A 72,089-nucleotide genomic window follows, 5' to 3' on the forward strand; every position below is an offset into this window, starting at 1 on the left:
TAACTGGTGACATTTCTCTCAGGGAATGCTGTAAAGGAAGTTGGTAGTTTGATAAACTGATAATTTTTGTAGAGCACTACAAAATGAGCTCTTTTTTTGTGTGTGAGGAAGATTGGCCCTGGGCTAACATCTATTGTCAGTCCTCCTGTTTTTGTTTTTTTTGCTTGAGGAAAATCGTCTCTGAGCTAACAACTGTGCCAATCTTACTCTAGTTTGTATGTGGGATGCCCCTACAGCATGGCTCGATGAGCGGTGTGTGGGTCCACACCTGGAATCTTAACAGTTGAACCCCGGACCTCTGAAGTGGAGCATGAGATCTTAACCGCTACTCCACCGGGCCAGCCCCAAAATGATCTCTTGAGTTTCTTCTAATTCCAATCCCGAAGTATTCTGATTTGCTTTCATTCCTGGATATCTAGTCATACCTTCTTTGCTTTGATACTTTTATAATTTTTAGAGCTGAAACATATTTAAGTAAAACTAAACATATTCAAAAACATTATTAACACAGGCTAAATTTTTTTCCCTCCCAGAATAGTGCTTAAAAAAAGGGAAACTCAACATGTAGGGTGGAAAGAGCACGTGCTTTGAAGCCAGAAGGACTTGGGGCTGACTCTCCACCTGCATATGATGATTAGTATGTGGTCTTGGGGTTGCTTTGCCTTGTGTTTGCGTGTCACCAAATTTAGAGCCTTTGTACACCCCATTTTCATCATCTTTTAAATTGCTATAAACATATTTATCTCCCAAACGGTTTGGTGAGAATTAACCGAAAAGCACATAAATTTACTCAAAGCAAACAGAAGAGGAATCTATTTTCCTCATCTCTCTCTTCACCCCCATCTGTTGGTCTTACAAATGCTAGGCTAACTTTCAAACCAGGTCTGACGAGTTCAAGTTCTGAATATCAGTTGTCTCCATTGTAATTAGGCCCTCATGACCATTTATGCTTTGGGAAACTCAGTTACTTTTTGTGGTTTTGTTCTTTCTTTTTTCACTGTGACTTCCTTGTCTTTTCTACTAACTGGCAGGATTGGGAGGAGGTGTTAGCACCTGGTTATGTGCCTCGTATCCCACTGGTCAAAACATAAGCTTGTTCATAATGGGTTATTTTGAGAAATACAGAAAAATTGCTTTGTGTTCTCTGACCGCCACCCCTCCACACACCCACACACAGACACTTCCTGTAACCGTTATGAAGCTTAGTAGGCTATGAGTTTCCAGCATTCTGCCATGATAAAGCTAATTAAGCAAGAGCAATAGAGAAAGCAGTCGTTTTAATTTTTTTTCAGAAAATATCTCTTAATTAAAACCATTCCCATTTCTAGATAAATGAGTTGGACCTGTTGATGAACGCGTGTGCCTGCTTTTAAAGGCAGGGGAATTACCATCTTAAGCACTTGCTCCGTTTCTTTGGTGTTAAAGCATAGCTACTTATCTGCTTTATCCCAATGTGAGGTTGAGTACATTCCAGCTACACAGGCACTTCTGAGTTTCAGCTTGAATCATGACTCCCCCAGGCTCAATTCTTTTCATATTAGCAGCTTAAATGTGCAAGTACAGAGACAGGCTTTGTTGGGGGCTTGGAAAAGAGTAAATCACTTGGCATCTAAAGTGTCCAGAATATGTGATAAATGCAACTGCTCTACACCTTACTAATATAAAATATTAGATACACCCCAAGTAACAACTATAGCTTGGAGAGACAATGACGGCCCCTCCTTACTTTTGTTGCTGATACCTGGTGACATTTGGAACTATAAATAGACTAACAGAGAGGGAGGAAGAATCTGAAGAGATTTCCTGTTGCTGTCTCAATACTTAGTCTGAGAAGGCCTTTAAAGAAAGAAGAAGAAAAAATCACGTCTGGAAAAGAATTTGGGGCCTGTTCTGTTGAGGCCTGGGCTGCCACAGGGTCTAGTAGAGTACATTGTAGTTAAAACATCCCGAATTCTGGTTGGATTTGCAGGACTCCTCATAATTACAGGTGAAGCAGACGGGGTTCCAATTTTACCCCCACTTCCACCAGCCTCGTGATCTGAGGCATGTTACTTAGGTTTCCCAAGCCTTGGTTTCCGAAATCACCCATCTCACAAATATGCTGTGAGAATTTAATGAGATGATCCCTGTCAAGAGTCTAGAAGAATGATGACACTTAATCATCTTTACTTTCTTCCCTTCGTCTGGAATACCAAGAGGCACTTATTTATTTTTTGGATAAATTGACTTGACTATAATTTCTTACTTTATTATTTTAACATTACTATTATGCTAGAAGGAAAAAACAATTACAATGCTCTCTTCCTCAGGGGAAGACTCTTGCAATCTCAAGTTTAAAAGTTTAACCATGCCCAGGTCTGAAACATTCTCTATAGCCAGGTTTCTAATCCTTGTTTTGTACCAAAGGAGTCTAAGAGATTTGAGCATAATATCCAGTTATTTTAATGGGTTTTCTAAGAGTGTGAATTGACTTATAATACAAGCAACGCCTTCTTTTCATGCTAAGGCTGAAAAAGCCAACTTTTTTCCTGAGGATTATAGGATTACCTTTAATACTGTATTTCATAACCTATTATAAGACCTAAAGGACTCAATAAATGCTAAATAATGATATCTAATGTGAATTTTTTCTTTTTTAACTCAGGCATATTAAACTGTGAATTCCTAAGTTTTTCTAATTTTAGCCATTTTCTCTTATAAATCAGTCCAGTAGAAAAAAATCTGGAATATTCACAAAATCTTATATTTGCAGGGCTGGCCCGGTGGTGTAGCGGTTAAATTTGTGTGCTCCTCTTGGGCAGCCCAGGTTTCACTGGTTCGGATCCTGGGCGCAGACCTACGCACTGCTCATCAAGCTATGCTGAGGCGGTGTCCCACACAGAGTAACTGGAAGTATGTACAGCTATGATATACAACTACCTACTGGGGCTTTGGGGAGAAAAAATGAAAAAAGAAGGAAGATTGGCATCAGATGATAGCTCAGGGCCAATCTTCCTCAAAAAAAAAAAAAAAGAAAGAAAGAAACAAAAGAAAAATCTTATATTTGCAAGTGGTCAAGCAAAACCAAACTGACCCATGACATCCCCCTTAACCGAACCTGTGACATTTTCTTTGCATGTGGTCCAGCCTGAACAGGGCTCCTGCTTCTATTGACTACGGCTTTCTTCTGTTAACCTCTGATAGCAACCTCCACACTAGTTAAAGCCCAATTGCCTAAAATCAAATCTTTCCATGCTACTGAGGAGTAAAAGACAGATTCTGTGTGTCACAGCACTTAGCAGGGAGAGCTGCAGTGCACTCACACCAAAACCAAGCAGGGTGACTTTCCTACCGATACCTAACAAAAGCAGAGTGAAGTTTGTTACCATATGTTATAAGTTATAAGTCACAATTTTGCATATTTTAACATTTCTGAAATTGGGGTGTGTCTTACAATCTAGGGCATCTTACTATAACTGTCAACCAGGGCATAGACATGACTTAGTTACTATTGCTGGGACATTAGAGTCCTAGGTTGTTATTCCTGGTGGCATGATCCCAAAACTGAAACTCAAAGTCTCAATCAACAGACCATTTCAGGGACATTTGAGAAAGACGGTAAAAGTCCTACCTGCGGTTTGGAAACCCTACATTGACACACACTTTGTAGTAAGATCGGAAAAGCTCCCAGAGATCATGGTGGAGTATTCTTTTGCTCTGATGGTGTAACGGGGGAAATTGATGGAAAACACGGGCATCCAGGAGACTGAGTGAAAAGTGATTCAGATGTGTCAGCCTCCGAATGTGAAGTATTAGGAATAGCTTGACCAATTTATTTTAATTATATCTTTTTTTGTATAAGCACAAGAATACTATATGACAGAAATTTATGTCTAAATAAATAAATCTGAAAAAGCTCTTTCAATAGGCATGCAATAAAAATTCCAAATGATAGAAAAGCATTTTGTCATAGTGTAATGAGTGGTATTTTTTCTTTGTTTTTTCTTGGTGGTAGATAATATAATGGTGAGCTATACTATTGATGGCATCTTAGATTTGGTGTAACACAGTGTTGGGAGTATGTCGATTATTCTGTGGATTATTTTCTTGAAGAGCTTTAAAAATATTTTCAAATTTCACATCCAATTAGTTTAATATGCATATGTACTACAAAAGCCATTGAAATATAAATATTATAGTATCGTCATTGATATTTTTATGCATGACACAAAATTCCATCACTTTTGATAGGCAATATTGAGAATGTATTAATAAAAAGTTATCTCTAGGTTACTCCTTTTGCAGCCTGCTAAATGCATTATAATTTGTCTTTATAGTTGAAGATGTGGCATGGAAAAAAGAATATACCAAAACTCCTCAATAATTAGACTTATAGGCTACATAAAACAATTTCTTTCTAAATAGAAGTTCTATTTAATATGTGAAGCCTACAATATTTGACAACATTCTTTCATTCAAAAAATATTTATTGGTTACTGTTCAAGGTACTTGGTGACATACCAGTAAAATCTTGTCATTGAGGAGCTTAGATTCTAATGGGTTAGATAGTAAATAAGATACAGAAGTAAATTTATTGCTTGGTAACTAAGTGCAAAGGGGAAAAATAAAGAGGGAAGGAGGATATGAAGTTTTGGGAACAGTTCAAAATTTTAGGACTGGTGACCAAGAAAGTCCTCTCTAACGAAGTGACATAAGAGCAGAGTCCCTGAAGAAAGGGAGGAATCTACCCAAGTGGATATCTGAGAGAAGCACGTTCTAAGTAGAGGGAACAAACAGCAAGCACAAAGGCGCATAAGCAGAACCCCGCCCGGCGTGTTGTAGGAATGGGAAGAGGTCGGAGGAGTTGGCACAGAAACTCCTTCAAGAACAAATCTGAGTGCCATTAGACTAGGGCGGAGAAGTGAGGCAGGCAGAGAAGATCATGTGTGTGTTGTAGGTCAGAGCAAGGACCTTGGCTCTTCCCTGCGAGGGAGATGGGAGGGCACCAGAGGCCTTTGTGTGCAGATGCGCCCTGGTCTGACTGATGTTTTATGTGGATGTCTGGCTCTTGTGTTAAAAATAGACTGGAGGAGTGGAAATAGAGGGACGTATTAGCAGGTTTGTAATAATCCAGGTGAGAGATGATGGTGACTTAAACTCAGATAATAGTAGGGGAGGTGTTGAAAATAAATCCAAATTCTGAATATATTTTGAGGGGGACGCTATCGTGATTTACTGAACTGGATATAGGGTAAGAAAAAGATGAGTTCAATGATTAAGATTTTTGGCCTGAACCACTGAAGAAGAGCTGCCGTTTATCAAGGATAGCAATGAGAACATTGTAAAAGAAGTAGAATTGAGGAAGACGGTGAGGAATATTAGAAATGAAATTTGGGGTATGTTAAGTTTGAATGCCTTTGAACATCTACAGAGCGGTATCAGATAGGCAGATGGATCCCAAGTGTTGAATTAAGGTGGAGATATTAATGTGGGAGTTATTAGCATATAGATGGTGTTTAAATCCATGAGACTAAATGAACTCACCAAGGAAGTGGAGCTGGGTGTCCTGAAAGCCTGGTCAGAAAGTGTTTCCTGGAGAGAGGCATCAAGTGAGTCCAATAAACAAGATGAGGACTGGGAATGGACCACTGAGTTTAGCCATGTGAATGTCCCTGGAGGTCTGATAGGAGCAGTGTGGTGTGGGGTTGGCCTGATTGTAGTGGGATCTAGAGAGAATGTGAGGGAAGAATAAGAGACAGGGAGTATAGACAATGATTTCAAGGAATTTTCCCATAAAAAAAGAAAAAGAAAAAAGGAGAAGAATGGGCAATAGTTAGAGCAGAAGTAGTTTTGTTTTTGTGTTTTAGATGATAGAAAAACCAAGTGAATGTTGCTGGAATTATCCAGTGGAAAAAGGAGAGAAAAAGTCGAGAGAGGAGAGATTTGCCAAAGCTGGCATAGGTTCTGGTGGGGGAGTGGAGAAATTGGCTTTACCAAGGAGCCACTAAAAATGCATTTTTCAGACATTCCAATCATGTTTTATACCATTCTCTACTGCTCTTTTTGCCTGAGTCCTGTCTTTCGTTGATAGGATTCTACCATTTCACCTCTTCAGTGAAATGTTTCTATCTCAGCTCATGAATTCATAGAGATCTCTCCCCTCTCTGAATTCATTGTTCTTGTAATCTGTTCCATTAAACTGATTATTAGTCATCTTTTTAGATGCAGCTGTCTTCCTCATTAAACTGTAAGCCCCTTGACAGTAGTGCTCATGTCCTGCTTATGGAAAGTGCCCAATGAAAGCTAGCTGACTCTGTCCCTACCGCTTTCAGTGGAAACGGTTTCCTTCCTTATAACTCCCTAAGGAGAAAAGCCTATTATTATTCTCCATGTAAAAATCCTTCATGTACTAAAAAGTATTATTAAACCACCTCTGGTCTCATCTTTTTTACTCCCTAATACACCGTTTTCATCTCCAATTTTTTTTTTTTTTGGTTTCTTTCCTTTTGCACATCCACAAATGCATCCTTTTACTTTTCTTGCTTTTTCTTCTTTTTTATGTTCTTCTTTTATTTTTTCTTTCCCTCTCTGAGTTTAATTGCAGAATCTGAGACGTGCAGAAGGTAAGAATCCAAAATAGACTCAGCAGTGGCTGCCTTTTACCAGATTGAGGGGAAAAATGAGGATTGCCCAGCCTATGATGTGTATGTGTGTGCACATTTCCAGCAAAAGGATCAGCATGTGAAAAGGTACAGAGATAAAGCCATAACGTTTTGGGGGCTGGTCTGTTGGCATAGTGGTTAAGTTCGGACACTCTGCTTCGGCAGCCCGGGGTTCGTAGGTTCAAATCCCGGCGCGGTCTTACTCTCCACTTATCAAGCGATGCTGTGGCAGGCATCCCACATATAAAATGGAGGAAGATGGGCACAGATGCTAACCCAGGGCCAATCTTCCTGAGCAAAAAGAGGAGGATTGGCAACAGATGTTAGCTCAGGGCTCATCTTCCTCACACACACAAAAAAACCCCCATAAACTTTTGTCTCATCCAGAGCTACATATTCATCCCCTAGAACAGTGTCTAGCCCTTATATATTTATTAAATGAATATATCAATGAATTAACTACTCCCGTGATGATCAGTAGCTTCTACTACTTTTCTTTCTGTGTAAACATTAGGCCCATCTTTAGCTTGTCATTTCAGTTATAATCTGACCATTACCCCAAATTGCCAAGCAGTAAAAATAATAGCTAAGATTAACGGATGAAGTGTATGAGGTAGCAGAGCAGAGAGACACAACATTTATACTCAGGTGCCATATATGTGTTCAAATCTCAGCTCTGCCATTTTGTAGCTGTGTGACTTTGGGCAGGTCACTCATCCTCTCAGTGCCTCTGTTTCCTCGTCTCTGAAATAGGACTAGTAATACCGACTTCATAGAGTTGTTGTGAGAATTAAATGAATTAATATAAAATCTTTTAGTAATTCTAAATCTAAACATAAATCTTAATCTTCTTCTTATCTTTTTAGATGAGTTAAGTGGAGTTGAAGGAGCTTTCCCACAGCTAACCAGCTAGTCAACAACTGGGGTTCATCTTTGCTACATGGTCTGTCTACTGTGGTGGCAGGCAAGGCCCAGACAAGAAATAAAATGTTCTATGTTGAGGCCCTCCCTTAACGTAAAAAAGCTAGGCTGGGCATTGAGAATCCAGAGGCAGTAGAAGTAAAGTGTTGTTGTTGTTGTTGAAATGATTGTAGAAAGCAAATCTGAGGCGAGGGGAAGTAATGGGGAAGTGACTGGAGTTGAGGGAGTGATTACTGAGAAAGAAGAGGGTAATAAATATTCCTACACTTGGGGCACAGCCCGCTCCTAGTTCTCAAGCGTGTTCATAGATGCTATTTTTGAAAGCCTGAAAGACCACGTTCAGATTAGGACGTCAGAATTATTTCCTGACTCTCCTCGTGGAGTTATGACTCAATTGGATGTAATGTTAGTGAACAAAGCAGGATGGTTGGGTTAGTTTGCAATCCCCATTTCCAGGGATTTACTGCTATCATTTCTTTTGCAAATGATTGCATTTTTTTTTATTATGCTTTCTGAGAATAGCAGAGCCATAAACTTCAAATTAATGGGTAACAGTTTACTCCTTTAAAGCTGTTACTTGGACAAGATTTTGGTGATCTTCTGGAGCTATTCTAGCATCTCTATTATTCCCATACTCTGCTCCCTCCCTTCACCACAGTCCTGAAGGAGAAATTCTAGACAGAACCCAAAAGAAGAAGACAACTGTGAAACAGAGAAAAGAATATGTCTTTTAAAGACTAGAAGAGCCTGGGAGGCTTCTGGGAGGAAGCAGGAAGAAGTACTGGGAAGATTGTGCCTGGTGTAGACCATTCTGTTCCGCTCATAAGGGCATGTGAACTTCAACAGATGGAATGTAGGGACCATAAAATGGAAGCATTGAAGGGGTGCGCCTTCCTTATTTCTTACCCGCACTCCTCATTTTTGGGTTGCATGTTCTCTGCAAGGTGCATTATCAGACCAGAGTAGAGAAAGTTGGGAGTTGGTTAAGATGACTATTGTACAACATAATATAAATAGTGACTCTAGGGGATCCTTCAAATCCTTTTATTCCGGGTAAAAATTTGTGCGTGGGTTGGTGCTAGAAGTAGTTACAGCTTCCCATTCTAGGCTGCCACCAAGATGATCTTCTCTTGATCACCAGGACGGAGGGTGTGACATTGCAGGAGAGGAAGGTTGATGTGGGCTCTGGCTTACCCGGAGGGTTTGAGCTGCAGCTGGTCCACTGATTACAGCTACAGGTGAAACTTGGATGTGGCCGTGGATAGTCTTGCCACCGCCCTCTTGGCTACAAGCTGGCAGCCTCCAGAGTTTATTAAGCAGCATAAAAGGGTCCCGGGTGTACTTTATACAATAAATACATAACCATCTTTTTTCTTTTCCTTTTTTTGTTTTTTCTTTTTTTATTGAGTTATATATACAGTTAAGTGTACTAATCTTAAGTGTTTTGTGAGTTTTTACATAGACACCCATAACCCAGATAAAATTGTTGAATATTTCCAGCGGCCCAGAAGGTTACATGAGGTCTGTTCCCAGTAAATATCATAAACCTAAGGTAACCAGTATTTATTTTTCCATCCTAATGTAGATAGACCTTGTATTGTTTCTTTGTGTAGGCTGTTATGAGTAAAGTTGCTTTACATATGCTCGAGGATGTTTCAATGACCTTCTGTTTCTTCTTGCTTTAGTCTTCAACTACACCAAGCATCTTTCTTTTTTTTTTTTTTTTTTATAAGATTTTATTTATTCATTTTTTCCCCCCAAAGCCCCAGTAGATAGTTGTATGTCATAGGTTCACATCCTTCTAGTTGCTGCACGTGGGACTCGGCCTCGCGTTGGACGGAGAAGTGGCGCCTTGGGGCTTGCCCGGGATCCGAACCCGGGCCGCCAGCATCAGAGCGCGCTCACTTAACCGCTAAGCCACGGAGCCGGCCCTCAAGCATCTTTCTAAAGTGGCTATCTTTACCACTCTGTTTTGCTTTGAAAAAAGGCATATGGCATAGGCATTATGACATTATTCCTCCCATAACCCTTCTTGCCACAAAGCAATTCCATTTTTTTAAGTTAGAAAAGTATCACATCAACTCATTAAAGAACAAAAAATAGCCTACCATATTGAAGTAATAGTCAAACTTTTCCCTTAATTTATCTTCATTCCATTTTCCAGATCTTACCAATGCTAATAGTGTTGAGGTCTTGTTTCAGGTTGCTTTCTAGGCACGTAAAAACATGTCATAGCATGTAAATGGTGTAATTTAGATATTATGTTATATTATATTTATATATTTTTTGTTTTAAAATTAAAAAAAATCACAACATATATATTTTTCTGGAGACCAGAGACTGGATTCATACATTTTTTGGATAAACGATTCCTATGTAGCCTTCACTTTATTAAGTAAATATTAATGGTTCTGCTTTCTCCTCTATATTGATTTATTGGACTGGATTTTGTCTTTGACCTCTCCTGAGAAAAGAAGAGGAAAAGCTTGGTCAATGATAACTTCATTGGCACGTGATAAATACAAAATAACTCAGGAATCAATTGAGAGCCCCTAGAAAATGGGTTTAAACCTTTTTTCTCTCCTGCTTTGTTTACCAGACCATTTAGTCACTAGGTGATTGAAACTGGATTTACCAAAACAGAGAGGTGTTTGTTAGATTCATTTTTCCCTGTGAATGCTAAGTATGTGTTGGGATCAGGGGCTACTTAACAAAAATCTTTTATCAGGAAGCTTGAAAAGCACTTAGCAAAGAGAATTTCAGTGGTCCAGAGGAGTTTGGGAAGAAGAAATAAAGGCATAGGCAGAGATTTACTTAGCGTTTATTAAATATGGGATTGTCGGTGTAACTTTTTATACCATAGCTGTAGTGATAGCCGTGTGGCCTATAACTCTGTGAGTTTTTTGTGGTAGAAAATCATTGCTTTCTTTCTTAAGTGTGCCACTGACCTCCCTTCCCCCAGGATTTAATAGATGAGCGATGTGACACCCCTACCGCCATGATTTATGCTGATGGTGGAATGAGCAGCAAGCATCAGCAGAAACCCTTGCCCCTTCCACAGTAGCATTCCCTCCAGACAATGTCCAAACCAGCATTCAAAGGACTCTGCAACACTCCTATTCAACTCTCATTCCATCTTTTCTCCCAGCACAGATACTTTTATGAAAATCACATCCAAGGGATATCCCAGAGTGTCTGGGAGTTCCCCTGAGGTACATATGCAAACTACTTTTTCTCTGCTCTATCTATAGATTCAGGTGAGCTTGGGTTTGAATCTTCTAAGGAAAAATTATTATAGAATCTTTACATTTTATGATCTTTCCAGAGTACCCTTCTCCTTGGCCCGAGACGGAAGTACATCTGGTTTTTTATATTAAAAAAAGTTAAAAACAAAATTTATTTATATCCTCTCCCATTTATTACCTATATTGGTTTCCAAGGACTGCCGTTACAAATTATCACAGACTCAGTGGCTTAAAACAACAAAACTTATACTCTCACATTTCTGGAGGCTAGAAGTCTGAAATCAAGGTGTTGGCAGTGTTGGATTCTTCTGGAAGCTCTGATGGAGAGTCTGTTCCTTGCCTCTCTTCTAGCTTCTGGTGGTTAAGGGCAATCCTTTGGCCTCCCTTGGCTTGTAGCTGCATCACTCCAGTCTCTGTCATTGTCTTAATATGGCGTTCTCCCTGTGTGTCTCTCCATGTCTTTACGTAGCCTTCTTATGAGGACACCAGTCTGTGGATTTAGGGCCCATCCTCCAGTATGACCTCATTTTAACTAATTACATCTGAAAAAAATCCTACTTCCAAATAAGGTCACATTCTGAGGGTCTGGGTGGACAAGAATTTTGCAGGGATGCCATTCAACCCAACATATCACCTGCTTCAGCAGACAATCCTACTGTAGTGTGAACTAGACTACCTTGAGGTAATGTTTCTATACATTTTTAGCAGAAGTAGAACTTTCAAAAGAGAGAGAAACTGTTGTTAGTGGCTTTGCTTTTTTTCCTCCAGAAATGAAGCATTTGGGCTCTGGTTTTCCCTTGTCTTGGTGGTCTTGCTGAGGGAAGAACAGAAGCAGGCGCCTGAGAGAGAGTAACAGCATCATCACTGTCTCACGTGCCTTCACGGGCTCTGTGCTCAGAGCTTCCAGTGGTCCTGCTTGGCTTCCAAAACTCTAAGCCCAATAAAAGTCTGTGGGGCCCCTTTAGTTCTGAGTGTGGAGCTGGTAGGGGTGGAAGAGACTGTGGGTTTCTCCTCTCCCTTAAAGACTCATAATTGGTCTCTGTTTCAGCATTTAATTTTTGGGGGGAGGATTATAATTCATCTGTCTTCTTTTTTCCCTTCCACCAATCCTCAAGGCAAATGTCAGGACAAGGGTAGCTTCCATTGCCAAAGACAGCTTCCAGAAGTTGCTCTGGTTGGCTCCTATACAAAAGCCAATTACAAGGGTATTTTTTAACTTTGTTTTTGTTTTTCTCAACAACATTTCTAGACGATAACTTGATATGCTCCTATTGGGCTGTTGCTAATGGTGTCAGTACTATTTCACAGCTTTTCCAAGGACGAACTTTGCCATCCTGTAAAACTTCATAGAAGATCAGACTCTCAACTACACTAGCTAAATAATTCTTAGATAATTTGGCATCTGTGTGTATGAATGTGTGTGTGTGTGTGTGTGTGTGTGTGTGTGAGAGAGAGAGAGAGAGAGAGAGAGAGAGAAAAGGAGAAGTGGACTTGTCTTAGTAAGTTCAGGCTGCTATAACAAAATACTATAGACTAGGCGGCTTAAACAACAGACATTTATTTCGCACATTTCTGGAGTCTGGCAAGTCCAAGAGCAACGTGTCTGCAGATTCGGTTCTTGGTGAGAGTTCTCTTCCTGGCTTACAGACAGAAGTTTTCTCACTGTATGCTCACGTGGCAGAGGGAGAGAGAGAAGGAGGGGAGGGGTGGGTAGGAGAGGGAGAGATATATCTCTGCTCTCTTTTATAAGGGCACTAATCCCATCCTGAGGGCCCCACCTTCACCACCTCATCTAAACCTAATTACCTCCAAAAGGCTCCATCTCCAAATACCTTCATCATGGAGGTTAGGGCTTCAGCATATGAATTTTGGGGAGACATAATTCAGTCCATAGCAGGGCTGTATAATATAATGTGGTTGTCATCTCCTGTACTTAGCATATTTGAAGGCAATGATGAATTCAATGTTGGCATGAAAATATTTTAGTTGCCTTTCTCAAGCTGACTTTCCTTGTTTCCTTAAAAAGCAAGAGCCTTTTAGGAGTTAATGTTCTATTCCACACATTTTTTACTTTTGAAGATTTTGTAATAAATGGTAAAGAGTCAAAGTGACCTTCTTTTTTTCCAATCTACTGAGTGAGGCTTTTTCAATTCCTGGGCCCAAGGCAAACATATTACCTATTTACCTCCTGCCTAAATAGTTAAAAATCATCACCTTTAAACCTTTCAAGCATTTTCAGTCAGGGCTTATCTTTCCAGGAGGTATAGCTATTTGTTTCTGGCTAAGATTTTTGAATTGAAAGATCATTTTTTTCTTTTAACGGCAGTGGCTTTTCATAAATACATGTCTTTATTTAAACAAGAGGACAGGCCTGAGAATCCTAAGCTAAAATATAGATGAAAATAAAAGTATACGATTTCTAGTTCCTGACTCTTAGCTCCCTTGGGGTCACTTTTAGATAGTTTTGAATGCTTTCAGAGGTTAGGCGTTTTGGGGATTAAAAAAGGATTTTTTTTGTTATTTGTCATGTTTATAGTTTTAATAACAACATGTTCATTACCACTCTTTTCTGCATATTAGGTTCTAGGTTCTAATTTCTAGGTTTTAAGCAACCTAGAAAATGATAATACTTAGAGCTCATCTGCTAGTCAGTTTTTGTGTATCTTATATAAGAGGGAGTGAAGATTTTGAGTCATCCGTGACTTGGGGTCTAGGACTCTCAGTTTTATAATCATTTTCTGATCCTTCTCAGTTCTCTTAGTTTGGCTATGCCAGTGTAACTTTACTCTGTTGGTTCAGTATGATGGCCCCACATGGCCAAATGCCTACTAAAACACATAAGCTAAAAGTTTAGTTTAGTATGTAAAATGCTCATGTTTCCTACTCAAATCCTTTGATCAGCATCCACAATCAGATACTGAATGTATCTTCTGTTCAAAGAATAGAGATGGGGAAAATAGCAGCGCGTGCACGCGCATGTGTGTGTATGTGTATATGTGAAGGCAAATCACAAGGAAATAGACTGGTGTGCAGTATTGGGAAAATAGGCTGGGATTAATGACATCAGGTGAAGGCCTGGCATGAATTGTTGAGAGAAGGAGCTCATTGGCTCTCGCTCCTAAGGATCTGTAAGAGTAGGACAGCTTTCAGAATTGACTTAGGTGAGGTCTGTCTCAAAGGCAGAGGGATGGGATAGGTTAACAGAGGTAGTTTCTTTCTCTGTGAGAGAATCTGAAAGCCGTTCCCAGGCTTGTACATTCTCTCCCAAACTACCCTCCCTCATTCTTCTCTAATGTGTGCATGAAAATTAATGGCCTTTAGAAGTCATCTTCATTTTCTTTTCACTGGGGGGAGAGGAGGCATCTTTGTCAGATTTTGAATCAAGGTTTTGCTTCCTTCATAACACAATTTGACAAGTTTTCCTTCTTTTTCTATGCCCTGGGACAATTTAAGTAGTATAGTAATTTTTTGAAAGTTTGATAGAATTCACCAATAAAAACAACTGGGTTGTTGTCTTTTAACCAGTGAAAGTTGTGGGGAGATGAAGGTAGTTTTTAGATGCCTTTCTAATTTCTTTATGAAAATTAGTCTGTTTAGATTTTTTTTGAGTCAATTTTAGTAACATATTTGAACAGTTTTTCGTTTGTTTTTTTATTTTATGTTTTTGTTTATTGCAGTAACATTGGTTTATAACATTGTAAAAATTTCAGGTGTACATCATTGTACTTCTATTTCTGCATGGACCACATCATGTTCACCACCAAAATACTAATTACAACCCATCACCACACACATGCACCGAATTATCCCTTTCACCCTCCTCCCTCCCCCCCTCACCTCTGGCAACCACCAATCCAATCTCTGTCCCTATGTATCCGTCCATTGTTGTCACTATCTACTACTTAATGAAGGAAATCATACGGTATTTGACCTTCTCCCTCTGACTTATTTCACTTTGCATTATACCCTCAATGTCCATCCATGTTGTCACAAATGGCTGGATTTCGTCGTTTCTTATGGCTGAGTAGTATTCCATTGTGTATATATACCACAGCTTCTTTATCCATTCGTCCCTTGATGGGCACTTAGGTTGCTTCCAAGTCTTGGCTATCGTGAATAAGGCTGCAATGAACACAGGGGTGCATGTACCTTTGCAAATCGGTGTTTTCAAGTTCTTTGGATAAATACCCAACAGTGGAATAGCTGGATCATATGGTAGTTCTATCATTGATTTTTTGAGGAATCTCCATACTGTTTTCCATAGTGGCTGCACCAGTTTGCACTCCCACCAGCAGTGTATGAGAGTTCCCTTCTCTCCACATCCTCTCCAACACATGTTGTTTCCTGTCTTGTTAATTATAGCCATTCTGACGGGTGTGAGGTGATATCTCATTGTAGTTTTGATTTGCATTTCCCTGATAATTAGTGATTTTGAACATCTTTTCATGTGTCTGTTGGCCATCTGTATATCTTCTTTGGAGAAGTGTCTGTTCAGGTCTTTTGCCCATTTTTTAATTGGGTTGGTAGTTTTTTTGTTATTGAGATGCATGAGTTCTTTATATATTTTGGAGATTAAGCCCTTATCAGATGTATGGTTTGCAAATATCTTCTCCCAATTGTTAGGTTGTCTTTTCGTTTTGTTGATGGTTTCCTTTGCTGTGCAGAAGCTTTTTAGTTTGATGTAGTCCCATTTGTTTATTTTTTCTATTGTTTCTCTTGCCCGGTCAGATGTGGTGTTTGAAAAGATGTTGCTAAGACCGATGTCGAAGAGCGTACTGCCTATGTTTTCTTCTAGAACTTTCACAGTTTCAGGTCTTACATTCAAGTCTTTAATCCATTTGGAGTTAATTTTTGTGTATGGTGTAAGGTAAGGATCTACTTTCATTTTTTTGCATATGGCTATCCAGTTTTCCCAACACCATTTGTTGAAGAGACTTTCTTTTCCCCATTGTATGTTCTTGGCTCCTTTGTCAAAGATTAGCTGTCCATAGATGTGTGGGTTTATTTCTGGGCTTTTGATTCTATTCCACTGATCTGTGTGTCTGTTTTTGTGCCAGTACCGTGCTGTTTTGGTTACTATAGCTTTGTAGTATATTTTGAAGTCAGGAAGTGTGATACCTCCAGCTTTGTTCTTTTTTCTCAGGATTCCTTTAGCTATTCGGGGTCTTTTGTTGTTCCATATAAATTTTAGAATTCTTTGTTCTATTTCTGTGAATTTTATTTAAAAAAACTTAGCATATAAATGTATTAGAACTCATCTATTTTTCTAAATCTCCTCTGTAATTGGAGTGACATCCCGTTTCCTACAAAAACTTTTGAACTAACCACTTATTTCAGTATGTTAGAGCCCAGGAATTTATACAGACCTGGCTTTGCTAGAGCACCCCAGCTGTCTGCACTTGTGAAAAGGGATATCTAGAATGAACTAAATCTATTTTCTTCTTGCTGGGCAAGTAGATGATGGTAGTGAAAGGTGCTGATGGCTGCTCTACACCTACATTAATCAGGGTCCAGTCAGGGGACAGAAACCACACCAGTTATCGGAACAGAGAGAATTTAACATAAAGAATTGTTAGCTAGGTATAAAGTTGGTAACTAGATAAGTAGGTAAGTAAAAGGGTGAAAAAAAATAACTCCTCTTAGATAACACAAATGTAGCAACTGGAGAAGCAGCTATACCACCCTATCTTAGTTCCCTAGGGCTGCTATGACAGAGTACCACAGACTGGGTGGCTTACAACAATAAACATTTATTTCTTCACAGTTCTGGAGGCTAGAAGTCTGAGATCAAAGTGTTGGCAGGTTTGGTTTCTTCTGAGGCCTATCTCCTTGGTTTGTGGATGGCCGTCTTTTCCCTGTTTTCATATGGTTTTCTCTCTGGACATGTCTATGTCCAGATTTCCTTTTCTTATAAGGACACTAGTTAGATTGGATTAGGGCTCACCCTAACAGCCTCATTTTAACTTAATCACCTCTTTAAAGACCCTATCTCCAAATACAGTCCAATCTGAGGTTACGGGTATTAGGACTTCAACATATGAATGTTTGGGGAACACAACTCACCCCATAACACACTCTCAGAATGGGGAAACAAAGGGAAGAGTTTGGAATTAACCATTCAAAGCTTAGAGAAAGGACCCTGTAGAGCTAAAACTCAGACCTTCAAGGAAGGTGGGCAGTTGGTCTGGTGTTCATGTCTCTAAGCTCAGAAACCTAAATGACAGCACAAATTTAAGATATACATATAGATTCTGCTTCTGGTAAGAAGAAGTAAGAAAGGCTGTCTGAAAACAAACAAAACAAAAAAGCAGACAAAAACATACAAAATCAAATTTTAGGACACCCAACATCAAGCAATGAAGGGCAACAAATCTGGGAAAATGGGAAACAAATGAGGTGAGTCCTTCAACTGACCCAGCTCACTGGCCTGCTAGAAATTCCAGGCTATGGCACAGCGAGGGGAGCCCAAGCAGAGCCTGGCAAACTCTCTACATTAAGGAGATGGAGCCAAGAGTCTGGGGAGACCAAGGCAGCTAGAATTCCAGGAGAGAGTGCCAGAAGGGAAGGAGCTGCACCAAGCGAGAACTCTGGAGATTTGCAGATGGCTTCCCTCGAGTCTTCTGGAAAATACTGGTCAGCACATGCATGTGAGGAAGTGACCCAAGTCCAGAAACCACCTGAAAGGATTTGTGGGGATAGCACATAAGAGTCACTCTGGGCCAGAAAAAGTGCCTGTCCCATGAGTCAGATTGGAAAAGCTCATAACCCATGGGGCACTGGGGACAATACTCAGAAAGACCTTGCCTCAATAGTGTGGAGTAGTTAATCCTAGACTAAACACAGCTCTGATCTCTCCCAATAAATCTTAAGAGCAAGACCAAAAAGGATCCAACCATTTCCAAGTAACTTAAATGCATTCCTAAACAAAGCTCAAAGATATTTATAAAAATACAAAACTACCCAGGACCCAACAAGGCAGGATTCACAATTTCACCAGACATGCAAAAAAAGACATGGAAAAAATTATGCATAATAAGGAAAAAAAATCAGTCAATCAAACCAGATCAAGAGCTAATACGTGTGTTAGAATTGGACATTAAAAACAGTTATATTTTGTTATGCTCAAAAAGTAAAATAGAGATGTGGAAGACATTTTTTAAAAAGACTCAAAGAGAACTTCTAAAGATGAAAGTGACAATGTTGTCCTAACAGATTTATTTGTAATAGCCAAAAGATGGAAACAATCCACAGGCCAATAAACAGTTGAATAAATAAACAAAGCTTGGAGTATTCATACAATGGGATACTATTCAGCAATAAAAATAGTAAACTATTGAGTCGTGCAACAACATGAACGAATCTCAAAATAATTATGCCAGCTGAAGGAAACCAGATGAAAAAGAACACATACAAAACCCAAATTAGTCTACAGTGATAGAAAGCAGATTAGCGGTTGCCTCAGAATGGGAGTAGGCTAGTATTACAAAGGGTCATGAGTAAACTTTTCGTGGGTGAGTGATAAATTTGTTCATTATCTTGATTGTCATGATGGTTTCATGGGTGTATACTTTTGTCAAACTGATAAAATTGTATACTTTAAATATGTGAGGTACAATTTATAGCATGTCAATTATACCTCAATGAAGCAGTTAAAACAAAAGGCTATAACTATTCACAAGAGTATTTGAAAGTCTCAAAACTGATCTCTTTCTGCAAATTGTTACCCACTAACCCACACTCACACTTCATTTACCCTCTGAAACACTAATGTGCAGTTGCCATATCAGTGACTTGCTTTGATGTGAAGGTTTTCTACCCCCACACCCTAAGTAGGAGTGCTAGCTAGCATTGGACTGCAACTTTGTTCCCAGTGAATCTTCTCTTCCTGGCAGGATTTTTGCAGCTCTCTATAGTTTCATATGACATTTAGAGGATGAGACATTTCGTTAACTCATAGCATTTTCACCAGCCAGGTCAATGAAAAGAAGGATGGGGAAGAGAATAGAGTCTTTGCTGAAATTATGCCACAACTAAGTAGACACACCTGTCGGTGAAGTGTTCCCTGCATGGTGATGGTCTGCCCCCAGCTTTCTAGTGTTGTGTTCTCTGTAACTGTGCAGAGTTAACGTTACACAGTTAACTCTGTGTTACTGTGTTAACACAGTAACGTTAACGTTAGCGCCCTAAATTCTTCCAGATCTCCCATGAAATATTTGATTTTACAGCATCCTTGTGAAGAAAAGTGATAACATCCAAGACTTGCTGATTATGAATGAGGTCAACAAAAGATTTTTAAAAGTCTCTTTATCTTTTCTCTCCCTTTGTTAAATAATTCAAGAAATATGTAATGAGCACTTAAGTGCCAGGCACACTTAGCTGTTATGTACTTCTAGAGCCTTGTCATTCAGTGTGTTTAGTGGAACACAGCATCGGCATCACCTGGGAGCTTATTAGAAATGCAGAACCTTCGTCCTCCTCCAGACAGACAGAATCAGTATCTGCATTTTAACAAGATCCCTCAGTGACTTGTATGTACGTTTAAGAGGTACTGTTCTAGGGAATTCTCCTTAGCTCTACCACTTAAATACTGCTATGACTTTGAGGAAGTAACTTCACTTCTCTAAGCCATTGGCAAATGAGAGGAGTGAGAATAATAGCAGAACCAACTTGTATTATTGGGAGGATTTAATTAGATAGACCCTCTAAAGCTCTTAACACACTGGCTGGTACTGAGTACATGCTTTTTAAAAAAAGTTAGCCAGGGCCAGCCCTGGTGGCCTTGTGGTTAAGTTTGGTGCACTCTGCTTTGGCGGCCTGGGCCCAGTTCCCAGGTGTGGACCTACACCACTTGTTTCTCAGTGGCCATGCTGTGGCGGTGGCTCACACACAAAAAGAGGAAGACTGGTGGCAGATGTTAGCTCAGGGCGAATATTCCTCAGCAAAAAGAAAAAAAGAAGTTAGCCATTATTATTGCTATTATTATTTTCTAGTCAAAAGAAAAAAGCTTTTTTGTGCAACTTTTCTTCTAGGTCATTTGTTTGTTCATAATACTGACAGAGAAACATTATTCCAGGAGACATGACTACTAAATACAACACTTGAGCCTGGATTGGATCCTGAACTGGAAAGGGAAGGAGGGGAAAGGAATGTCTTAATTAGCTCAGGCTGCCATAACAAAATACCACAGACTGGGTGGCTAACACAACAGAAATTTATTTTCTCATAATTCTGGAAGTCAGAGATCAGGGTGCCAGCACGGTGGGTTCTGGTGAGGACTCTCTTCCTGGCTTGTAGATGACTGTCATCTTGCTGTGTGCTCAGATGGTCTTTCCTCTCTCTCTTCCTCATCTTGTAACGCCACTAACTCCATCATGAGGGCCCCACCATCATGACCTAATCTAACCCTAATCACCTCCCAGATGCCCCACCTCCAAATATCATAACACTTAGAGTTTCAACATATGAATTTTGGGGGGACACAAGCATTTAGTCCATTCAGGGAATAAGTTTTGTTGACAATGTTGTTGCTATTTCTTTCTATAAGTGACTGTATTAGACTTTGAAATTTAAATGATATGGAGTTAGATGATGATGAATCTCTTCCAGATGAAATGCTGCACAAATAATTTTCAGAAAGGACTGGATGTATCTAAGGGCTTTAAACAATAACAATGTTGTTTTCCAGAGACTGAAGTGGAATGACTGCCAGTGCCAGTTCTCTCTTCTTTTTGTTCGGTTTCATGAAGGAACTTAGTGCAGTGGTGTCTGGCTACCTTGGACTCCCTTACTTTAATAAGCTCCGGGTCATTCCCATTGCATTCAAGCCTAAGTCCCCAGAAACTAGTTGAATGTTTGACACAGGGGAGGCGTTTGACATATATATCTTGAATATATGAATAAATGGGTTAGGTCAGAGGCGAGAGAAGCATCTCTTCATTCTCCCAATATTTCCGTTACCTACATTTTTCTAGGGGAAAGATAATTTCAAACCGACAGAAAAGAAATAAGAGCAATAAAAGGAACTCTCATATACCCTTTACCCAAAGTCACCAGTATTTTTCAGTTTTTAATATTCTTTTAACAAAATTTCAAACTTACAAAAGATTTTCAATAAAAACAAAAATAATAATACAAAGAAATATCCTATGCCTTTCACCCACGTTTCCTAATTATTGACAGTTTACATTTGTCTTTTCATTTTTTTCTCATATATCATTGTATTTTCTTCCTGAAACATTTGAGATTAACTTGTAGACATGTTGCTAAATTACCCCTAAATACTTGAGCATGTATTTCCTGCAAACCAGAACACTCTACCACATGACCTCAATACCCTCAACAAATTCAGGATATTAACATTGCTACAACACTTTTTTCTAATCCACTCAATTTTCTCCCATTGTCCAATAATGTCACTTGTAAAAAGGAATAGTAATAACGTCATTAACAAACATTATCTCTCCCTTCTCTCCTTTCTAGGTCAAGATCCAATCCAGAATCATGCATTGTGTTTAGTTGTCACGTCTGTTTAGTTTTTTCAATCTGTAGTTCCTTAGTTTTTCTTGACATTTTTTGAAGAGTATAGGTCGGTTATTTATAGTATTTCCTTCAATTTGGGTTTGCCTGATGTTTCTTCATGGCTAGCTTCAGGATATACCTTTTGGTGTGAATACCATAGAAATAATAGTTTTCTTCTCAGTGCTTCATGTTGGGAGGCATACAGTATCTATTTTTCTCATCACCAACAATGCTAACTTTTGTCACTTGGTCAAGATGGTGTCTATGATATTTATTCACTGTTAAATTCATTAATAGGTAATCAATAGATTTTTTTTGGATTTACTTTGAGACTACATACATACATATCCTTTTTCTCATCAAAATTTTACCCAGTAAGTTTAACATCTGTTGATATCTCTTGCCTGATTATTTATTACAATGATGATTGCTGAATGTTGTTTTTCTAAATCTATCATTCTTTCTAAACTTATTAGTTGGCATTCTACTGTAAGATAGAGCTTTCTCTTTGTATCTATCTATCTATCTATCTATCTATCTATCTATCCATCCATCTATCTATTTAGTGAGGAAGATCAGCTCTGAGCTAACATCCATGCCAATCCTCCTCTATTTGCTGAAGAAGATTGGCCCTGGGCTAACATCTGTGCCTATCTTCCTCCACTTCATATGAGATGCCGCCACAGCATGGCCTGACGAGCGGTGCCTCGGTGCGCTCCCGGGATGTGAACCCGGGCCGCCAGCGGCGGAGCGTGCGCACTTACCCGCTACACCCTGGGGCCGGCCCGTCTGTGTATTTATTTACTCTTATTAGTATGGACTCATGGATTCTTAGTTTATTGAATTGTTTATAATTTATTATTATCATTAATTGTTATTTTATCACAACTTTAGTGAAGTATACTTGACATATAATAAACTGCATATATTTAAAGTTTGTAGAGTTCTGGTGTATGTATAACAGTGAAAAAATCCACCACTCCACTCAATAAAATGAACATTTTCATCAACTTCAAGTTTCCTTGTCCTTAATAATCCACTCTCCCTCACTTCCTCATCCACCTTCCTCAGGAAACCACTAATTTGATTTCTGACATTGTAGATTAGTTTTCATTTTTTTCTAGAATTTTGTATAAATGGAATCATACAGTGTGTACTTTTTTTTGGAGGGGTCTGGCTTCTTTCACTCCGTATAATTATTTTATGATTGATCCATGTTGTTGAGTATATCAATAGTTCATTCTTTTTATTGCTGGGTAGTATGCTATTATATTGATTAACCACAGTTTGTTTACTCATTCAGCTATTGATGGGCATTTGTTTTTTTCTAGTTTGGGATGGTTACAAATAAAGTTTTTATGAACAAGTACAAGTTTTTGTACAAGTCTATGTACACGTCCTTGCAGTGCATACTCTTTGATTCTCTTGGATAAATATCTAGGATTGGAATGGCTGGATCACACGGTAAATATATTGAGCATTTAAGAAACTGTTAAATTATCAAAGTTTTTGTACCATTTTAGATTCTCCCCAACAATATATGAACACTTCCATTGTTTGATGTCATCATCAGCACTTGGTATGGTCAGTCTTTTTTTTTTTGCCAATTTAGAGTGTGCGTAGTGGTACCATTTTATGGTTTTAATTTGCATTTTCCTAATAACTAAAGATGTTAAACATTTTTTTTGTGGGCTTATTTACCATTTGTGTATATTCTTTGGTGAAGTGTTTATTCAAATCTTCTGCCCATTTTTATTAGGTCATTTGTCTTCTTATTGTTGAGTTGTAAGAATTCTTTATATGTTCTAGAAACAAATCATTTGTCAGATTGTATGCTCTGCAAATATTTACTCCAGTCTGAAGCTTGTCTTCTCATTTTCTTAATAGTGTTATTGGAAGTCCAAAGGTTTTTAATTTTGATGAAGTCCAATTTATCAATTTTTCTTTTGTAGTTTGTGTTTTTCACGTCCTATGAGAAATCTTTGCATAATCTAAAGTCATTGAAATTTCCTTCTATGTTTTCTTTTGTATCTTTAATATTAAGCTTTAGCTCTTTTTGTATATGATTTGAGGAAACTTTTGGGAATTTTTGTATATGATTTGAGAAAATGATAAGGAAATAATTGGATTTTCCTTCCTTTCCTCCTTCTCTCCCCTTTCCTTCTTTTCTCTCTCCCTTTCTCCCTCTCTTCCTTCTCTTCCTCCTTGTACTCCTTCTCCCCACTCTTTCTCTTTTTGTCTTTCCATATGACTTTCCAATTGTTCTGGCTCCATTTGTTGAAAGGATGTTCCTTTCCCCATTGAATTGCTTTGGTATCCTTGTAGAAAATCAATTGACCACGCATGTGTATGTCTCTTTATAGCATTTGTATTCTATTCCATTGATCTATATGTCTCTATGTCATTATCACTCTGTCTTAATTGCTCTAGCTGTTAGTAAATCTTAAAATTAGGTAATTAAGTTATGCAACTTTGTTATTCTTTTTACAAAATTGTTTTGGATATTCTAACTCCTTTGCATTTCCATATAAAAATCAGCTTGTCAATTTCCACAAAAAATCTTGCATATATTTTGATTTTTTTTTAGTGATTTCTTTATGGTTTATAGTTTATACTTTAAATTGCACCAGTCTGAAATTCAAGTAACATCATACTAATTCATGCTAATGTCTCAAACTGTAATCCATTACTACATGGATCATTCGAGGAAATTATTTTTTAATTACATTTTATTTATTTCTTTGATTAGTTAATGTCGTTACACGGTTCAAAAGAGTAAAAGAGCATGTAATGAAAATTCTCTCCCCTTCCCTTTCCTACCATCAAGCTGGTTCCCTCCCGGAGGTTGCTAATGTTACCAGTTTCTGGAGGGGAATTGAGATGGACAGAAGACCCTTGTAGGACCTGTATCAAACTTAACTTTCAAAGCAGGTTTACATATCTACTTTCATTTTATCCTACAACAACAATTGAATCAATCAAAGAAGTCAGTATCATACTATTTTAAAAGTGAGGAAATTGGGAAATAAAAATCTGTTTTCCTTCCAAATAAGAAAATTGTGTAAAGGTGTAATGTGGACAATTTGAGAAGCAATATAGAAATACCCAAACTTTAGAGTCAGGATTTGACTGTATTATAAATCTCATCTCTGCTGGCTCCTAATGATTTGACCTTCCCATGTGTTAAACTCTTTGAGACTCAATATTTTCATTTGAACATTGGAATAATAATATCTATCTAATACAACCATTAATTCTATTTGTAATGCACTTAATCTAGTGCCTGGCATAAACTGCTCAATGAATGGTAGTTGTTATTATTTTTGAGTTGTTTTAGCAGTTGAGAATGAAACACTAAGCTGATTCATTATAAGCCAGTAATATTTATTTAAATTAGCCTCAAATATTGGATGGAGGGAGCTCTAGTTATTTCTTTTCCCCCACCATCTAGGCAGGTCCGTTGCTGGGGAGGTATCGTGTTCTGTATTTTAACAACAAATCTTTGAGGGAAAGTTTCTGCTTCTGCCTCTTGATTGAAACGCAAAGTCAAATTTTTAGAAAATAAATTATGAAAATTGCTTTTTACCTGCAATGACTATATATCGGAGGTCCATTCAAATATTTAAAGCATTTTGGGAAGACTTTTGTAAAACAGTTAATTTATACCCTGAGGAGAGAATCTTAAATATGGATGAGATTCTAAATAAATCTAAGTGACAGTTTGGCAATAAAAGAGGACATTTCTCTCTACCTAAGCTGTTCTTGACAATGGACACTTAACCATGCTAATCAAATGTGACTTCCATCACTAAAATTAGTAAGGCATGAAAAACCTTTATCAAATCATTCATTACATCGCCCACATGAAAACATGGTCTCTAGAGCCGTCAGAGGGGCCACTTGGTGCTCCCTCGGCAAGTGAGGGCTTTAGGTTTTCAGGACAATATGTAACATTCCAGGCTTTGCTTGTCCCTGTGGAAGTCCTTAATGTTCGTGTTTGCAAAGGAGCTACTGACCTCTTGCATTTCGGTACTCCCATAATTAGAATTCTTTCTCTTCTACTCTTTTTAAGTTGGGCGATTTGTAAATAATTTAGTGCTACTTTCTCCAAAGGTCCTTTCTCAAGTTTATCTCCTTGGTCCTATGTAATCCTTATTGAGAGGGGAACTCACTGATATCCACTGTAGGGATGAGTTAACTAAGGCAAAGAGGATATGCAAGCATTCCCAAATTCACTCCAACCCGTTTTTCATTTTGTATTTAACAACTACAGCTGTCGAGTCCCAGACACTATGGTACACCTAGCGGCACATACACAAGTTGGTGTAGGGTATTCCTTTTCCTTCAAGCTTTGTTTTACTTTTCATCCCCAGGTGAATTTTCCATTCAACGTCTAATTTTGTCTTAAAGTCATTCATTTTTGTAATTAGCCATCATGCAATGGTGTTTACCTGTTTATGGCTCACTTTTTATAATTTAACAAGGGATTTCCAGCTAAATAAACCTCAGTCAGCTTGTTTTTTGATTTAGGAAAATGCAGATTTCATCTAATTGGTGAATCAATCTCTGTCTATTAGTAACCTCATGAAGTGCAGGGTCTAGGGAATACTTGTATACCAGAGACTTGCCAGTTTGAGTAAAAATGCTTCTATGGGCATTTAGAAAGGAAATGCAAATTTGGCTCAATAATTGTGGCTTGACAGACGTGTTACTAAATTTCAGCACACAGCAGGTTCTAAAGGTGAATTGTCACTTATCTATAAGGTTTTCAACCACTGCCTGTGAGAGGAATAGGCAAGTCCACAAATGTCAGGATTTGGCAGATATCACTTGATAAGGCAGAACTGAGCTTTGAAAGACTAGATAAAAATAACTGGATGACAGTATCAAAAGGGGCTGGGGTTTCCTGGTGGTTGCTAGATCGATGTGTATTTAATCACACAAAATTATCTGTACTAACTTAATAAATAAAAAAATTGGGAGGAAGTGAGACTCATCAGAAAGAAAACTAATTTGGCTCCTCTAGATATTGGGTTGATATGAAACGATTTATTTGACCGTGTATGTGTGTGAGCTGTCTTGTTTATCTCATTTATAAAATTCCAGCTACTTTTATGTTTTAATGAAGTATGGTGTGGAACTCCCTTTTTAGGCACAAGTGAGAACAACTCCTAAGTTAATATGCATTTGGAGGAAAGCCTCCTGAACATTTCTATTTCAGTTTTAGAACAACAGAATTCTCTTCTTTATTGTTTCCAGGTAAACATTATCTGCATCATTGATTTGATTAGTATCATCTGTTTTATCAATTCTTCTTTTCTCTGTCTTTTCTCCAGGATAAGAATTGAGGCCCTTGACTTTGTATTTCTTTTTCATTGAGCGTGTGTTTCTTGAGAATGTGTTGTGTGTTCGGCACTGTCTCAGTGCTGGATATGCGACAGTGAATGAGACTGATCAGGTCCTGCTCTCATTGAGGTTACATTAACACATAATTACACAACAATTTATTGAAATAAAATTGTGAAAATTTATTAGTGCATTTACCTACGAGGGACTAAAAAATTAAGGTGTTGATTGATTGAGAACTGCCACTGTCCATAAACTCTGTTTCTATGAGGCATTGACCCTGACTACTCAGTTTAAATTAGGTGTGTGGAAGTGGGGAAAAGAGGAAAGAGTAGGAGGAGGGGAGAGATAAAGGGATGGCGTTATCTTCTCTTAGTTACCCACGGTCCACTTGAAGGTAAGCTCCTTCCAGGGAAGGGTTAGCCTGTCCACTCCCTGATCTCAACCCTTCACCACCCATATCTCCAGCATCTGGGCTAGCATCAAGTGGGTGTTACTAAACAAATAAATAAAAGAGTATTTCTAGATTTTTCATTTCAGATGCTTTGCTTCTAGACTGTGTGAGGAAGTTCATTATCTTTTATGCTTCTACTTTTGATGTTATGTTTGCTTTATTCACTTTTTTCCATCAACCAATTACGTGTTTCAGATAGACCCATCTTGTCCACGTTGGAGTGGCTGAAAGTCATCATAGGGTGACACTTCCATTATGCCGTTTTCTTCTTTTTTCACCTCTCGGTCTTTTTTCTTATTTTCCTCTTTAAGTTTGAGATAGGAGATGAGCACGGGGACAAATGGCCGAGTAGAGGACTCATGGTCAGGGTGCTAAGGTGCACAACTCCAGCCCTTTTCTCTCTCATTTCCTCTCTCTTCCCTTCAAGCCGTGAATCCACACTGACTTTTCTCTTCGTGTTTCTTACATTTAAGACTATTTCCAAACGTCCAATACCTGCCTCCTTCTGCTCTAAAAATTTGCTCACTTTTCTTTGAAGGGCAGGTCAACATAAAAGAAAACTGAAAGTCAACCTTGAGGTCTTTTGTTGTAAAGTTCATGTTTTTGATTTACATCATACTCTTTTTTTTTTGTTTATTTATTTATTTATTTAATTTATTTTTTTTTAAACTTCTTTTTTTCTTTTGAGGAAGAATGTTACTGCAATAAACAAAAAATTAAAAAAAAAAAAAAAAAAAAAAGATTGGCCCTGCACTAACATCTGTTGCCCATCTTCCTCCTTTTCTCCTTTTTTCTCCCCAAAGCCCCACTAGATAGTTGTACGTCATAGTTGTACATCCTTCTAGTTGCTGTATGTGGGACCCCGCCTCAGCATGGCTTGATGAGTGGTGAGTAGGTCCGCGCCCAAGATCTGAACCAGCGCACCCTGGGCCGCTGAAGCAGAGTGCACGAACTTAACCACTACACCACTGGCCCAACCCCTACATCATACTCTTAAAACATTCTTTTAATCAACTTAACATTTTTGGGGATTGCCTCTATAGGAATTTTCCTCTGTACTTTTTGACTTTGTGGCAATTATCCATGTAGACATTTAATAAGATCTGCAGAAAATCTGTATTTGTTCCAATAGGCACACCTTTATTTTGTTTGTATGAGTGATTGTTCTGTGGCAATCAAATGTATTCAAAATAATTACACAGTTAAACATTAATAGTGATTCCATTTTAAAATCAAATCTGAAACTGGAATCATGTTCTCAATAACTTCCCGGGGGAAGCTCTGTATTTTTTCGTAAGTGTGGGATCCATCCAGGAGGGTGGTCTCCTTACTGCGCGGCTGGTGTGAATTGTCTGTGGGATTAAAAGGCTGTCAGTCATGTGTCAGGGAGCCAGCTGCTTGCTTTCCTTCTGTAACAAATGACCACAAATTTAGCAGCTTAAAGTAATTCCTTGGCTTGTGACCCTGTGTCACTCCTACCTCTGCTTCTGATATCGCGTCTCCTCTCTCTGATCCCGACACTCCTGTCTCCCTCTTTTTCCTTTTTTTTTTTATTGAGGTAACATTGGTTTATAACACTATCTAAGTTTCAGGTGTACCATATTGTAATTCGACTTCTGTATATACTACCGCATGCTCACTACCAGAAGTCTAGTTTCCAGCCATCACCATACAATTGACCACCTTTACCTATTTTGCCCTACCCCCTTCCCCTCTGGTAACTACCAATCTGTCTTCTGTATCTATGTCTTTGTTTTTGTTTTGTTTTGTATGTCTGTTTGTTTTTTTAAACTCCACATATAAGTGAGATCATATGGTATTTGTCTACCTCCTTGTGATTTATTTCACTTAGCATAATACCCTCAAGGTCTATCCATATCATCACAAATGGCAAGATTTCATCTTTTTTATGGCTGAGTAGTATTCCGTTGTATATATAAACCACATCTTCTTTATCCATTCATCCACTGATGGGCACTTAGGTTATTTCCATGTCTTGGCTATTGTGAATAATGCTGCAATGAACATAGGGGTGCATATATCTTTCCAGATTAGTGTTTTCATATTCTTTGAATAGATACTCAGAAGTGAAATAGCTGGATCATATGGTAGTTCTATTCTTAATTTTCTGAGGAATCTCCATACTGTTTTCCTCAGTGGCTGAACCAATTTACACTCCTACCAGCAGTGTATGAGGCTCCCCTTTTCTGCACATCCTCTCCAACACTTGCTATTTCTTGTCTTTTTAATAATAGCCATTCTGGTGGGAGTGAGGTAATATCACATTGTGGTTTGGATTTGCATTTTCCTAATAATTAACGATGTTGAATATCTTTTCATGTGCCTGTTGCCCATCTATATATCTGCTTTAGAAAAATGTCTGTTCGGATCCTCTGTCCATTTTTTAATCAAGTTGTTCATTTTTTTGTTGTTCTGCCTCCTTTTTATAAGGACTCTTGTGATTACACTGGGCCCACTTATATAATCCAAGATAATCTCCCACTGTCAAGATGCTTAATTTAATCACATCGGCAAAGTTCCTTGTACCATGTAAGACAACATATTCACAGGTTCCAGGGATTAGGACGTGGGCATCTTTGGGGACCAGTATTCTGCCAACCACATCAGTTCTAACTTAAACAAGAAAAAAAGGGCACATCTTGTTCACAACCTCACGGTATGCCGTTAGGGCTCTTTCTCTGGGCTTTATATTCCCTTATATTGGTCTCTTTGTCAGGCAAGATCTTCCTGCAAAGTGAAAAAAAATCGTCACTGGCAAACACGAGCTAAAATTCTATCAGTGTCCCATTCTTGAGAGTCCTGGGGATGACGCTCTTTGACAAGGTTTCCATTTCATGCTCCTTACACAGTTAATCCACAATAAATCTCTCTGACTCTAATTGTCAGACTCGGGCCGCTGGGGAGGAGATCAAGTTCACCCTTACTCAAACCTCACAAATTTAATTGTGAAGAAGGAGTGGTTTGCCAAATGCAAATTGAGCTGCTTTTACCAGAAGAAGGGCGGATGGTTACTGTGTTGAAAAAAGTAATATTCATTCATCATACACCCTTTAGGGTATAGGAGTCTGCGTGTTTATTTAAAAGATTTACAACCCACAGAACACTTTCAAAGCCCAAGGAAACTATCTGTTTATTATCAGGCTCACAAAGTTGAAATAGTCCCTCTGGAAGGGCTCAGCATGGCTTGGGCCACTGTAGCTTATCATAAAGTTAATGATGCCTCTGAGTGACAGGCACTAATTCATTGTCAATCACCATTATCAGGGGGCACAGGTGATTTAGGCACTCTGGCATTCCTCTGATAGGTAGTGGTGACAGTGGGTGTCTCTGAAGTAGGATTCTGGGCCTTTTCTCTAAAGCATTGCTGAAAAAAAGGAGGGTTGCTTAAAAAAAAAGGATTTATTTTTATTCACAGTAATGAACAAATACATTCTTTTAAACAACTCCCTCCATAAACATAGAAACAAATAAATAATAAAAATGAAACATAGAGATATGGCTAAATTTCAATAGATAATCCTCTTCTGTTTTATCCTGTCCTCCTTCCCAGTTCCCCAGACATCAGCTGGGTTTTATTTGAAACAAGACCTTAAGATGGACATTAGGTTACATGTAGGTGGCTCTGAAAGCCACGAGACTTAAATGATAGGATTTTTATCCTACACAGAAGTTCTGTTCTACTCTAGCACATATTCTATTCTACTGTTAGATTACAGAAATTTCAACAGGGAAGAAAATTTTCCTTTTCTTCAATTACTGGAGGAGTGAAAAAGAAGAAAAATTCGTTTATTGTACGACATTCCAGATACTTGACCAAACTAACTTTCACTTTTACCTGGGCAGAGCTGATACTAATTCCTTTAGTCCCTTCCTCTAGGTCAAATCTGCTAACTCTTTCAATCCGTTTGTTGGAGGGGAGGGAATGTGCGAAGATGCTTTTAGACAAGCAGATAATTTTAAAAAACACTTTAGTTTATAAAATTTCAGACATATACAAACCCACATGCCAACCACACAGGATGACTCATTTATATCCATCCTCTGACTTCAACACTTATCCACTCATGGCCATCTGGTTTTATTCTGGGTTATTTTAAAATAAATCTCATATAAAAATTTTATTCATAAAGATAAACATTCATAAAAATATCGTTATTGCTAATAAAAAATTGACAATAATTCCTTAATTTATCTAGTAAATATTTAAAATTTCCCTGTTGTCTCTCTTTTTTAAAATAATTTTTGAACAAAGTTGATATGCCTTAGTTGATTTACTTCTTTTTTTTGTTTTGTTTTTGTTTTTAGTTGTTGAGGATCATTTTTTTTTAAAATTTTTTGTTTATTGCAGTAACATTGGTTTATAACATTGTATAAATCAGGTGTACATCATTATACTTCTATTTCTGCATAGATTACATCATGTTCACCACCCAAATACTAATTACAACCCATCACCACACACATGTGCTGAATTATCCCTTTCACCTTCCTCCCTCCTCCCTTCCCCTCTGGTAACCACCAATCCAATCTCTGTCTCTATGTGTTTGTTTGTTGTTGTTATTATCTACTACCTAATGAGTGAGATCATACGGTATTTGACCTTCTCCCTCGGACTTATTTCACTGTGCATAATACCCTCAGTGTCCATCCATGTTGTCACAAATGGCTGGATGATCTACATCTTAAGTCTCTTTTAATTAATAGATCCTTCCCCTTCATCTTCCTTTTACCTTTTTCCCCTTCATTTGTTTATTTATTTACTTACAAATTGCTTACGGCAACAACTGGTTTTCCTGTAGAGCTTCCTACAGACAGGATCTTGCTGATTGTATCACACATCTGACATGTTATTTCATCTCGTATATTTTCTCTATATTGATGATTAGAACTACATTCAGTTTAATTTTTTTTCAAGACAAGATTATAGGAAGTGTTATTTACCAGAGACCTTCTGGGCATCCCTGAACATAGAGAAAAAAATTTTAAGTAATTTATCTTGCCACAAGCAGAAAACATTTTTAAGGAAAAATATGTTATATAAAAGTATGTTAACAGTCATTCTACTTACAAGGTAAATACATTTATCTCAAAGTGGATACAGCCTGTACAATTAGATCTTAGAAATGTTCCTTGCTTTTAATTATTTCTTGTTTATTCTAGAGCCAAGCTCTTGATATCGTCCTCTTCTAAAAACCTATGTAATAATCAAACATACACAAGTCTACGTATAGTATATAATAAGCTTTAAAGAAGAGTAATAAAACCTGCACCCACATGCCTATCTTCCAGCTGAAGAACTGGTGTGTTGCCAATATCTCTGATGCTCCTGTGTGTCCCTTCCTAATCTCACCCCTTTTATTCCTTCCAGATGTTTATTCTTCCCTTGCTTTTCTTCATAATTTTACCACATCATTGTGGTAAAATTTCTAAGTAATATATTTTTAATTCTGCCTATTTACAAAAGTTTTATGTAAATAATATTATAATATGCGATGTAAAAGATATAAAATATGCTTCTTCTCTGACCTGCTCTTTTTGCTCTGTATCTTTTTGCTCAGTATGTCTTTGTCATTCATCTATGTCAGAATTTCTCAACCTCAGCACTATTGACATTATTTGGGACATAATTGTTGTGAGGGGCTGCCCTGGGTACCGTAGCGTGTTTAGCAGCATTCCTGGTGTCTACTCATGCTCCTCAGTCATCACAATCACAAATGTCCCCAGCCATTGTCAAATGTCCCCTGGAGGACAAAATTGCCCCCAGTTGAGAACTATTGGTCTGTGTTACTGTGTATAGCTGAAGTTCATTCAATTTCACCGATATAGATTATGTTATTGCCTGAATATGCTACTATCGATTTATCCATTCTTCTGCTGTTGCAATTTGCATTTTTCCAAGTTGTTGCTATTACAAATGATGCTATTATGAATATATTTGTGCGTGCCCCTTGGTACATGTGTGCTAGACTTCCTCTAGGGGTGGATACATAAGAACAGAAATGCTGGTTCATGAGGTTTGCACATCTTCAACTTCAAAGTCAAGGCCAAAATATTTTCCAGCTTTCTCCTTTTTCTTTTTACAGATGTGCATACGCACACACACACATCTCCTAAATCTTGTTTCCTAAGTGTCGTAATACAGGACAGTAGCATGGATGCAGCTAGTGGAAAAAACATAATGGTAAAGTCAATGTTTGTTTTCTTAGGTGCTAGAAGGTAATTAGTTGTGTGTAGTGTTTTTAGAACTCAAAATCTCACTTCCATTTTCCCACAAATCCTAGTCTCTTGAGAAAACATCTTAAGGATGGAGGAAAGCAGAATTGCAAAGCTCTGAAATTTCCTCTTTTATTCAGTATGTAATTGTTGAGCCTACCCTATGTGCCTGGCACCGTTAGAGTCATCAAGATGAATAAAACACCATCCCTTCCTCAAGAACCTCACGTTAGTCAGGTAGAAATACAGTAACAATTAACTTCAAAATGCTACAGGTGATTTAATGCAATAGAGATGACACCTAGCAGAAATAACATTGACTGTTCCTTGGGGTTGACTCCAAGGAAGAAGTAGGGAATGAAATAAAGACAGTGAAGAGAAAGCTGAAATGATATGTACTAAAAATGGGAAAAATAGTTTTCTTCATATATTATACCATCCACCATGGTCTAGGAAAAACTGCATTTCCAAATTAAATGATCCAAATATAAGCCACTGGGGCAATGGAGAATACTTCTTTTGAATCATCAAACATTAACCATTGGATCTTAGACATCATCTCCTGATCCCCTCAATTCACCACTGTGGAAACTGAGGCTACAAGGTATTATTAATATTAATTCACACAGTAAAAGGACAATTTTTGTGAGAAATTTCCCTCTCTACTACATCATTCCCATCAGCATAAAAAATGCTGTCATTTCTCTTTCTAAACACACACACACATATATATATGTACATATATACACATGTATCTTTCTAGATATACATATATGTGTGTATGTGTGTCATTTTTTTCTCAAATGCTTAACAGTAAGTTGCCTACATGATATCCCTATACTATTAAATAATTCAGTGGCTATTTCTTAAAAATATGGACCTTCTCTTATAAAACTATAGTATAATGATCCTGATTTTTCAGGACATTAATACAGATAAAATAGTATTATCTAATACATAGATCATAGTCAGAATTTGCCAATTGTCCCACCAATAACCGGTTCAAGATCTGACCCAGGATCACACATTGTATTTAATTGGCATGTCTTTAGTATCCTTTCACTTGGAATAGGTCCACAGTCATTCTTTGTCTTTCTTTTTTTTTTTTTTTTCTTAAAGATTTTATTTATTTATTTTTTCCCCCCAAATCCCCAGTAGATAGTTGTATGTCATAGCTGCACATTCTTCTAGTTGCTGTATGTGGGACGCGGCCTCAGCGTGGCCGGAGAAGCGGTGTGTCAGTGCGCGCCCGGGATCCGAACCCGGGCTGCCAGCAGCAGAGCGCACACACTTAACCACTAAGCCACGGGGCCGGCCCTCTTTGTCTTTCTTGACTTTCTATTTTAAAGAATACTGGTTAGCTATTTTGTAAACTGTCTCTCAATTTGGGTTTGTCTGATGTTTCCTTATATTAAATTCAGGCTATGCATTTTTGACAGGAGTACAACAGAAGTGGTGCTGTGTTCTTCTCGGTGCATCATATCAGGAGGCACATGTTGTTGACTTGTTCTCTTATTGGTGATGTTAGAGTTAAGGTTGGGGTTAGGTTAGCTAAGGTGGTATCTGTCACTTTACTATAAAGCTACTGCTATTGTTTTTTTAATTCGTAAATATCTTGTGGGAAGATACTTTGAGACTAAGTCAATATCCTATTTCTAATCATACTTTCACTCTGAATTTTAGCACCCCAAAATGATTCCTGACTGAAAATTATTACTGCAGTGGTTGCCACATGAAATTTCTGTAAGGAGGCACTTTCTCTTCCTAATTTATTTACTTATTTCTTTATATTGGCATGGAGTCGTAGATTTTTATTTTATTCTATGGGTTATAATATGCTACTGTCATTTATTTTATGGCTTGTATTATCTCAGATTCAGCCAGAGGGAGCCCTTTTAAACTGGTTTATTTGTTCTTTTGACATATCTCCATCCTTTTTAAAGCACTTTCTTACCTTTTGGGTAACCATGACTCTTGATCCCAGAGTTGTATAAAGGCTCTTTAAATGATTAAGGGTGACTAAAGGAGCTGGGAATTTGGGTGCTAATGTGCAAATTCAAAATACAAGTGCTCTTGTTACTGATTTTCACCTTGTATTTAATGCAGATGTTGGGAGAAAGTTTCTTTTGCCAAAGGACAGCTCCTTTACCTCTTGCTACATCAAATTCGACATCCTTCTTTTTTAATTTTAAATCTCAGCTTCAGAGTCACTCAATCTCTTTCTATCCTAAAGGCTGAAAGATGCAGTGTCTCTGTTTCCTCTTTCCCTCATCCTCCATGTCCAATCTCTCAGAAACTCCTATAATTTTTACCTCCAAAATATCTATTAAATTTGGTCTCCTTCTCCTATCTCCACTGTCACCATCCTCATCCAAGTGACCACGATCTCTCACCAGGACCTCTAGAGTAGCCTCCCAACAGGCCTCTACGCATCCATCATTGTCCATCTCCAATTCACTTCCAAAGAACAACCACAGTGATTAAAAATTTCATACGTGTATATCTATATATCTATATGTATGAATCTGTTTATGTCATTTCCCAACTTAAAACCTTTTCCAAAGGTTTACTTGGAACTTAGAAAAAAAATTCTAAATTCTTTACCACAAACTGCCAAGTCCCTGCTTACCTCTCCAACCTCATTTCTTGACTACTATGTCCCCATCAGCCTGGATACCTTTAAAGTTTCAGATATGCCCAGCTATATTCTGCATTGGGGGCATCCATTTGTACAGGCTGCTTTCTTTTCCTGAAGCTCCTTTACTTTCTATTTTCAAGGAGTAACTGCTTCTCATCCTTCCATTTTCCGTTCAAGTGATACTTCATCAGCACAGTCTTCTCATACTCTCATCTGTGTAAGTCCCGCTTTTCTGTCATGGCACCTTGTGAGCTTCCTCAAGGAGATTTTTACAACTTGAAAATTTATATTTATTTATTAGTTATCTTGACTTTTCTTTGTCTTTCTCACAGTTTTGTAAACTCTGCGAGGAGGGTACCATGTTTATTTTCTTCACAGAATAACCAAAGCTTGGCACAGTGCATTGCATGCAATAATTATTCGAGAAATACTTGTTGAAAAAATAAAGGAATGAAATATAGAATAAATATTTGGATAAACTGGTAAGACATCTTTTCTAGGACTTGATTTTTGCATGAGTTGAGAACCACAATGTTCAAGCAGGATGTGTCGCTACCCGGGAGAGTGAGAAACCAATTTAAGGGCATACAGTATAATTTAAGGTGCTTTTTAATTAAATATTAGATGTCGCAAATTGTTTCACTTTGGTAGAAAACGAAACGAGAAACAAAAGTTAGTTTACAATTAAAATAATACCAAAAGTAGCATTTTGATTAAAATTTGAGAAAGTTAGGAACTAATATATAACCAAAACTAGTGGTATTCAAGATGCCTATAAGAAAATCAACACAAAGCAAATAAATAACATAAGCAAACAAACAAAAGAAGCAGGAGCAAAACCAAAAGCCCTCTATTAACAAAGAGAAGACGGGGGCAGTTCTGTTCCTCTAAAACTGTCATCTGCTGGAGGAAAGGCATGTTTGCTAAAGCCTTTTTAGGGCTTATGTGAAGAATTCGATAATGTTAAGAAACAATGGCAAATGTGTTTATTTTGTTTTGATGTCTTGATTATTTTAGCAAGGGTGATTTTTAGGATGTTATGTTGGGCGTTGTCTTCAGGGAGGCAGTTAGATGCCTGGGTGCCACTGGTATATAATAGAAACCGATCATTGTGTACGACAGAAAACCATTCACTTACTGTAGCTTAAGGTCAAACTCGAGTTGGACTATAGATTGAACAGCCCAGTGTATAAAGCAAAAAATACTGACTGTGGTGCAATAATAATTGAACTTCTGACAAAAAGAAAACTATTTCAAGAGAGAAATCTAGGGAAAGTTGAATTTATCCTTTAATAAATGTGAAACATAAAGCATATAAAAACTGTTAAATGTAATTCTAAATATTACTTTAAAGTTCAAAGACTGTATACAATTTTTGTGTGTTTCTTCATGCAGTAGTACAATTAATGGCTAAACATACTGAAATTCTTATGGAAGTGTGTATTTCTTACTATTTAATAATGCATTAGTCCATTCATTTTGTCGTATGTGTCCTCATAATTTTAATTAGACTATTTTTGATATATTTGAATTAACGTTAGCACAATGGATGCCAAGGAAATGAATAATTCTCAATCACTAGATAGTGAGAGAAGCAACAAATTCAATATTCCAATTTCTTCCACGTGGTGATTTTTCTCTTTCTCTGTTGGTATTTTCTAAAGACAGAGTGTTAAGGGGCCACATGTAATTGTTGGGAAATACTGTTCAGCCAAGGGCTGCTTAGCCACAATGAGCAGCGACCTGAGTTTAAGTGGGCCTGGGGTCATTATGCTGCCAGGGGGCGGAGGGGTGCTAAGAGAGGACAACAATGACTTCAAAGAGACGCTCAGATCAGAGTAGAGGCACCAGCGTCTAAGGTCAGGCCAAGATGCTGAATCAATTCTGTACAATGTCCTAATCATGGGAGATCAGCTATATGAATGAAGAAGAGGAAATAAATACAGTGAGAATTTCAAAGAGGGCTTAAGAGAATATGCTTTTAAATGGGTGCTGTGACTTCCAAAGAAACTTTGAAATCTGATAAAGACTGATTTTTTTTTCCATATGTTTGTACAGTTTTAAATTTTCTATAACTTTGGATAAGTGAAATTAAGCTAGGCACTGAAACTCGTAGTTTTAGTATGGAACGAAGAATCCTCCTTCATTGCATTTGACTAAAAGCTCACATCTATTGCCATTACACGTAAAACTTGCAATGAACTTCAATCTCAGCTCTTCTTTTCACTGAGGGATCTTGAACAAATCACTTTACCTCTTGGCTGCTTTTTCCTCATATGCAAAATGGAGTGATGGAGTAGGGGAGAAGAGAACAAATTTGGATCCAGAGAATCAGTTAATCATTTTAGAACTCTAAAACCCTGTGACTGTATAAACAGAAAACAGAATTGCTCCATGCATCAATTCTTACTTAGTTTGAGTAGTTATTAGGCAAACCAACATTTCTCATTTGTAAAATTGGGGCAATATCTATTTGCACTGAAGGTGTTAGCATCTATGTAATGTACATCAAAGTCTTAATTCAGCACCTCGCCTATAGTATGTGCTAAAAAACTATGGCTATGGTTATTATTCATATTTTATTATCATTACTCATGTGGGGAATTTTTGCATCTTCAGAGGACTATAAAAGTATTTGCATTTGGCAAATTATAGAGCAGTGATGCAAGAACTTGTCCTTTGTGACAAACATCTCTATTATATGTAAAATACTCAAACATATTTCTACAAGGTTCATTTGGGTGAATATTCACCTGGCCCTTTCACACAAACATACAGATACCTAACAAGCCCATAAAAATATATCAAATCAAACTTTGGAAAAATCACATCTAAGTTACGTATATGCACACACATACGTACACAGTATATGTAGTACCTACACTACACATATTATCTGTACTAGAGTTTGCAAACTACTGGTCAAATCTGGTCTCCACCTATTTTTGTGAATAAAGTTTTATTGGAACACAACCAAACTCCTTAGTTTGTGTATTGTCTGTGGTTGCTTTTGCACTACTGTAGCAGAGTTGAGTAGACGCAGTAGAGACAGTGTGGCCCTCAAATCTATTTACTATCTGACGCTACAGAAAAGTCTGCTGATCACTGATATACTATACATATACATGCATGTATATATGTCTTTATATATCATATATATATAAATGTAAAAAGGTATATAGATGCATACTAAGAGAAATAAACATTATATACATATTTTAGAAATAAACATTATATACATATTTTAGCAACAGTATATAGATGTACATACACACACACAGAAAGGGTAATAATTACCAGTTATCATTAACTCAGTGCCAAGAAGTTTGCATTTATAAACTTATATAATTTTCATACCGCATTTATAGGGTAGTTAAAATTATACCCTTTTATAGAGAGGGGAAACAGCCTCGGGGAGATGAAGTGACATATCCAAGATTGCTCAGCCAATAAGTAGCAGAGTGGTGTCCTAAACTCAGGCAGCGTGACCTAAAGGTCCAGCTTAGTTAAACCAAATGATGGTGCAGCTTCATACAGGCCCTTACTGCATGGAGTCCCACGTGGAAAGGGGGCTGGAGGATGGGGATGGGCAGCTTCTTAGCCAGGAGTAGGACTCATGGTGGAGGAAGGGGGTGTTTTGCTGGCCAAGTCCTTCAGAGAGAGGTGCGTGTGTGTGTGTGTGTGTGTGTGTGTGTGTTCTGGGGAGAATGCTGTGATCCCTTAGAACCCCCAGAAGGCCGTCTTTTGTTTGCTCTAAAAGGAAAGTACATTTCAAGCTTCCCCGTGGTTGGCATGCGTTCACTCCAGCACGCGAACATGCCAGCATCGGTGATGATACGGAAACTGTTAGTTTATTAACGTGACACTGAAAGTGGCAGGAAGCTAATGACTTTTTATAAGAATTATAGGCAATTCTGATCAGTCATGTACTTATATTTTGAAAATAATTTTTAGACTTTCTGCCTGCATATAACATTAACAATGTAGTAATTTCGGTAATTTATACAACAAGCAGAAATTCACAAATTGAACATCTTACTGAGCCTGTGTCCAAAAACAAGCTTTTTCTTTTTTTAAATTCAACGAAGTTTTTTTTTTTTTGAGGAAGATCGGCCCTGAGCTAACATCTTTTGCCAATCCTTCTCTTTTTCTTTTTTCTCCCCAAAGCCTCAGTACATAGTTTTAGGTCCTTCTAGTTCTTCTATGTTGGACGCCGCCTCAGTATGGCTTGATGAGTGGTGAGTAGGTCCACACCCAGAATCCGAACCGGCAAACCCTGGGCCGCCGAAGCGGAATGCGTGAACTTAACCACTAGGGCACGGGGCTGGCCCCCCAAGAACAAACTTTTGATAGAATCTGCTTTTCTATTCCAAAATTTATAGTTAGCCAAGGAAAACTATGTGTGGCTCTTTCAAAGTTCTATCGCCAGACTCATCAGCTTTGCATCTGAGAAAAGAAAAAATGAGCATTTGTGTTTATAATGACATTTATAAGTAGGTATTTAAAATGAGCTCATATTTTGTTAAAAGCATGAAGAGATACTAGATTTGTGCATGCTACTCTGGGTAGGGCTAACTAGTTTTTACAAATCCCTGAGAGTAGCCCTATTTTTGGTGCACATATTTGTACACCTGGTGTCTTCTTTTGTTCAGCGCATTGCATAAACAACTTGAACAGCTCTCTGAGAATGAGGTCAACTATGTAAGTGTCCAGTAGGTGGCTTATTGCTGCTTAATTATCAAGACCAATCAATAAGTATACATCTTATAGCAATAATTGCCACTTAAAAGGACAGTAACAGTGTTATTACAAATGCAGTCAGTGAACTGAGGAGATTGGAGATTAAAAACATTCTTTCATGGATCTTGGGATTTAAGCTAATTCCTAGGATAAAGTCATACTCGGTGTGGGTGCTTAAACACATTCATGTTCTTGCAGTTGGCAAAACTTTCCCAATAAAATGGTATATTTAAAAATGTGTGAGCTTTTGGTTGAGTGTTCAAAAATAAACATAAGTCATTCCTTGGATCAACCTCTTTTAGGATGTTGGAATGGAAGTTTGTATATGTGGAGACTGCATCCAGCCAAAAGCAAAATTGTCTTTGAAGCTCATGTTGGGAATCTTAAGTGCAATATTTATTGCTTTCCAAGGCCTAAAATTTATATGTAGATATATTATCTGTCATAAAACCTTATTTGATATTCAAATGTTCATTTTGAACATCACCCCCAGGACTGTTTCTAATATCAAGAAGGCCTTTCTATGTGGTTTTGTTTTTGTTTATACGCCCTTAGTGACAAATATACTTTAACAGTGGTAAATAATCATTGCTGGGGGGAATTATTTATGGTCCTAGAAATGCAATAATCTAGAAAATATTTTTAAAGGGTTATATCCAGACTTCAGCGTGTCTGAAGCTTCAATTTAAGAAAAGTTAAAGAAAAATCAAGCAGCGAAAAAACAAAAGACAACTAAATAATGGTGCGCTGTTGGACACTTGGGTGATACAAATTTATGTGAATCTCAAAAGTATGAGAAAAAACAACCTGGCTCTCCATGGTTGAATAAACAAGGTAGGAACTGCGTCTTCCCAAACTATATTTTAATCTTTTTCAATTTTTCTGCTGTCTCTTCCTATAATTAGTGGTCGATAGTTATTAATTTATTTGGCATTTATCATGCCAATGTTAATTCATGCATATCTAATATGCCTTCATTAGAATTGGGAGGAATTTTCTGATATGATGGGCTAATTCTAATGTAGTATTTATTAAGAGAAAATAAATATTTTCACACAGATCCCACTGCAGTTTACTAATTAATATACTCTATTCTAGGATATACAGAGTGACATTGGAGTCTATACTAAATGAAATAGCAGCAGTTTGAAAATTAGTCAATATTTATGTTGGTGCTTAATGCATCTCTCTTGGAAGCCGTGTACTATAAGAACAAATTATCGAGACACCAGGTTTCTTTATGAACTATATTTCTATTTCCTACTTTGTAGATTGGAAATCTTACAAGTCAAGCTGGACTTATGTTAGTGGGGAGATGACGGCTGAAATGAACACAAATTCTATTGATCATTATTACCTGAACTCTGTGTTCCTTCTTGAGCCCATCTTCCCTCGTCTGCCTCCCGCCTCTCGCTTCTCCTCCACATTCGAATCTCAGTGTTTGGCTTCTCTTCAGTTTGAAATTTAATGTAGGGTTTAAGGCTGAGCTCCAGAGAGTCGGGTTCTAAAGAAACTAGAGCCCACATTTTTCTGCGATTGTCATATAAAGCTTGGTAAAATCAATATCTTTTACTGCTTTTGGTACAAAGAATTACTTAATTTATGTGATTTCTATGAGTTGATTTCATTTTTAATGCTTGGGAAGAATTGTTTAAAACTCGTTTCTATGGCCACATTTCTAGGCTTTATTATATATTTCCATCTCTACTATTACTAATGAAACTTCTTATTCTATTTCTTTTTTTACAGAAAGCATTCTGATCACTTGAATAGAGTTTAGGTATGAGAGTGCAGAGTCAATTTAAAATCAAGAGCTATATTCTGAATATTGTAGGCAAGTGTCAGGCAGTAAGATGGACCTACGTTTTATAATTCAGCACTTTAATACTCAGGAAAGACAGAAATATTTACAAACTGCTACCTGAATTTTTAAAAACAAATTTGTAAAATATCATGTAACTATATGAAAATGTAAATTGACTGCTAAAGATGCCATCAGATTATAAACATTTTGAGAGTTGGGACTATGCCTTTTTCACATTTGCATTGGCCAAACCTACCATACAGCAAGCACTTAGTAAATTTTTTAAAGGGATTGAATAACTTTTAACATTAATTTTTTTTGTCAGAGTAAAACATATAAATTTGTGATCAATATTCAACATATTATCTAGTTTTCTCATTGGAAGACTTTGGATTTTCCCTGATTTCAAAACATTTTGAAATCAGGACAAATCTACCACGAAAATTTTAGATAATACTACTTGTTGACAACAGCTTTAATTAAGAATGGCACAGCAAGCAAACCTATTATTTTAACATTTAAGTAGACTTATCCAGTAGTCTGAAACCAGAAACTATTTTTTCTGAGTATTAGTAAAAAATCAATCACATGTTGCATATGAGACTGAGTGGCTCTTATATTTCCTTTTAAAGACAGTGAAGTAGTGACTCAGTAGTGCTAAATGCCTCCCAAGGTTACAGTAAGTAGCAAATACATAATTAGTATCTAGATTTTTTTAGATCTCAATCACTACTCATCATGAAGGCTACATTTATTCTTACAAAAAGATGTCTTTTTTATTACCTGGATAATTTTGCTTTCAATTTTTGCCATTTGCTTAGAATTGGAGGTTACATTCAAAGGCAGAGATGGAATCAGATTGTCCTTTCTAAAGGACTTGAGTAAACTGCTGGCAAAATTGTCCCTTTTTCTCCAAACCCAACCCGGCTGACTTAATCAGGCCCATTGCTGGCTTCCTGCAAAAAGATGTTTTTTTGTCTCTAAAGTAATGAAATTGATAGTAATAGTAGCTACCAATTATTGAGCAGTTATTAGTGCTGGAAATTTCACTAAGTATTTTCATATGTTATCCTTCCTTTGGCTCCTCCACCCACTCTCTTAACTTCACATGGACTAAATAAGATTTACTGACAGCATGTGCTCTCTCTCTCTTTTTAAATAAGTTTCATGTGTACTCATTATAATTCGACATCTGTATACACTACAAAGTGATCACCACCAAAAGTCTAGTTACCATCCATCACCCTACAATTGACCCCCTTCACACCTTGTGCCCACCTCGCACCCTCCTTCCCCTCTGGAAACCACTGATCTGTTCTCCGTATCTATGAGTTTGTTTTTGTTTTGTTTTGTTTGTTTTTGTTTTGTTTTTTAGATTTCACACGAGTGAAATCATACAGTATTTGTCTTTATCCTTCAGACTTATTTCACTTAGTTTAATACCTTCAAGTTTCACCCATGTTGTCGCAAATGGCAAGATTTCATTCTTTTTCATGACTGAGTAGTATTCCATCGTATACAGATACTACATCTTTTTTATCCATTCACCCATTTATTGACACTTAGGTTGTTTTCACATCTTGGCTATGGTAAATAATGCTACAATAAAAATAGGAGTGTACATATCTTTCTGAATTAGTGTTTTCATATTCTTTGGATAAATACCAGTAGTGGAATAGCTGGATCATATAATAGTTCTGTTCTTAATTTTTTGAGCAATATCCACACTGTTTTCCATAGTGGCTGCTCCAGTTTACAATTCCACAAACAGTGTGTGAGAGTTTCCTTTTCTCCACATCCTCTCCAACACTTGTTATTTGTTGTCTTTTTGATAATAGCCATTCTGACAGCTATGAGGTGATATCTCCTTGTGGTTTTGATTTGCATTTCCCTAATAATTAGTGATGGTGAACATCTTTTCGTGAGCCTGTTGTCCACCTGTATATCTTCTTTAGAAAAATGTCTGTTCAGATCCTCTGCCCATTTTTAATTGGATTCTTTATTTTTTATTGTTGCGTTGTATGAGTTCTTTACATATTTTGGATATTAACCCCTTATTGGATATATGATTTTTAAATATCTTCTCTCATTTGGTAGGTTGCTTTTTCATTTTATTTATGGTTTCCTTTGCTGTGCAGAAGCTTTTTAGTTTGATATAGTCCCACTTGTTTATTTTTGCTTTTGTTTTCCTTGCCTTTGGAGTCAGATCCTGAAAAGCATCACTAAGACCAATGTCAAGGAGCTTACTGCCTATGTTTTCTTCTAGGAGTTTCATGGTTTCAAGTCTTACATTCAAGTTTTTAATCGATTTTGAGTTAATTTTGGTGTATGGTGTAAGATAGTGGTCCAATTTCATTCTTTTGCATGTGGCTATCCAGTTTTCCTGATACCATTTATTGAAGAGCGTGTTCTTTCTCCATAGAATGTTCCTGGCTCCTTTGTTATAAATTAATTGTCCATATATGTGTAGGTTTATTTCTGGGAGAATGCTCTCTTTTGAACCATCCTGACAGCCACAAAGTTTACTAGTATTGGAAGTTGGGGTAATAAAGCAACCAGTTGAGCCATCAGTATGAAGATTCCTATCAGACTTATAATCAAAATGCAAATGTCAGTATTTAAATACTTTTTGCTACAGCACAGAAAAGTGAGAGAAACAGCTCGCTAACATTCACTGTAGGAAACTGGGGTGACAAACGCCCTTTCAACATTCTGAAAGTTGCATAAGTGTAAAACATACTCTAGTAAATTAGGCTTTTACTATAACGGGTTTGGTTTTTCACTTAGGAAGGGAAAAAGAAGACCAAACTCCAAATCTCTTCCCATTTCATCCACTCTGACAGCTTTAAAAGAAAAGCAGCTTTCTAATTACTACCTTCTGTCTTAATAATATTTCTCTCATACTTCTCTGGCACACGTAACATATCCTTTGCTGTTGTCAATGTGTCATAGCATTTTCCCTCCATATTTAACTTGCTATTTTCTAAGCCAATTGTATCAAGTAGATATAATTTTGTGATGATACTTTTCTAGCACCACAACCTGCCATTTGAGTAGAAAGGCCAGGTAAATAGAATTTAAATTTTGAAGTGCTTTTTCTTAGACTTTGTGGAAGTTCAGATTTGCATTTTCTTTCATTTTCCACTGAGTTCTGTGCTCACAAGATAGCTGATCCTTTCTGGGAAGTGAAGTTTATCTAGAACACAGGAGTGCCCTGGTTTATGAAAATCAATATAAGAAAATCTATACGCAAAAAAGAAGTGGAAGGATTTTTTCAAAAGTGGTCTTTAGTTTACTGCACAGATTTGTCAAGAGGTTGCTTCCAAAAGTAAGCTCTAGAAGTACATCTGCTGATTTTAGAAATCATTAACTATTTGTTAAAGAAAACAAGGCAGAGAAAATTAAAGAATTAGAAATCCACTGCCAACTATAGAGCAATTAAAAATGAGGAAATGTTTATCTGAAGTTATAGTGGAAATCAACAGAAAAACATGATTTCCACACCTAAAGGCCAAGAAGTCAGCTTGAGAACACGACATTCTTTTTTTTTTTCAATTATTTTATTGGGGTCATAATGGTTTATAACATCGTATAATTTCAGGTGTACATTATTATTTTCACTTTCTGTATAGACTGCATCATGCTCACAACTAAAAATAGTCTAATTTTTATCCATTACCATACATATGTGCCCCTTTACCACTTTTGCCCCCTTCCACTCCCTTCCCCTCTGGTAACCATTAATCTGTTCTCTTTATCCATGTGTTTGTTTATCTTCTACATATCAGTGAAATCATGTGGGGTTTATCTTTCTCTCTCTGTCTTATTTCGGTTAATGTAATACCCTCAAGGTCCACCTATGTTGTCGCAAATGGGACGATTTTGTCTTTTTTTAGGGCTGAGTAGTATTCCATTGTGTATATAGATGCCACATCTTCTTTATTCATTCGTCAGTTGATGGGCACTTGGGTTGCTTCCACGTGAAGCTATTGTGAATTGTGAATAATGCTACAATGAACATAGGGGTGCATAAATCTCTTTGTATTGTTGATTTCAAGTTCTTTGGGTAAATACCCAGTAGTGGGAGAGCTGGATTGTATGGTACTTCTATTTATAATTTTTTGAGAAATCTCCATACTGTTTTCCATAGTGGCTACATCAGTTTGCATTCCAACCAGCAGTGGCTGAGGGTTCCGTTTTCTCTACAACGTCTCCAACATTTGTTGTTTTTTGTCTTGGTAATTATAGCCATTCTGGCAGGTGTAAGGTGATATCTTATTGTAGTTTTGATTTGCATTTTCCTAGTAATTAGTGATGTTGAACATCTTTTCATGTGCCTGTTGGCCATCTGTATATCTCCTTTGGAAAAATGTCTAGAACATGCCATTCTTGATAGCCATTTAATCATCAGCTATTCTGGGCTGGGCTCTGTTCAAAAGCCACAGAAATTGTTGTAGTTTAAAGAACATCTTTGTTCTCAAGGGATTTATAGTTTAGTGAGAAGGATCAAATTCAGGAGTGCTGACTCTTTTACATAGCAGGAGTGAATTGGTCTAGAAATGAGATTCAATGGCATAGTTAGTGATTCTTGGTTAATCAGAAAAATTTTCTAGAGAACAGCTTTTGATTTGTGCCTTCACTATTGAAGGGAAATATCTCCAATTCTAAAAGCAAACTGACAACTTAGTGGATGGGAAAAGCATGCAGTTTGGCATCAGGAAACTTTAGTTCTGTCTTAGACAGCCATGTGACCTGGTGGAAGATACTTAACTTCTCCGAGCTTCTGTTTTCCTCATCTTAAAATAAGACTGATAATCTTTATCTACTTCATAGCACTGCTGGGGAGACCAAATGACCTATAGTTGGAAAGTGCTCAGCACAGTCCTTAGCACAATTTCCCTAATTGCCTTTGAGAATTTGGCTGTGTCCTCAATCTGTCCCCATGAAGTTGTCAAGCCTCCTAGAACAACCTCTGCCTCTGATTGGAACACTTGGTCCAGGTTAGTGGAAAATCAGCCTGAAGAGGGAAGGTGGGTCCTGGGAGAGGCTGGGAGAGAAGCCTTCGAGAACATGATTGACAATAATAAAGAGCAGCATGTGGGTTGGGGTTGCTCAGTTTAGAGACACTAAATCCTCAAGATCGAAAATGTGAAAAACTTAAGCAACAAATGGGGGAAAAAGAATGGAAACAAAGGTCAACATGAAAAAAGATCTAAACAGAGAAGGAGGCAGAGAACTCCTTTGAAGAATGGTAATTTTCTTGAGAACAGAGATCAATGTTTTGCATTTTAACAATCGGTTTGTAATTATGTATTGAAGATAAGAATGGGGAATCTGTTTCCGGTGTGCTGATGGGGTTTTCTGCACAGATGTGTCCAGACACTGGTGTGCTGGCAAGATAGGTTAGGAACAGGGGTTGCGTGTGACTTTCCCATGTTCGCTGTGCCTATCGGTGCCTGCCCTGAATTTTAAAGAAGAGAAAGAACCTTTTTGAAATCCAGCCTGGAACTCAATTTTCCCTTGACCCAGTCAGAGAGGACTAGAAAACCAGAGGGTCAATGGTGAACGCAGTGTTGGAGGGGACAGGAGAAACGATCCTGGAATGCGATTCTTCTACCTATGGCTAGAAGGTGTCTGTGGGGTAACGTGGGAATGGAAAAGCTCAGCGGCTTGGAGAAAATGCCCCTTCCTCATCACTGGTGATAGGAAAGTCCAGAAGTAAGACAATTTATGGAACAATTTTTACACTTCTGGATTTCTATCAAAAAACAGGATTATATCAGGAGTTTTCCTGCCTCAAAAGTTCTCCTTGCTGTCTGGCTAGGCTCTTGGCTAAAATATCCAATTAACAAAGGTAAATCTGAGGTACCCAGGGGCTCTCCCGTTGGTTGTGACGAGCCTTCTTTTTTTAACTTCTCTTTATTTTCTTTTATTAAGTGCCCAACAACTGTCAGATAGTGACAATTTCCATCCACACATAATCTAATAGTCCATTAGAAGTGGTTACTTACACATCAGTGGACACCTGGCCTCTCTTAGATTAACTTTTCTTGAGCATTATCTTTAGATGTGGACTTGACACCAATGAGATGGATGGTAGCTAGAGAGAAAATTTTAATGCATCAAGACAGATTTATTTCTGAGAAGCCGCTGGTTCTACAGAATCAGAAAATGGTAGGGCTGAAGGGCAGAGGGAAAGGTCACCTCCTTTATCCCTCTACCTCTGTGCAGTCCATGGAGTGACCCAAGCGGAAAACTCATGTTAATTAGGCTTGTTCTGCTGAGCTCTGTCTATGCCATTTCCTGCCTCTGTCTCTCAGCTGCAGATTCTATAGAGTGACATTTGTTTCACTGATAACACTGATAACTGCTGCCATAATGTCATCTAATCAAACACGATCTGATTTTGTGATTGAAATGGAAGATGCTCCTATTATCTGATTTCTTTCTAAAGATACAGTGGCCTTTGTCCAATCCTCTGTGCTTCAGTTTTCCTAACATCCTGAGGTCAACTCGCTACTCAAGGGTGAGTGTATCCCGTCAATCTATTAACAATTCTCAGAGACTAGGGAGGAAACAGGACCCTGGGCTTCTGGACCTAATAACTTTTTTGGTTCCTTTCAACAAAATGTGCTTTTTTTTTTTTTAATTTTTTATTTTTTTTTTCCCCCAAAGCCCCAGTAGATAGTTGTATGTTATAGCTGCACATCCTTCTAGTTGGTGTACGTGGGACCAGGCCTCAGCATGGCTGGAGAAGCGGTGTGTTGGTGCGCGCCCGGGATCAGAACCCGGGCCGCCAGTAGCGGAGCGCGCGCACTTAACCGCTAAGCCACGGGGCTGGCCCAACAAAATGTGCTTTTGATAATACTTTTTCCATTGCAGAAAAACAAAGGTGGAGCTGGGAGTCAACTTCAGCTTTTCTTTCTAAGAAAAACCTCCGCCAGGCTTAAGTTTCCTGGGTTATACTGCAAGTCAGCTGATAACTCAGGCCCCTCCAGCATCTCTGCACCCCCACTGAGATCCAAGATGGCCAGCTGAGCTCTCTTTGCCTCCAACACTTAGACAACTCACATAGTTTTCAAGATAGGACAATCCAGCAGCAAATGGACCTAGGTGACAATGTTTTTGTTGATCAAGTGTGAGATTCTCCCACAGCTCCAGGAGCTGCTAAGTCCATATATATATATATAAAATATGCAATATATATAATACATTTACATAATATATTACATTTTTATAAAATATATAACATGTATAATACATTTATATTAATATATTTATAAAATTGTTGTTGTTTTTGGTTTTTTGGTCAGTAGAATAACCACAAGTAGTATTACACAAATGCATTCAGGAAGCAGACAGGCTGTTATTGAGATTCTCCTCTCTCATCTAATCTTTCCAGAGTTTAGAATTAGCCTGTGTGTACCCGTGTTTGTGTGTGTGTGTGTGTGTGTGTGTGTGTGTGTGTATGAGACAGAGAGAGAGAGATTGATTCTTCATACTCTACCTTATAATTTAATAATTAGATAGCATCTTCCCCAGTGATGGAATGGAGAGATTGCTCATTAAGCCTGCAGATGGGACTATGCTGGGTAAGCTAACGAAATACAAAGTTGTTAATTTCAGAGCTGCACAAAGCGGTGGAGAAGTAGATGAGACTGTCACTAAGTGTGGAAATCAGGCTAGTTCATGAATGTGAAATAAAAGAACATGGTTTTGTAGGGAGAAGGCTAGGAAAATTTAAATGACAAGTGGAATAAATTTTCAGAAATAGAGATTTTAGGAAAATACTCTTCAGTGAAAATTGAGAAGAGGAGCAAAGAAAGCCTTTATCCCTTTAGATATGAGGCTGGAATAAAACTGCTAAGAATTATTAAGAATATGTGAATAATAAAAGATCAACTAAAAATAGATGACTAAATTGCATCTTGTGGTAGGAAAGTAGAAGAAAACAAAATCAGGCGATAATGTGCTTGATTTGCATGTAAAAATTAGATTAATTTATTATTTAGACATCTGTTTTGCTTGCCTACCAAATAGCCTCCTCTAAAACATTTCTCATATTGTAAATGAAGTAATCTTTTTAAAAAGTTTTTATTTTGAAATCATTTTAAATTTACAAAAACGTTTCAAAAACGAAGTTTCATGTAACCTTCACCTAGATTTGCCAAATCTTAACATTTTACCACATTTATTTGTCATTCTTTTCCTTCCTTCCTCCCTCCTTTCCTTCCTTCTTTCCTTCTTTCCTCCCTCCCTTCCTTCCTTCCTTCCTTCCTTCCTTCTCTTTTTCTCTCTCTCTTCTTATATTTCTACATTTTGGGGGCAACTATTTGAGAGTAAATTGCAAACATAATGCATCTTTACCTCTAAACATCTCAGTGTGCATTTCTAAAAAATGAGAAATTGTTTTACACAACAACACTATGGTGATCATAATCAGAAATTAACTATAATATGATACCTTTATCTAAAATCTACAGTCTTAGATCAAATTTTCCAATTTCTCCACTAATATCTTTATAGTACAATAATTTTTTTTTCTCTGGTTCAGAATCCTATCCGTGATCACAAATTGCATCTAGTTGTCATCAGAGTAATTTTTTTAAAAACCATGTCTCTTAGTACCACTACCTGGCTAAACATCCTATGATGACTTTGTATTTTTCTTAAGATAAAAATAAAATATCCATGGCTAAGGCTGATGTTCAGCTTGTGTGCAGCACTAAAATCATATTGGTTTGTTAATGACTCTTCTGATTCTCTTGAGTTTCTTCAGATTGGCTAGTGCCTGTGCCAGATGGTTGTTAAATATTTGCAATATTACTCCTGACCATGACTCATAAGATTCTGCTTTCCTTTCCAGATTCATATTTTGCCATTGTCTCCTAAGCTATCTTTGCTCCATTCACACTTGAAAGAAATGTGAAGGGGCTTAGGTTTTATGCTACTTGAAAACTAACAATGTAGCCCACCACAGTTTCATGGATACTGGCAGAAGATGCAAGATTCCTGGGTCAGAGACAAAGGATATTATTGTACACAGTACAGCAGGCAGATTCATGTTCATGTTGTTTCTTCCTGGTTCCCAGGTCCCAAGAGGGTGATGTGGATTTAGGCTCAGGTGGCTGCTGTGCATACAATGAGTCTGCGTCACAGTTGAGAAACCCTGAGCTTAGCAAACTCTCAATCTCATAATAGGCTGCTAGCAAACTTGTCCAACCTTTGACCTGGAGAAAGATATTATCTTTATTATCTTGGTCAGGAAACAAATATTTTTTTGCCCCAGAGAGAGACACTATCTCTATCTTCCAAGACTGTTGCTGTACAAACATACTTGGAAAGATGGTCCAGCACAAAAGCTAATACAAGATGGCTGTAAATGCCAAAAAGAGAATTGTCTCTCAACAACACTGGCAGTCTTTCAGTTTCTTTAATGGGCTATGCTCCCTCCACGTGCCACTGCATATGCTAGTTTTCTTTTGGAAACATTTCCCCTCCTTCCTCTGCTTCATCTAATTAACTTCTCATCAAACTTTAAATCTCTTATACTGATGATTTCTCTTCAGTCCTTCAGATTAAGTTATGTTCCCCTATAGATCACTGAATATTTCATTAAGGGGACTTATCACGCTCTGTGATTTCTGTTAGTGTAAACATTTGACTATTGTCTGTCTTTCAGAGTAGACACAATCCACAAATGTCAGGGACTGTGCTGTGCTGCTTGATTTGAATCTCCAAGATCTAGCACAGTAACCGACATATGGTAGACACTCAGTAAATATTTGTGGAGTGAAAAAAAGTATGTGTCAAGCATGTAGTATTTATGTTAGCAAGGCCTGTGGCTATGCAGTCTCTTAGTAGGTATTCCAGAATTTTATAAGCATTTGATTTTGTGAAATCACCTGCAAATAATGAGAGTTTGGTCTATTTATTTCTAATATTTATACCTCATTGTGTGTGTGTGTGTGTGTGTATGTGTGTATATATGTGTGAGTGTGTGTGTGTGTGTGTGTAACTGCAGAGGCTAGGATATCCAGTATAATGAAGCAAGTACTAGTGAGAGTGTATATTCCTCTTTTGTTTTGACTAAAACAAGAGTGGTTCTGATTTTTCATTAAGAATGGTCTTCTGGAAGATATCGTTAAAGAAGTTTCTTTCTATTCATAGTTGGCTAAGAATTTTCTTTAAGAATGTGTATTGAGTTTTATCAACCACTTCTTTTCAGTACTTTCTCTTTTAACCTATTGGTGAGTGAGTAGAATAATTCTTACATTCCAAGAAAAATTATATGGTTATTTATCATTTAGAAAGGCATTTGACTGTAAATAATAGAATACTCAACTAAAAGTGAACTCGTAAAGACAGACATTACCTCACATTACAAGAAGTCTGGAGTTAAGTCTTTCCAAAATGGTTCAGGCTCACCATGTTAGGACTCAGATGCAGGTCTCTGAGATTCTCGTGGCCTTCACCTCATGATCCTTAGGTGACTCTAGCAACTCTTAGCACCATGTTCTCATACAGAAGCCAAAACCATCATGTCTACAACTTTTAAATGGAAGTATATACTCAAAACATCAAACTTGAAATTTGTGTCACTTAAATACATAATATTAATCTATGTGCCAATATGTTAATTAAATACCATAGAGAAACATGTATATCTCAAAATCACAATAGTGGTCTAATAGTTAGTGATTCTATATTAAAATGTCCATGTTATTGTAGATTAGGTTTACATATAATAAAGCCCAATTACATTTTTAACACTATTAGAGAATCTATGTATATCTTTAAATCATTAATTTAAAATCTAAATTTTCTTTTTCTAAAGATGTACATAACACTATAATCCTATAATCTAAACATCTTAAATATAGTATGATATATTTGATTATTTTGAAGTCCTAGATAAATTTAATCCCTCTCTGTATGTTAAACATGTATTGGCATGTAGCTTAATATTTATAGGTTGAAATTACATCCACCTAAATTTGATGTATTTGAATTTATAACTTGATTTTATTATTTTTTTATTTATTTTTTCCCCCAAAGCCCCAGTAGATAGTTGTATGTCATAGCTGCACATACTTCTACTAGTTGCTGTATGTGGGACGCAGCCTCAGCATGGCTGGCGAAGCGGTGCGTCAGTGTGCGCCTAGGATCCAAACCCAGGCCGCCAGCAGCGGAGCGCGCGCACTCAGCTGCTAAGCCACGGGGCCGGCCCCTATAACTTGATTTTAAAAAGCAGTTTTTATGATGGGTTTGGATACATACATCACAACACTAATGCTGCATTTTGAACATTTAATCTATAACTTACACACATTTATAAATATTGTACTTGAAAGTGAAAGTAGTTTTTTCCCTACATTACATAGATGTTACTTTGAATCACAAATTCAACATATCTCTTAGGATGCTACGCCAAAACTGTGTTGAAAATGCTTGGGGATGGTCCTGTGGCGAAGCGGTTAAGTGCGTGCGCTCTGCTGCTGGAGGCCCAGGTTCGGATCCTGGGTGTGCACTGAGGGACAGCTTGTCAGGCCATGCTGTGGCGGCGTCCCATATAAAGTGGAGGAAGATAGGCACAGATGTTAGCCCAGGGCCAGTCTTCCTCAGCAAAAAGAGGAGGATTGGCATGGATGTTAGCTCAGGGCTGATCTTCCTCACAAAAAAAAAAAAAAAAAGAAGAGAAAATGCTTGCCTTTCTTGGAAATGTACTAAAACCAATTCCAGCTGAATACTTTAGATATGGCTTATTTTAAAAATATGCAACACTTGGATAATATAGCAGCACTTTATCATGATTCTATGTCAAAAACCTGAGAGTTTTTGGAAATAAAATCAAGAAATAAAGAATTAAGGGATGATTAAGTTATAATAATAATAAAAATATAAAGTGTAAATTATAAAAATAATTATTTATTCAGTGATCTGAATAAAGATTAATATATTCTAATTAATATTCTTGAAAGATACCAGTACATATAGTTAAATTCAATATTATTTAAGCTTGTTTAGCCTTATGAAATCTGGTTTATGGAGGTTTAGATAATCCAAATGGCTTTCACATTACAATAAAACTACTTGTTAGATAAACAAAAACGAAAAGTTTGTCAGACTGGAAAATAAACCAAATAGTTTCAGAAATGACAATTTCTAAGGGTGTTTTTAACTGAAAGGGTGAAGTAAATAGCACTGACACACACATGAATTAAAAATTAGTGAACTGGAAGATAGATCTGAAGAAATTGCACAATAAAACACTGAGAGACAAGGATATAGAAAATATGAAAGAGAGACTAAAAGAACTTGAAGATAGAATGAGTAGGTGTATCATAATTGGGGAAGAGAGAATGTGCAAGACAATATCAAAAAAATAATAGCTGAAGTTTTCTATAAATAATCAAAGAAATAAATTCTCAAATACAGAAAGCTCAAAGTATACCAAGAAAGATAAATAAAAATAAATCCACACCTGTAATATTGTAGTGACTTTTCAGAATACGACAGACAAAGAGAAAATCTCCAACACAGTGGAGGGAAAAGACAGATTACCCACTGTGGAATGATAATTAAACTAGCACCAGATGGTTTGTAAAACAACAATGGAAGCTAGTAGAGAAAAGAATAATAACTTTAAGAATGCTTAGGGAAAATAATTTTCAACTTACCTTTTTGTCCTTATTAAGTTTAACTTTCAAGAATGAGGGTGAAGACGTTTTAAAACAAAGACAGAGAATTTATCAACTCCGAGATTCACTAAAGGGACTTTTAAGAAATGAACTTCAATAAGAAAAGTGAACCAAAAAAAGTCTGATATGCAAGAAAGAATGATGGGCAAAGAAATTGGCAAACATGTTGATGAATGTGAAGTAACGTTGTCCCTGGAGTGTAATGATGTGCCGGCCGTGATAATGCACCGTGCAGATCTCCAGTAACAGGGAGCGTGACTGACCAGGAACTCTCCTTTCTGCCCTCTGATCTCCATCTCCGTACTTACTCCAAGGTCACTTTTCCCGTGTGCTGTTCCTAACCCAATGACTGAGTGCACAGAGACACTAACGCAGGTCTGTTTCTGAGAAACAGAACTCTTTTGATGGAGATCTTTGGCTTGAAGACCCCTCTGGTACTTCAGAATGCTGCACCCAGTCATCCTTCCTTTCTCCTTCACTCAGGATAAAACATGCTTCATGGTCTGACAGCGTTCCCAGCCTCTCTACCACGTTCTCTAAGAGACGTTTCCCCTGATAAAATCCTTGCTCGTTTAGTCTATCCTGGTGCCTGCTCCTTGAGGATTTGGACTAACACAGTAATATTGTCTAATTGGTAGGGCAGAAAAAGTTAGTTGACGAAAAGCCAAGAAGAAAAGCACACATGAGTCGTATAGAAAACAAATAGCAAAATAATAGACATAAATTTAACCATATCAATAATTGAACCAAAAGGAAATGGACTAAACTCTCCATCAAAAAGCAAAGATTATCAAACCGGATAAAAAAGAAAAATCTAATTATATGCTTTCTGCAAAAGACATACTTTAGATTAAAAGATACACAAAGGTTGAAAATAAAATGATGAAAAAATATGTATGATGTAAACAGTAAGCATAAGAGAACTGCAGTGGTAATATTAATATTGAATAAAATAAAATGTAATGTAAGGAATATTACTAGAGACAGATGGATATTTCATAATAGTAAAAGAGTCACTACATCAGAAAGGTATAATAGTTACAAATGTATATACATCTGACAACAGAGCCCCCAGTACATGAAGCCAAAACTGACAGAGCAGAAAAAAGAAATAAACAATTCAATGATTATATGTACACCTGTCAGCATAATTATAAAATGTAAAATCTTTTTCCTTATTTCATTCAGATAGTTTAAATATAAAAGAACTAAACCATTATTGATAAATTTAAATTCCCCTTCTCCGATCCCATTGCCTTCTTTTCCTCCTCAGAGACAATATCCATGAGGAATTTAGTGTATATCCTTTCATTTTATGGCTTTCCTACATGTACATGCAGCCTAAAACCTTAAACTTCTTGTTTTTAAATAGTGCATGTAAATATCATACCACACACATCTTTTTGCAGCCATTTACTTTACTTAGATCTATCACTCTGCTGATATATATAGATCAATTTCATTCATATAAATACATTGAATAAAAATACCACATTTATTTGTCCACTGATGAAAAATAATATTCTCAGGCTGGCCCCATGGCTTAGCAGTTAAGTGCGTGTGCTCCCCTACAGGCGGTCCGGGTTCAGATCCCGGGCGTGCACCGACGCACCGCTTCTCCGGCCATGCTGAGGCCGTGTACCACATACAGCAACTAGAAGGATGTGCAACTATGACATATAACTATCTACTGGGGCTTTGGGGGAAAAAAAAAAAGGAGGATTGGCAATAGATGTTAGCTCAGAGTCGGTCTTCCTCAGGAAAAAGAGGAGGATTAGCATGGATGTTAGCTCAGGGCTGATCTTCCTCACAAGGAAAAAGAAAGAAGAAAAAAAAAGAAAAATAATCTTCTCCATTAAGTTAATTTTACCTAGTAATAGTTAGAGAAGTTTTAATAAAACGATAGGTGCTTATGTTTTATTGGAATGACACTCTAATCCCTTTTCAAACATATCTTACAAGCATATCTTTTATAACATTTTGAACATTGCTAACATATGACATTGTGTTCTGTCCTCTTCCTGCCATGCTGAGTATCATGAGACCTACCTGAATGTCAGAATGCTTCTCTTCTCCTGAAAACCCAAGAAAATTCTTGGAGGGCTTTTTTTAGGAAGTGCCCATATTCTAAAGAAAAGCTATGATTTTGGTATATTAGGGAACTGAGGTATGGTGTTTGCCCAGCCTCTCGATGGTAAATATTTCCCTCCTCCCTTTCTCCAATGCAATTCTTAGTAAACGACCAAGTTTTATGTAAAATTATAAATCTATGGTCCTATTTGTCGTAACACCATTCTCTGATCAAATGCCATTACATTTTCCATGTAAATACCAATACTGTGCTGTTACAAAAATGATGCATTGTGCATGTTTTTGTGTGTCTCTTTGGGCAGGGTTTCTGTGTGAGAAACCTGTGTGAAAGTTTCTGTAGGATAAATACTTAGAAGTTGAATTGTTGGGTCATAGGGTTTGAGTATTTTTCAGTTTTTCTAGATACTGTCAAATTGCTCCCCTAGAATGGCTATTCTAACTTGTCCTACTTTCTGTATAAGAGCTCCCTTTTCCCATTACTCTTGCCAGCATCAGTATTCACAAACATTTGATCTGGAGTGGTATCCCCTTGATGTTTTCATTTACATTTATGTGATTGTTTGTGACATTGTTCTCCATTCTGTGCCATTGATCTATTTGTCTAGTCTGTTTTAATAACACACTGTTTTAATTCCTTTAACTTTATAATAAATTTTGATATTGGTAGAAGCCTGTGTTCTTTCTACATGCAACATTGTTTCAATATCCTACTTTTTACTTTTACTTAGCTCTTCCCAGGATCTTATCTTTGTCAGATCTTGTAAGCTTCTGGAGGTGAAGGAATGGTTATTAGGCACCATCTGTATCCTACATATGAGTTAATTTCTGTTGCATCTTTCTTAGCCCTTACTACAGTGTGATACGTATAACAGGTACATGAAAGATGAATAAGGTAGCAGGTCTCTGCCTCAATCTGTCACTCATTAGGCCGTGGCCTTGCCTGGTGCATTAATTCATACCATCCCATTGCATCACACCTGGCATCTGCAGTATTAGGTCCTCTGCTAGCTTTATCAGAGTTCCTAGAAGGACTACTTTTGAAGCTTGTCCCTAAGGTCCTGCTTTAGTTTCCAGAATATCATTCCACTGAGTCTTCTCTGCCCCAGTGTCAAGAGAGGATCATTGATAAAGTAGAAGAGCAAGGGCCAATCTCTGAGTGGTACATAGTGCTGCGTATGTGCTCCTTGCATCTTGCCTAATGTATATAGTTGAAAATAATGAATAATAATAGTAATAGGAGCTTATAGAAAGGTGGGAACAACAGCAATAGCAATAAATGACAATTTTAATAGTATTATCATTTTTTATTTACCTCGCTCTTTTTTTACTAGGGGATTTAATCTTTTAGTGTTAAGTAGTATCTTGTTTTTTAACTGCTGAAATGATTTGCCCAAGGATACATAAATGAACCAGTACCTCAATTTTATTAAAATGCAGGTCTGCCTTTGTGTCCTGACCCTCAATTTCTCCAATGCAAATCCCGCTTAGAAAGGTGTAGCATACTTTAAGTAGCTAACTTAAATAATGTTAAATAGCCCTGATTTTGACACATTGGATTTATGCATCATTTTATTAATCAGGACAGCCATCTGGCATCATCAAGACTTTCGAAATATTACAGGAACAAATGGATTAATCGTCTGTGTTGTACATTTCCTTTCGCCCTCAACTCTGTTTTGTGGGAAAAGGCAGTACTGGCTAGGTTACTTCTTACTTTAGTATCTCTGTTTGGTAAGCTGGAGGCACTGAGTTGTTCTGACCTGATCAAATAGTTCTAGTTTAACGGATTTTCTAGCTGTAAGGACTTTTATTAAAAATAGATCAAGGCAGATATTGCAATAAAACTTTTCTTTCTGCCCTAAGTAGTTGTCTCTTGGGAAATACAGAATTTTGTGTCATTGAGCAAAACCACCGAGGAGGGACCCACAACTATCCAGGCTAGGTGGAGTTCTTGGGAGGTGAGGAATGACTTTCATCCAGAACAATGAGAAAACAGTGGTAGGATCCAAGGAGACTTCAGGGGAGATCTTGCCCTGGATTTCTGAACTTCAGCATGAAGTGGTCAGACAATGTCATTTCCAGAGGTGCCCCTGAAGTCTCTGTCTAAGATAGATTTCTAGAGCTCCCTTCCTTTCTCTGAATAACAAAATATTGCATAAGATGGGATGCAGGAATCATTTTAAATAAATGCTACAAAAACTTTCCAGAAGAATACACAGATGGCAATAAGTCATCCTCAGGCATATTACCCAGAGGATGGAGCAATCTTCTTACTACATTTTTGTATCCAAAGAATAGTGAAAAGTTTGGATCACCAGTTGGCTGAAATCATCTCAAACTCACTGGCCTCGTACCTGTCAGGATATAAATGCTTTTGGGTTCCTATTAAGGTCTGTCACAGGAAGTTAAAAAATAAAAAGACAAGAAAAGAAAAAGATATCCCTCTGTACCAAGATTCATTCTTATATAAATAACCTTAATTATACTAATAACTCAAGACTCTTGGGCCAATAATAATTAACATAATAATTGCTTTAATTTACTAAGCAATTTAAATGTGTCCCTATACATAAATTTTACGAAGTATACAAGAACTGTAATTTATGAGATTAAGTTTTATTTAAGAGGCTGATTACTGTAATTTGTTTTCCAGTATCAACATTCCAATAGAACAGACTTTACAGTGCAATCCAAAGATCATTTACACCCAGTGCTGCATCATTCCTAAAAGGTTTTCATTCTGAGCATGCTGGTGTCTGGAATATCCTGTTTTTGGGGGGAAAAATGAAAACTCCACTTAATAAATATGTTATCCCATGTTTTAATTTTAGTTAGCACTTTAGAATTTACAAAGCACTTCATAGATCGTTTTCATGGACTCCTTTCACTGATTCTATTTGTTCAGGTTTATTCGATCTTTTATACAGAGGAGCTTTTCCCAAGGTTACCTGGCCAGAAAGTGGAGGATTCAGGGAGGAAACAAAACACATTTTCTGGCTCCTGGTTCTTTGAAAATGTATGTTTTTTGGTAAAGGTTCTAGAATTCCTGTACATTAATTCAGCAGAAAAGGACATCTTTTGGAAACATTTTCTGCGTTTCCTCCACCTCTTCTGAGTATTAAAGCTTTAAGAGGCATCTGCTGATTCGGAGTGAAGAAGGTACAGCTTTAAAAGGACATAGTAGATTTTAAGAAATGCAGATTGCTCTTTGTGACAGAGGAAACTATTTATAATGTAAACAACCAACGTTTTTCTCTCTAGCTTGGCAAGTGAAACGAAGACTCCGATTATTTTGCCAAATAGCCTGCCTAAAATTCAGCTGCAGGCACACAGCAGGTGTGTCAGGAAAGCCACATTCCAAATCTCAAAATTCTCACATTTGTCACTGTGGGGAACTAAAAACTCGCAAAGAAAACTCTTTGTTTCTAACACTGCAATCATCAATATTAATATACACTGTGTGCACTTTTGTATATTGTGTTTCCGGTCAAGAAGATGAAAACCCAAAGGAATTTAAGAAGTGACCTTGTGTTCATTTCCTATTGCCATATAGCAAATTACCACAAACTTTAAACACCACCAAGTTGTCTCACAGTTTCTACAGATCAGAAATCTGGGTTGTCTGCCCAGGGCCTCGTGAGGCTGACATCAAGGTGTTGGCCAGTGCTGTGGTCTCATTTACGGCTCAGGAGTTCTCTGCCCAGCTCATTTAGACTATTAACAGAGTTCAGTTCCTTGTGGTTATAAAATGACCAAGACCCTAATTTTCTTGCTAGCTATTGGCTAGGGTTGCTGTCAGCTCCTTAGACGCCACCCTCAAGTCTTTGGTACATGGCACCACCCAAAGACGATTCACGACATGGCTATCTAGCAGAAGAGCTCTCTGATGCTTCTAATCTCTTTTAAAGTCCTCATCTGATTAGGTCAGCTCCACACAGGATAACCTTTTTTTAAAATCAACTGATTAGGGACTTTAATTATATCTGCAAAATACTTTTTGCCATATAACGCAACATAATGGCAAGAGTAATATTCCATCATATTCACAGTTTCTGATGACGTTTCAAGAGGAGAGGGTTACACATGGTAGGTACTCCTGGAAGTACCTTTTGGGCCCTTTTAGAAACTTCACCATCATAGACCTCTAGGCTCAAGTATACCCACTAGAAATAATATACTTTTTATTGTTAATTTTTATTCTTTAAAAATGGCGCTATTCTTCTGGTAACAGCATTCTGAGTTCTCTCTGGGAATTTTCTCTTCCCTGCTTCTCCCTCTACATCAACCCTGCAGCGTTATTCCCTTCCTCCCTTCATTCCAAGTTGTAAGAAGTGACTTATTCCTGGCCAATTAGCATATTCTGTCCCCACAATAGTGATTTATTCAGATTTGGCACATGACAAGAGGAGACCAATTAGAGTGGTTTCTGGAAGTTTGGTTGGAATTATTGGGAATTAGAAGCTTTCTCTTTCCACTGGGAGTGTTAGATGTAGAACAAGACAATGCTGGAATTGCCTGGGAGCTGCCATATTAGAGAAATGTCTGAGAAGAAAGTCTCCACTGGAAATATCAAAGTCAAGTTTGGCTGAGGAGTTCTGATGACATTGATGGGGGCTTTTCAGGTTGAAGTCAGGTCTGCTTTTGCATTTTTCAGTTATGCCAACCATTATTATAATTACTATTTCTACAGCCACTACCGTTATTGTTACTGTTATTATTCAGATTGTCTGTTTCTTCAATTGCAACTCAGCAATTCTAAGATTTCATATCCCTAAAATTTTCTTAGGAAAGGAAAATCAAATCTAAGACTGCAGTGTATTAGGAGATCCAGAAACAGTATGCTTCAAGAAACATCGTGAATTTAAATTGGGAATGACTGAGCAGAGTGCTTATTTGCTTATTTCCTTCTAGAACTTTCTCCCCAAATATTCAAAATGAAGAATCATACTTAGTAAACAATGAAAAATGAAGCACTTTTAATTTTATTTATTTATTTATTTTTTTCCCCAAAGCCCCAGTGGATAGTTGTACGTCATAGTTGCACTTCCTTCTAGTTGCTGTATGTGGGACACGGCCTCAGCATGGCCGGACAAGCAGTGCGTCGGTGCGCGCCCGGGATCCGAACCCGGGCCGCCAGCAGCGGAGCGCGCGCACTTAACCGCTAAGCCACGGGGCCGGCCCTGAAGCACTTTTAATAGTGTTAAGGTAACTGTATTAGTGTTCTCTAGAGAAGCAGAAAACATATACACATGAATGGTAGAGAGGGAGATTTATTTTAAGGAATTGGTTTATGCAGTTGAGGGGGCTGGCAAGACTCAAATCTGTAGGGCAGATCAGCAGGCTGGAAATTCAGGCAGAGTTTTCATTTTGAGGTTTTGAGAATTTCTTCTACCTCGGGAGTCTTTGCTCTTAAGACTGGATGAGGCCCATCCACATTATGGAGAATAATCTCTTTTACTTCAAGTTTACTGATTTAAATGTTAACACATCTAAAAAATGCATTCACAGCAATGTATAAATGGGTGTTTGACCAAACAGTTATGAACAATAGCTTAGCTAAATTGACACATAAAATTAACCATCAAAAGAATAAATGAGTGACTTGATATTATTTTCCCTTTGCTTATCCATACTTGAAATAAAAGAAAAATGGTTGCATAACTGACAGATTTTGATTTCCTCATTAATCTGAGATTATTGATGTCATACTTGCTGAAGATATTTAGAATAGTAATCTTATTCCTATTATTATTCATGGTAAAAACCTTTTCTCTTTTTTATATTCTCTAAATACAATTTGATTATCTTTCCAATAGGAAAGCTGATAGCTACAGACTCCATGATAATCCTAGATATTACAAAGTCTGAGATGCTTCACCTGATTCTATTAGCACAATGAATCACAGTGATGCATGTAGAATTCAAGAAAAATAGCACTGAAAGAACCTTAGAATTTTTCCCCTATGTTTTTATTTTATAAATGAGGAAACTGAGGCCCAGCAAATTAAATAATGGTCCATGGTTACCAATTTTAAGTGGTTGAATTGGGACTAGCATTCAGGGTATCTGATCTCAACTATATTTTTCTTATCATGTTGCCTATTTAAAATCAATATTTTCAATTTTTACATTCTAATGTATATATTTTTCTTAATTTAACTTTTTTTTATAGATTTTGGCTTTCCTAAGGTGATGGAATATTTTTAGATGGAAGCCTTGAATTAGGTATCATATGTTCCCTATGGTGTAGGTACTGAAAATATTTGTTTTGTTGAAAAATATATTTTGGTACAAATGCTCCATGCCAGCCCTGCTGCTGATATCTCAGAGACCTTAACTGGGGGCAGAGTAACAGCAGAGTTGACTGCTCTCACAGCTTTCTGTCCTTACATTCATTGGGGCCTTTAATCCAATTATGGTGCCATTTTCTCTTCAACATCTCTTTTCTTGTACTAAATTACGGGTCTCTGTACCCTTTAAGGGAGGCTTTTCTGTCTTAGAAATCTTTGTGTTCTCAGTATTTAGAGGCTGACACTGAGTAGATACTCGATATATAATTGTTGAAGGAAGGAAAGAAGAAAGGAGGGGAAGGAGGGAGGATTCTTAGATGCTCACGCCAGAACCTAGGCATGTTTTCACAAAAATTGTGTCATAGTGTACTATATTTGTTTCATTTCCTCTTTTTTATTATTGTGGTAACATTGGTTTATAATATTACATAAATTTCAGGTGTACAACTTATATTTTGTTTTCTGTGTAGATTACATCATGTTCACCACTCAAAGACTGATTACAATCCATGACCACACACATGTTCCTAATCACCCCTTTCGCCCTCCTCCCTCCCCTCTTCCCCTCTGGTAACCACCAATCCAATCCCTGTCTCTCTGTGTTTGTTCGTTGTTGTTTTTATCTTCTATTTATTAGTGAGATCATACGGTATTTGACTTTCTCCCTCTGACTTACTTCACTTAGCATAATACCCTCAAAGTCCATCCATGTTGTCACAAATGGCTGGATTTCATCCTTTTTTATGGCTAAATAGTGTATATATACCACATCTTCTTTATCCATTCATCCCTTGATGGGCACCTAGGTTGCTTCCAAGTCTTGGCTATTGTGAATAATGCTGCAATGAACACAAGGGTGCATATATCTTTACACATTCATGTTTTCGTGTTCTTTGGATAAATACCCAGCAGTGGAATAGCTAGATCATATGGTAGTTCTATTATTAATTTTTTCAGGAATCTGCATACTGTTTTCTATAGTGGCTGCACCAGTTTGCACTCCCACCAGCAGTGTATGAGAGTTCCCTTTTCTCTACATCCTCCTCAACACTTGTTATTTCTTGTCTTGTTAATTATAGCCATTCTGACAGGCATGAGGTGATATCTCATTGTAGTTTTGATTTGCATTTCCCTAATAATTAGCAATGTTGAACATCTTTTCATTTGCCTGTTGGCAATCTGGATGTCTTCTTTGGGAAAATGTCTGTTCTGATTTTTTGCCCATTTTTTAATTGGGTCGTTAGTTTTTTGGTTGTTGAAATGTATGTGTTCTATTTTTTTTTTTTTGTGAGGAAGATGAGCCCTGAGCTAACATCCATGCTAATCCTCCTCTTTTTGCTGAGGAAGACCGGCTCTGAGCTAATCTCTATTGCCAATCCTCCTTCTTTTTTTCCCCCAAAGTAGTAGATAGTTGTATGTCATAGTTGCACATCCTTCTAGTTGCTGTATGTGGGACATGGCCTCAGCATGGCCGGAGAAGAGGTGCATCAGTGTGTGTCCGGGATCCGAACCTGGGCCGCCAGTAGCGGAGTGCACGCACTTAACCGCTAAGCCACGGGGCTGGCCTGAGATGTATATGTTCTTTATATATGTTAGATACTAACCCCTTATCAGATATATGGTTTGCAAATATCTTCTCCCAATTGTTAGGTTGTCTTTTCATTTTGTTGATGGTTTCCTTTGCTGTGTGGAAGATTTTTAGTTTGATGTAGTCCCATTTGTTTATTTTTCCTATTGTTTCTCTTGCCTAGTCAGACGTGGTACTTGAAAATATGCTGCTAAGACTGATGTCGAAGAGTGTACTGCTTATGTTTTCTTCTAGAACTTTTATGGCTTCAGGACTTACATTCAAGTCTTTAATCCATTTGGAGTTAATTTCTGTGTATGGTGTAAGATAATGGTCTACTTTCATTCTTTTGCATGTGACTGTACAGTTTTCCCAATACCATTTATTGAAGAGACTTTCTTTTCTCCATTGTATGTTCTTGGCTCCCTTGTCAAAAATTAGCTGTCCATAGACGTGTGGGTTTATTTCTGGTCTCTCAATTCTATTCCATTGATCTCTGTGTCTGTTTTTGTGCCAGTACCATGCTGTTTTGATTACTATGGCTTTGTAGTATATTTTGAAATCAGGGAGTGTGATACCTCATTTTCTTTTTGATAATTTTTCTATTATGATAAAATACACATAACATAAAATTGCCCCTCTTAACCATTTTATGTATACATTTCAGTGGCATTAGGTACATTCACATTGCTGTGTAACCATCACCACCACCCATTTCATCATTCCATAGTGAAATTCTGTACCCATTAAACAGAAACCCTATCTTTCCTTCCCCCCAGCTCCTATAACCATTGTTCTACTTTCTGTCTCTATTAATTTGGCTATTCCAGGCACCTCATATTAGTGGAATCATGCAATATTTATTCTTTTGTGTATGGCTTATTTCATTTAGCATAATGTCTTCAAGTTTCATCCATGTTGTGGCATGTATCTGAATTTCGTTCCTTTTTATGGCTGAGTAATACTCCATTGTGTGGATATACCACATTTTGTTTGCCTTTTCACCTGTTGATGGACATTTGTTATGTTTTTACCCATGGCTATTGTGAGCAATCCTGCTTTCAATTCTTTTGTGTGTCTATACAGAAGTGAAATTGCCAGTTCATATTACAATTCTATGTTTAATTTTTTCAGGAAACCCCGTACTGTTTTCTGCAGCAGCTGCACCATTTTACTTTCCCATCAGCAATTCACAAGGGTTCCAGTTTTTCCACATTCTAGCCAACACATGTTCTTTTCTGTTTTTTTGATAATGGCCATTCTAATGGATGTGAAGTGGTACCATATTTGTTTTATAATATATTTTATTCACTTTGTAATATGTCAGACTTTGGAATAACATGTCATTAAATATTCCTAAATGAGGTAACTTTCCTTTGTGCCATAATATTACACCATATAGCTACACATAAAGGATTTAATTAATCACTTACTGCCTGGTACGTATGTTATGCACATTCTAGATTCTATTCTGATTTTTTCCAACCTGAAATCTGGTTTTGTAAGACAGCCCATTGTTCTGTTCTTTTTCATTCCAAGGAATGAGTGGTATATGTGTGGGTATGTCTGTGAGTATGTGTCTGCATGCTTGTATGGTTGGTAGGTACAGCGTGGGTGGTGTGGTGACAATTTTAGACACTTGCTTCAGTCTTCTTTAAAATGTTCATGTTCATGGATTTAAAATACACATTTTATGGTGAAAGCATTAATTTTCTTTCATACAAAATCTTCATTGTCTTTCCTTTCAAATTATAAATGTTTAGTTTGGCCCTTTCTTGGATTGGGTTCCTTAGGAAACTCTGAGAGTTTTGAGCTTTAGGAAACTCTGAGAGACCCTGAGAGATTTGCATGCAGGAGATTTGTAGGGAGGTGTTCCCAGCAACAATATCTGTGAGTGAATGTGGGAGCAGGGCTATCCTTCAGATCTGAACAGAGCAGTACCAAGGGATGCTCCTGGGGATCACCTGGGTGCCAAATTACACAATGGCTCACAAGTGCGTTAACATGCAGTGCAATTGTGTCCATTCCTCTAAGTCGACCCGCAGCCTTTCTCAGACATCCTGGCCCACATCTCCCGGGCTTTTCCTTCCATGCCCTGTCCAAACAGCCAAGTCCTTTGCCATTGCTTGTGAAACCATATACAGCACTATCTTGGGCCACTTTCCACACAAAGCAGACAGCTGGGTGCACCGCCTGAAGCTCTGCCCAAGGACAAGAATTTCCTTTTCTGTTGTTTTCAAAGTCCTTTCTGAGTGAGGTGAAGGGGATGATGATTTTCAGCTTGCACCTACATCTGGAGCCAGTCTATCCATTAATAAAGAATTTCTGGTATTTCTAATTCACCTAATGTGGGCCATCACTTTCTTCATGCTTCCAAGGTCATCTGAGAGTATGTTAGCACCATCTCCTAAGGTGCTTGCAGAGTGTTAAATCCTGTAACACAGGATAGTGCACCCACATCCATAGATTCTCCCTTATCCAACTTTATGTTCCTTCCTTCCTTGTGCCAGCACCTTTGGATACAGTTCTATATGTGCTTTCTCAGCTCCCGCTATACATGTGGTAAGTGATCCACATTCTGGTAGCCTAGTTCAAGAATGCATTGGTCCTGGGCCAGCCCGTGGCCTAGCAGTTAAGTGCACACGCTCCTCTACCGGCGGCCCGGGTTCGGATCCCGGGCGCACACCGACGCACTGCTTCTCCAGCCATGCTGAGGCCGCATCCCACATACAGCAAAGAGAAGGATGTGCAACTATGACATACCACTATCTACTGGGGCTTTGGGGGAAAAAAAAGGAAGAGGATTGGCAATAGATGTTAGCTCAGAGCCGGTCTTCCTCAGCAAAAAAAGGAGGATTAGCATGGATGTTAGCTCAGGGCTGATCTTCCTCACACACACACATACACGCACACACAAAGAATGCCTTGGTCCTGAAGGAGATCTGAGCTGTATACCACAGCACCTTCTACAGGCTTCCTTTTATGACAGGGTCGTCTTTCACTGACTTTTTCTGCATAGTAGAGCACATTCATATAATGATGGTAATAGCAATAATAACAATAACTACCATTTATTGAGCACCTAGTATATGCCATATGTATCTATCAATGTATGAATTATTAATTGTTACACATTTGCTTCAAGATATGTTATGATTTTACAAATATAGAAACTAAAGTTTAGTGAATTTAAGTCATTTACTTGTGGTTATGCACATAGTTAGAGTTTAAACTGAGGTCAAAATAACTCCAAAACTCATACTTCTTTGCCCTGCATTGCTTAAGGGAAAGAACTTCATCTTTTTATTTGTTTTGTTTTTGTCTGTGTGTGAGGAAGATTAGCCCGGAGCTAACATCCGATGCCAATCCTCCTCTTTTTGCTGAGGAAGATTGGCCCTGGGCTAACATCCGTGCTCATCTTCCTCTACTTTATATGGGACGCCATCACAGCATGGCTTGACAAGTGGTACGTCGGTGTGCGCCCAGGATCTGAACCAGTGAACCCTGGGCCACCGAAGCGGAGCACACGCACTTAACAGCTACGCCACCGGGCCAGCCCCAAGAACTTCATCTTTTTAAAACAAATTAATTGTGGATCTACTCTTCAATTACTAGGGAGATAAGAAATACAATATTAGTCTTGATTTGGGGGTTTCTCTTTCTTATGTTTCTATAAGACTTGAGTTGGGGGCAAGTGGAAATGAGCAAGTGGCCTTGTCTATAGCCCATGGTATCTTCGTCATGGTCATTGTTGATTCTGTTGCATGAAGCTTTTACACAGACTGGCCTTCTGTCATTTTTCTGATAGGACTGTGCTGGGCCTGCTCAGAGAGCTCCATGGGAGTGGTCCTCCTGCTGGCCCACAGAGGCCTTTGATGCTGCTCTCAAGGGCTAAGCCCTTAGAGGCCAACCTTAGTTATACCTCTCTGACTCCTATATGGGGCTCTGTGTCCATATGGGACACAGGTCTCCTCTACTTGCTGAAAATTCAACCCCAATTAGCTGTAGGTCTGAGGGATGCTCGCCCTCTCATTTCTTCCAGGCTGCATTCTCCTCCTTCGTCTATCCTCCTCCCCGACAAATGAAATTCAGCCCTGTTGCTTCGAGGCTTTAGAAAACAGAAGTTGTTAATTCTCTCTTAGGGCAAGAGAAATTCTTACATGCTAGGACTCAAAATCTTGGTTCTTTTCCTGAAGGAGAAAAGAGAAAAATATACAAAATAGCTCTCAGTCTCTTGAATCTTCTGCATCAATGAAAACAAAACAATAAAACACAGATTCATATCTCAAATTGTCATGCCACAATTGCAATACCTTGAAATTTGGTAATAATCATATTAGTTGACATCTATTGAGTTCATAGAATGTACCAGGCACTGTTCTAAGGTTCTATCTTATTTTTCTTAATTCATTTTATCCTTACAACAACTCATGACTAGATATTTCTGTTACACTTATTTTATAGATAAGGATGCTGAGGCATGAAAAGTCAAGTAACTTGTGCTAAGTCACTCAACTGTTGAATGGTAGAGCCAAAAGTTGAACCCCAGGCAGATGATGCAAAAATTTGTGCTCATAAACATTACGGTATATCGCCTCTTATACTGGCCAAACACACAGCTCCAAGAATCAAAGACAGTTTGCTGATTTGGCAAGAAGTGCTTTTGAGTGTAGATATAAAGCATTTTAGATGTGGCTTGGAAATTGGGAATTAAGTCCATTCTCATTTGAGCTTGCATTGGACACTTGGAAGAATGTTCTAACTGCACTGCTCTGCTAGAGAAATGTATTTTAATCATAAGTTTTGACCTTCCACCGGTACCTTTGCAAGACAAAACCCTTGCCTCACTCTAGTGTTTGCTACATGATTTAGAGAGAAAGAAGAGGGACTAAAGTGGAGATTATACATCTATATCTACCGATGTCCACATCTATCTATCCATTGGTCATTATAAATTATTTCGTTGAAATTATTTTAGCTATTGGCAACCTAGTTCTTTATTTCTAAAGTCACCATAAGCCAAGTAAAAATGCTTGACAAAAATGATGAACTCTTTTATTCCCAAAATTCTTTTCAGAATTGACCAAAACCACCACATATAAAAGAAAAATGTCAGAATCAGGAGTGACTTGTACCGCCCTCTTGTTCTGCTTACATTTTTGCAATGGCTCCTCTGATACTTTCTGTCTCCAGGAGGGAAGGAAGGATTATGAAAGAAGAAAAGTACTAAAAGATTTATTGAGAACATATGTTTCTATATACAACATATACAAGTTGTCTGGCACAATGCAGGAACTCAATGAACATTAGTTAACTTCTGTGCTTCCCTGAGAACGCAGAGGAGGAAATGTGAATAGATGGTAAAAGCAAGACTCTCATCAACGATTTCAAACTTTTCCAGAAATGCTTTCTTTAACATTGAAATAAGAAGAACTTGAAGGACCTCCACATGGTAGAAACTTTGGAGGAGTAGCAATAATGAAAAAAGATTCTTGGGATCCAGAACATTGAGACTTTGACTTTTCATTGGGACTTGTCATTTATATTCTTCCTTGCTTCTCTATGTCCTTGCCTAACATGTGGCTTGCTGTCACTATGGTAGACTGTGTAAGGACAAGGTCATGTCTGTAAAGCAATCTCAAGTGCCTATTGGGTTTCTCCCATAATTTACTGCTTCCACAGGTAATTGAAGTCTGGCTGGTCACAGGGATTCTTCAAGGTTACTGGGTTGTCATTCACTCAGCTAGGGAGGTCTTTGTGTCCCTCTGACTTACAATGGCTGTTTATGTCACCTTATTGCTGGGAACATGTCTTATGCTATCCATAAAGGTGTTCAGAGTTAATGATGAGTAAACAATATACATTTTACGTGCTTTGCAGGTAATTACCTTTCTTTCTCATCTTAGGTGGAACAATCTGACTGTGCTCACAACTGTTATTTGAACACATTTAAAAAATTGCTTTGGCCATTGTTTCAGGCACTCGTAAAGTTGTCCCCAAGAATCCTGTTAAAAGGCACATCTGCATTTAGATTCATGGCAGTGCTTCCAGGCATTCTCTTGTTTGAGAAAAACATAAATACTTGCCAAGGTACAATGGGCAGTTTTGGAAAAGTAATGATCACTCTGTTCCTATCAATCTTATGGAAGTTCACTGTTTAATTCTCTAGTCAGAAGCAATCACATACAGGAGACACAGATTATCCCTTAGCATGGAAGGATACTTCCTAACTAAGCTGTAGATCCCATTTGCATGAAAGGACTTAGGTCCCTGGCATTCTCTGTATTGTTCGTACTACTCTATTAGGAAAGCAGTATAGCAGTGTGGTTAAGAGCGGTGATTTTGACCTTACATAAATCTGGGTCAAATCCTGACTTTGCTATCCTTAAACTGTGTGATGTCAGTCAAACCTCTTCGGCACTTGGAGCTTCAGCCGCCTCATCCACGGAGTCCTTAACTCAAGGTTGTCTCCCAAATTAAATGACCAGCACTTAGACACGGATGGCTACAGAGGAAACTCATATGGCCTTATTATTAAAATCTGTTTTTAATTTTCCTCTGCAAAATTGTTCTGCAAGTGTTTTAAGATTTACACTATAGTGTAAATCCCTACAGCTTCAAATAGATGTTCAGTATGGTCTATGTCCCTCAGATAGGAAAGTTGATGCAAAGCATCCATGAGGTAGATTTTGGGTCCTGTGCTGCAAGTGCTCCTTCTTGTTGCTGTGATGGGTTGTGTTGAGATACCCATATTCTCTTACCAGGTTGCTCCTTCTCATAGCTGTGATGGGTTATGCTGAGACATATTCTCTTACCAGGTTGCTGCTACAGTTAAGGGCATGTATTTGGAAGAGTGCTGGTTTGAGATAGGAGTGCCGATAGTAGTTATGAAATTGGAT

The sequence above is a fragment of the Ceratotherium simum genome, chromosome 15, assembly GCF_057802395.1.
Source record: "Ceratotherium simum simum isolate JZ-2026a chromosome 15, ASM5780239v1, whole genome shotgun sequence".
NCBI lineage: Eukaryota > Metazoa > Chordata > Mammalia > Perissodactyla > Rhinocerotidae > Ceratotherium > Ceratotherium simum.